Source organism: Lolium perenne, chromosome 4, assembly GCF_019359855.2.
Source record: "Lolium perenne isolate Kyuss_39 chromosome 4, Kyuss_2.0, whole genome shotgun sequence".
Taxonomy (NCBI): Eukaryota; Viridiplantae; Streptophyta; class Magnoliopsida; order Poales; family Poaceae; genus Lolium; species Lolium perenne.
The window spans coordinates 253533065-253604249 of record NC_067247.2 but is presented as its reverse complement, the minus strand read 5'-3'; the positions used below and the strand labels follow the sequence as shown (position 1 = coordinate 253604249).

The 71185-nt window shown below is 45.6% G+C and overlaps 5 protein-coding genes, 2 non-coding genes and 1 pseudogene across 7 annotated transcripts; 4 read left to right on the top strand and 4 right to left on the bottom strand.

Moving 5' to 3' along the window:
* Nucleotides 1-8098: 8098 nt before the first annotated feature.
* On the top strand, nucleotides 8099-9524 carry LOC127332240 (peroxidase 2). Its single transcript, XM_051358518.2, has 2 exons — nucleotides 8099-8393; nucleotides 8575-9524. Exons 1-2 carry the CDS (start codon nucleotides 8181-8183, stop codon nucleotides 9343-9345), a joined length of 984 nt encoding a protein of 327 aa, XP_051214478.1. The 5' UTR covers nucleotides 8099-8180; the 3' UTR covers nucleotides 9346-9524.
* Nucleotides 9525-23203: 13679 nt separating this feature from the next.
* LOC127332241 (pentatricopeptide repeat-containing protein At1g28690, mitochondrial) lies at nucleotides 23204-25076 on the top strand. The gene has a single exon (XM_051358519.2). It carries the CDS (start codon nucleotides 23365-23367, stop codon nucleotides 24913-24915), a length of 1551 nt encoding a protein of 516 aa, XP_051214479.1. The 5' UTR covers nucleotides 23204-23364; the 3' UTR covers nucleotides 24916-25076.
* Nucleotides 25077-25308: 232 nt separating this feature from the next.
* LOC127332242 (novel plant SNARE 13) lies at nucleotides 25309-30002 on the bottom strand. Its single transcript, XM_051358520.2, has 10 exons — nucleotides 29611-30002; nucleotides 28581-28673; nucleotides 28219-28312; nucleotides 28090-28127; nucleotides 27792-27892; nucleotides 27107-27186; nucleotides 26977-27033; nucleotides 26119-26211; nucleotides 25970-26044; nucleotides 25309-25616 (listed from the first exon to the last, which is right to left on the bottom strand). Exons 1-10 carry the CDS (start codon nucleotides 29685-29687, stop codon nucleotides 25503-25505), a joined length of 822 nt encoding a protein of 273 aa, XP_051214480.1. The 5' UTR covers nucleotides 29688-30002; the 3' UTR covers nucleotides 25309-25502.
* A 9421-nt stretch (nucleotides 30003-39423) lies between these two features.
* On the bottom strand, nucleotides 39424-39526 carry LOC127337824 (U6 spliceosomal RNA). The gene has a single exon (XR_007874130.1). It is a non-coding gene; the product is annotated as a U6 spliceosomal RNA (small nuclear RNA).
* Nucleotides 39527-43123: 3597 nt separating this feature from the next.
* On the bottom strand, nucleotides 43124-43226 carry LOC127337821 (U6 spliceosomal RNA). The gene has a single exon (XR_007874127.1). It is a non-coding gene; the product is annotated as a U6 spliceosomal RNA (small nuclear RNA).
* Nucleotides 43227-46078: 2852 nt separating this feature from the next.
* On the top strand, nucleotides 46079-50507 carry LOC127332244 (pyruvate dehydrogenase (acetyl-transferring) kinase, mitochondrial). The gene is made up of 6 exons (XM_051358521.2): nucleotides 46079-46446; nucleotides 47426-47687; nucleotides 48700-48880; nucleotides 49002-49149; nucleotides 49740-49944; nucleotides 50145-50507. The coding sequence occupies exons 1-6, from the start codon at nucleotides 46210-46212 to the stop codon at nucleotides 50201-50203; spliced, it is 1092 nt and encodes a 363-aa protein (XP_051214481.1). The 5' UTR covers nucleotides 46079-46209; the 3' UTR covers nucleotides 50204-50507.
* A 1749-nt stretch (nucleotides 50508-52256) lies between these two features.
* LOC127332243 (uncharacterized) lies at nucleotides 52257-56180 on the top strand (annotated as a pseudogene).
* Nucleotides 56181-56562: 382 nt separating this feature from the next.
* LOC127332245 (probable transcription factor At5g28040) lies at nucleotides 56563-57943 on the bottom strand. Its single transcript, XM_051358522.2, has one exon. The coding sequence runs from the start codon at nucleotides 57842-57844 to the stop codon at nucleotides 56792-56794; it is 1053 nt and encodes a 350-aa protein (XP_051214482.1). The 5' UTR covers nucleotides 57845-57943; the 3' UTR covers nucleotides 56563-56791.
* Nucleotides 57944-71185: the final 13242 nt, after the last annotated feature.

Here is a 71185-nt window from a genome sequence, read left to right as displayed (position 1 = left end):
GGCGGAAGACACCGGCGCGTATCTCGGCGTAGAACCTACCGCTCGGACGCACTCGAACGCCACGGAAACCGGACGCCCCTCGACGACGTGGAGGCATCCCGGAGATGAATGAGTGGAGGAGGCGGTGGCGACGTGTGGTTGCACCCGCACTCGTCGCTATATATAGCGCACGCGGAGCATGGCACGTGTAAGCCACGGCTACACACGTCGCACGCCGGCGTCGACGGGTGAGGCACGTGGAAGCGGTGGCAACACGTCGCACGACGGCGTCGACGGGACGCGACACGTGGCACGGGGACGCGACACGTGTGGCACGGCGGCGGTGCACAGGGGTGAAACATACCTGACTATCAATGTTTCATATGATGCGAGATGCAAATAGGTATATGGATGTCATATTCATGTTCATTAGCTTTTTCTGATCAATATTCATATATAAAACATTTGTATTTGACTTACCATTCAAAAGTTATTGAAATAATAGTTTTATTAATTTAAAATATAAAAAAGAAAAGGGTGAAGCGGTATAGATGGGCTGATCCGTGGCACAGCCCATCCAACGGCTCTAGGCCGTTGGATTCAAACGGCCAGAGCAGTTGGATGGGCTGTGCCGCGGGTAAGGCCAAAGGCCTTTTGTCGCGGGTGGTGGCTCGACCCGCGACAAAAGACCCCCCCTTTTGTCGCGGGTGGTGGCACGACCCGCGACAAAGGGTCTTTGTCGCGGGTCGTGCCACCACCCGCGACAAAAGGGGGTAGGGTATAAGTACTGGCCGTCGCGGGCGGAGCCGCCACCCGCGACTCTGGAGGCCAACCCTAACTCAAATAGCGCCGCCAAAGCTGCCGGATTTCACCGCCGCCGCCGTTCGCCACCGCCGCCATTCGCCGCCGACACCGACGCCCTCGCCTCGCGCGGAAGCTCCGCCTCGGGCCGCCGCCTGCGCCCTCCTCTCTGCGCCGCGGGCCGCCACCTGCGCGTCCTCGGGCCGCCGCCTGCGCCGCTCCGCCTCGGGCCGCCGCCTGCGCCGCCGGCGCCTCAGCTTCCTACTCCAGCGCGCGCCGCCGTCTGCAAGGTAGCGCCGCCGCGCCTGCTCGGGCGCCCTGCCTTTTTTATTTTTCATTTTTTTTATACTTAATTGAGTTAATTAGTTAGTATGTAATGTAATTAGTTAGTTAGTTTTAGGCCGGTTTAGTTAGTTAGTTTAGGTATTTTGTATAGTTAGTTTAGTATTTTGTATAGTTAGTTTAGGTATTTTGTATAGTTAGTTAGTTTAGGTATTTTGTATAGTTAGTTTAGGTATTTTGTATAGTTAGTTAGTTTAGGTATTTTGTATAGTTAGTATGGATTTAGTTTGTAATTTAGTATATGTATGTACTTAGTTAGTATATGTATTTTGTATAGTTAGTTTATAATTAGTATATGGATTTAGTTTGTGCTTTAGTATATGTATTTGGTATATGGACGACTCCTCCACCGACACCCTCTCTCGCAAACTAGCTAGCGTCGCCGACACCCTCTCTCTCGCAAACACGCGTCCACCGACACCCTCTCTCTCTCTCTCTCTCTCGCAAACACGCGTCGCCGACACCCTCTCTCTCTCTCTCGCAAACACGCGTCGCCGACACCCTCTCTCCCTCTCTCGCAAACACGCGTCGCCGACACCCTCTCCCTCTCGCAAACACGCGTCGCCGACACCATCTCCCTCTCGCAAACACGCGTCGCCGACACACTCTCCCTCTCGCAAACACGCGTCGCCGACACCCTCTCCCTCTCGCAAACACGCGTCGCCGACACCCTCTCCCTCTCGCAAACACGCGTCGCCGACACCCTCTCCCTCTCGCAAACACACGTCGCCGACACCCTCTCCCTCTCGCAAACATGTGTCGCCGATTAGGGTTAGGGTTTGGTTAGTGTTTGATTAGGGTTAGGGTTTGGTTTGTGTTTGATTAGGGTTAGGGTTAGAACATGTACTTATCGATTTAATTCTTTTGCAGAAACAATGGATCCATTCGAACGGGACTTGGAACAGGAAGACATGTTCGCGGACATAATCCGCGATGGTACAGAAGCCGACCGAGAAGACCGCGACTCCGGTGATGGAGAAGCCCGCGGCTCCGGTCATGGAGAAGCCGACGGCTCCGGTCATGGAGAAGCCGACGGCTCCGGTGACGGAGAAGCCGACGGCTCCGGTCATGACGAGGTATTAATGGAATTCTATATGTACATATGTATTGAGGCATTAGTATAGAGGCATTAATGCAATTCTATATGTATTCTCTTAGGCCTCCGAAGATAAGATAGAGAAACGAGGCCCGGCAAAGAAGTTGACCAAAAAAGACCACTTCACAATTGAAGCTATATCACCGGAAGGCCAACCGGTGGTACCCGCGAATGTCGGAGTGACATTTAAAAATCAGTGCGGAGTTGTGGTTAGAGATCGTCTCCCGATCACTATCAGAGAATGGAACAAGACCAAGAATGTGTCCGAAAATCAGGTTGCCGATAGGTACAAAGACACACTTTTCAGCGACCTCATGGCACATTTCACTTTGCCAGATTTGGGATCGGAGTCTGAGAATGCTAAGCAGAGGGCGCTAGTGAAGAAATGGGCTCTTAAGAAGATGGGGGAACTTTTCCGGGCGTATAAGAACCGGTTATGGAAAAATTATAAGAAAGACAAGAAGCCTCCATTATTCGAGAACTATCTAGCGAAGCAGGAGCATAATTGGGAAGAATTTGTGAAGTACAAAGAACCAGAGGAGGCTGTGAACCTGTCCAAGAAAAACAAGAAGAATGCAAGCGAAAAGAAATATCACCATCATACGGGGCGGGGGGGGCTACGGAGTAGCCATGCCTAAGTGGGATGCACAAGAGGCTGAGATGGAGCTGAAAGGGATCACTCCAGAACCCACGCGAGAAGGATGGGACACTAGGGCTCGAAATTGGTTCCTCGCGCATGGTTGTGAGTATGACATGAAGACAGGGAACATTGTTGAAAGTGACAGCAGGGTTAGGGTACCCAGGGAAAAATGGATTGAAGTGACGACAGATATAAAGGCGGGAAAACTAAAGTTTGCTCCCGATAGAGAGAAAGACTTGCTGACGCTTGTCCTCGGTAATCCTGAGAAGGGAGGACGAACAAGAGGCTTCGGCCCTAGTGTTCTGTGGTCGCTTGGGTTTCCGGCCGACGCGGAGACTTATAGAAGCCGAGCGAGAGCTAAACAACGCCAGCTGGAGGTGCAGAATGACCAGATGGCCGAGTTCCAACGCCGACTTGACCAGCAGCAGCGGGAGCTTCAGCAGCAGCATCGGGAGATAAATGAACTAAAAGGACAGCGCCCGCCAGATAATACCGCTGACATATCTCAGCGACGAGACAACAGCGTGGCCGACTTGGAGGCCCCTCCTACACGGATGATGATAGTTGCCGGTCCTGGCGACCCCTTGGATGGAATCAAGGAGCAAACACCTTGTGATCTCCATGAGGTGTTCAGGAAGGTGTCTGTTAAGGTGGCGGTCGGCTATGTCTTACAGGCATTTGGACCTGAAGGTGAGCCGGCAACATGGCATGGCAATCCGATTCCAGCTGGCTATGCTCGTGTCGGGGTGGATTCAGTTGTCCCGTCGTGGGAGACATTGGAGCTCGATATCCCTGGAGGTGATGGGGGGCTTACACTCAGAGAGGTGCTGGGAGAAATCATTCTCTGGGAAAAGAAGAACATCAGGCTGCCAGGCTGGGTAGCACCTAGTACCAGTCGTCCCAGCAGGTCACCATCACCTCCTCCAGGTGATCGCAGGCCACCATCACCTCCTCCTACTGATCACATGTCGCCACCATCACCTCGTGGGTACGACGTCGACCACGACATCGGTAGTCCATCTCCATCTCCAGCGCTGCCGCCTCCGCCCACTAAGACTCGGAATGCACCCAGCCGGAAGCGTTTCAAGAGTCATGTTCGCAAGATGTCGCCCCTCCCAAAAGTACCAAAGGTTCCTCCCCCCCGTCCTTACGATCGTACTGAGGATGAAAATGAGGCCATTGTTAAGAAATACAATTATGATTTTTTTCATAAGCCAAAACCTCCAGCGCCAGAGCCATACACAGAGAAGCAAATAGAATATGCTACTAGTTTTCTGAACACACCATCGCAGTATGAGTTACACGAGAAGAAGGATGACTATACACGCACTCTTGCGAAGGTAATTGACCAAAAGAAGGATGAAAAGGCTAAGGAGAAGGACATTGCTGGCACGAGCAAATCATCAGCTAGAAGTGCAGCCGAGAAAAAGTCAAGTTCAACAAGTGCACCCCTCAAGGCCAAGCAAACGACAAAAGGCAAAAGGAGAAAGGAAGTTCCCCTCCTCGGTGCTCAGCCCAAACAATCGATCCCAGCACTCAAAGTGTTTAATGTTCCCAAGGTGTACCAGGAACATGGTGGTTTCGATATGGAAGAAGTTGCAAGCCTAGCGGCTTCCTGTAAAGTTTCCGTGGAGGAATTGCTACTTGCAGCAGATGCTGCACTACCCACTGCTGATATAGCTCCTAAATTTGTCTACGGGGCCGACTTGGTCAGCAGAGAGCAGCTGCATAAATTGCCAACACATATGCGGAATTTGCATCAGTGGTACCTTGATGCATGCAAGGAGAACATAATGTACATCGTGGCGAGTATACCATGGGAATATTACTACCGAAAGGAGGAGATCCATATTGAGATGAATGAACTCTGGCAGTTATTCAATCTAGAAGCCCTCGGCAAATCTCTCATGAGTTGCTATTGCTTGTAAGTGTTGTTAACTACATATAAGTTCTTTTTCATTCAGTTCATGTTCGTTTTCATTGCATATATATACTCATTATATCTTATGTGTTCTCTTATGCAGACTGAAGATCAGTGAATGCAAAAGTAATAATATTATCAATGTTGGGTTTATTGACCCAGATAAAATACATGTTGAAACGGTAAAGCATAAACACGAAGAAACGGGGGGAAACCTACTAAGGTTTTTGGGGGAGCAATATTTCTGTGATTCAATATTGTTTCCTTACAACTACGAGTGGGAGTCTTAATGATCTTTTATGCACATTCAATTTTTCTTACTCGATGTTAAGTGTAATTCCTGACGTATATGCATAACATGTGCAGCTTCCACTGGATTCTACTAGACATTCAACCTGATAAGGGAATAGTTGAAGTAAGAGACCCACTGAGTAGAGGCGTGGACGGGTTCCAGGACTTGCAGAAGTTGCTCCAAGTGTAATTTCCTTCATCGCCGCGCTTTATCTTTCGTGAGATATCAAATAATTATCCACTCATTCAATCATTCTTTTGCCTGGCAGGGCTTGGCAAGCTTTGAAGAATCATCATAAGGAGATTACCTTTGCAAAGAAGCTAACATTTACTCCTGTACCGTGCCCCCAGCAGCCACAAGGGACGAATCTATGTGGATACTACGTTTGCGAGTCCATTCGCATGTTAACCACTGAGAAGCAGAACCAAAATAAATTCGACGTAAGCAATAACATTCACAACTTTATTTATTATCATCAATATTTCGTTATCAAGACTGATATAGTCATACTCATCTCATTTTCGTATATAGGTCGACTTCATGCGGGACAGACTCCAACCAAAGGAACACCTACTAGGAATCGCGGAGGAACTGGCGGGACTTTTGGTTAGAGAAGTAATAAACAACAAAGGCTTGTTTAGTCCAAATAGATGCTCTACCTCCAAATAGACGGTCGTTAGTACCGCTTGTCGATCGTGAGCTCCATGTATATATGTAGGGAATCTACGAATATGTGTAAGGGGAATCGACTTTTGCTTCCAATATTTGTTTGATCGATCTATATATATATATAATGAATGAACGTGTACAACTTCTAGTAGCGTACAAATATACGCAACTTTTATTTTCGAATGAAAAAAATGAAATAACAGACGGTCGGTGGCGGGGGGGGGGGGTGCTGCACCCCTCAAACCCTAAAACAGCAGCGTTGTGCGCGCGCCACGTAGAGGGCCTTTTGTCGCGGGTGGTAATACCGCCCGCGACAAAAGGGCCTGTCCCCTGCGCGCCCCAAGCCTGCCACGTGGTGGACCTTATGTCGCGGGTCGTAAGCGACCCGCGACAAAAGGTGGACCCTTTTATCGCGCCTCCGTTGTCGCGGCTGGCCGCCCGCGACAAAAGGCGCTTACCACCCGGAACAAAAGCCCTGTTTTCCACTAGTGAGCGTTGAAATGAGGATGCTTCATATTGAGCTCTTGGAGATGCAATAGATGAGCACCTACGCATGTCTGAGTCCACAGCCATTTAATGCATACAAGTTCTACATGGCGGTGGAGGGAAAGTTGGACCAGACTATTTGATAGGACCAAATGAAGCAGAGACAACTCATATCATGGCATATAATGAAGTGAGAGGATTTCTTAGGATGTTAGGAAACATCTATTGCACGCACTGGTTATGGAAGAATTGTCCATTGGCATGTCAAGGTTTGTACAAAGAGCAACATGAATATATTAGTGTTGTACTTTAAGTTGTGGCAAACTGTAATCTTTGGATTTGGGACGCTTGTTTCAGTCCGTCGAATTCTTGCAATGACATCAACGTTCTTCATTCCTCTCTTGTGTTTGGTAGACTTGTTGAAATCCATGCTCCACATTGCAACTATGAGATCAATGGCCACCAATATACCATAAGGGTACTACCTAACTGATGACATCTATCAAAAATGGGAAGACAATCAGTGACCCTCCAGGTCAGAGGAAGTCTCACCTTGCTTCGCGACAGGAGAGTTGCATGAATGATGTCGACCGTATATTTGGTGTGCTGCAGGCTCGATCTGGTATTGCCTTGTACTGGTATCCTGCACTTTCTTGGTCCTAAGAGGACATGTGGGAGGTGATGAATGCTTACATGATCATGCGCAACATGATTATCAAGAGTGACCACAAAACTTCAGCAATGGATGATCATTTGTATGACCATTAGGGTCCGCTTGCCGTTTTTGATCATCTGGTGCCTGCGAATTGTTTTGATTTCCTCGCCTTGCATGCAACAATCCAGGATAGAGATACTCATGCGCAAGTGCGAAATGACCTTGTGCAGCATCTGTAGAGGCTCAAAGGATGCATCGCATGATGAAGTTCAACTTTATTTTATTTGAACTGTATGAGTTATTTATTTTATTTCTATTTAAAATTATTGATCAATTTATTTGTGTGTCAAACATTCGGTATGTCCGGAATGTTTGAGCCACGCCGCTTGAGGAGTCAATGCATTGGGGTAGCAGTGCCCTCATATATGAACGGATAGAAGTCAGGTTAACTTTAACGTCATCAGCTAACTCAAAACCTTCCTTGTAATCAGAAGTGTGCCAACAGAAACGGTCAAGCAGACGACGCAATTAAAGTGTGTGCTCTCTGCTCGTGACACTTCCTGGAGCGCACGTCTCACCTGCTTAAAGCTTAAACCGGCCTTTCACCAAAGATTTATTTTATTACTTAATTTCCGCGTGCTCTTGTACAAGTGGCCTCGCAGGAAATTTCTCACACGCCAAGTACATTAACTCGTCTCTGGCCAGGGACCCTAAACGGATTTCAAGAACACGAAACACGCAAACCGCCAAACGAAATGTTTTTTAAGTAACCTGACCTCTCAACGACCGGAAAAAGCTGCGTCCCCAGCTGCAACTGGTGGATTATAGATCACACAAAATGAACAAAACAAGGAGCTGGATACATGAATCAGCTCTAGCTTAGATATGACCCATTCGTATATGAGTGAGGGTCAACCGCGGGTGTGTATCCATCAGGGATAGTGAACAACTGTTTGCTACTACTTCCTTTGTATAATGTCGTCAATTATCGACGCCCTCTGTTAAGATTTCGCCGACACTGGGCGAGAGTTGTGCTGTGACCGAATTGAACGAAGATTGGAGGCAACTACCCAGTGTAGTGACGTTACAACGAAGCAAAAAACCCCAACAAAATCATTGATAATTCGAAGCACAGCACAAGGCAAGTTGAAACATATGCACACATATGTATTCTTGGGAAGGCTAGGTCTTTTAATGCCCGCCTATATAAGTAGCTTCCTGCTCGAGCTATTGCAACAGCCAATCTCCTCCGATCGAGATCACTTGCACATCTCTTCCTATCTTAGTCAAGCTTCAGAAATGGCGGCTAGTGCTTTGGTAGCTTCTGCCTTGTTGCTCCTCGCTGTGGGGTGCCATGCCAGCCCTTACTGGCCACTGGAGATTGGCTTCTACCACGACAAGTGTCCACAGGCAGAGGCCGTCGTCAAGGGCGTCATGGAGCATGCCATCTCCCAGAACCCAGGCAATGGCGCCGCCATGATCCGCATGCTCTTCCATGACTGCTTCGTCGAGGTACTAACTAATTAGCTACTGCTTTTTCGCTTTAGTAGAGATCGAGTATGTGGGTTTTAGATATTTTAGTATTTTACTAGAGGTATTAGTGCAAGAAAATCATCTTTGCAACCACGTAAAAGTATACGCATGATCGACTAGCCAGACTTGATTAAACTGTCGATGAATGATGATGCATCAGGGCTGCGATGCTTCCATCTTCCTGGACCCGACCCCGTTCAGCCCGACGCCGGAGAAGCTGAGCCCGCCGAACGACCCATCCGTGCGCGGCTTCGAGCTGATCGACGCGATCAAGGACGCCGTGGAGGCGGCATGCCCGGGCGTCGTCTCCTGCGCCGACATCCTCGCCTTCGCTGCCCGCGACGCGTCCTGCATCCTCAGCAAGGGTAAGGTGAGCTTCGACATGCCGTCCGGCCGCCGCGACGGCACCTTCTCGAACGCCTCGGAGCCGCTCAAGTTCCTGGTCCCGCCCACGTCGAACCTCAAAGACCTCGTCGACAGCTTCGTCGTCAAGGGGCTCGACGCGGAGGACCTGGTCATCCTCTCCGGCGCGCACACCATCGGGCGCTCCCACTGCTCCTCCTTCGTGTCCGACCGCCTCAATACCCCCTCCGACATCAACGGCGGCCTCGCCTGGTTCCTAAGAAGCCAGTGCCCCGCCGACGCGACCCCCGGCGGCAACGACCCGGTGGTGATGCAGGACGTGGTGACGCCCAACGACCTGGACAGGCAGTACTACAAGAACGTGCTGGAGCACAAGGTGCTCTTCACCTCCGACGCGGCACTCCTCACGTCGGAGGAGACGGCCAGGATGGTGGCGGACAACGCCAACATTCCCGGGTGGTGGGAAGGCCGGTTCGCCAAGTCCATGGTGAAGATGGCCGGCGTGGAGGTCAAGACCGGTGGCCAGGGCCAGATCAGGAAGAACTGCCGCGCAATCAACTACTACTAGAACTAGAAGTAGTGTACGGCTGCGCATGCATCTAAGTACCGGCGTCATTTCATCGTTTCTGAAAGCGAGTTCATGTTCTTTCGCAAAAATAAAAAAAGAAAGCGAGTTCATGTTGTAATTGGGTGATTCTTTTACTTCTGTTTTTAGCATTCATCATTTGTTGCTTCTTTTTTCGGTTATTCATGTGTTCATTTCTCGCTAAGCTACGGAATTGTTCCTGTGTATGCGTATGTACATCTGTAATTGCGAATCAATGTTCTGTGCATATGGGTAATACTAAATTGCTTCATGCACATGTTTTGAAAGAGAAACATCTTGCATACTTAAAAGAAAACGTCCTACTCAGTTGATTTTATATGATATCGGAAAACTTAACATCAAGGACTTCTGGAAAAGTGGGAACGAGCTGATCATTCCATTGTCACTTTCCTCGTAACAATACTACACTAAGCAAGGAAGATGGGAATAAGTTTCTCCCCTTCGAAATAAGCTTTTGGCTCGCTTTATAAAAAAAGTTGCATGGTCAAACCGATACAAAGCGATGAGAAAAGACGTCTTACAAAACAGATCAAGATATATAAAAAACAGGAGTAGCCACACCCCGACGAAGCACCCAAGAATACAAAGTAGAGGTGTCACCACACCTCCTTGCGAAACCATCGGACGTAGTCGCACCATGCCCATAAATTTGCCGCCGGAGAGGGCCTATTACCCTGTCATTCCGGGCCGTGGATTGCCGATCCTGCCAACGAACAACAACGACGGAGAGTGGTGCCGACATGGTGACGTGTATAAGATAGGAGGCTGCAGAGAACGCCCCACGCCAGCGCAAAAAGTGCCTCGAGATAGGATCCAAACTTACCCACCGATGACACCGGAAGGAGACCGAGATGTACCGGAGCACTACGACAACATCCGAAGAGGGTGACAACAAAACACGACACCATCGTCAAGAACGGGGCGATCAAGGGTTTTCACATGGAGCCTTGGCGCGGGGAAGGTAACCACGGTTGCGCCTCCCAAGGGTTACAACACCTGCATGCATCACTTCCCCTTGCGTGGGCACGCTGATTGCGCGTGGAAAAAACCTTGGTATCACACCCCAATACCTCGGACCGGATGCTATCGCCACGCCAGGCCTTCATAACATCATATGAGAGACGCCTTTGCCGAAGCACAGCTAACACCACGATCCCCCGCCACCTGCTCCTCGCCATCCACACAGCTAAGGAGAGAACTATCACCAACCGTAACACGCTCGCCGAAGAGCCGGTCATGCACTCCACCTTCCTAGGGTCATGGCCTTGGAATTCAAGACCTTGCCCCTGTCGAACGGCAAGCATATGTAGGGCCCCGTGTTCGCGGGAGGAAGAGAAATAGAAAAAATTTCCTCCGACTCCCACAAGACGCCGATGAGGATCCATCTCGGGTGAGGGGCCATGGTTCTTACACATTGACGCGTATGTGAGGAAGTTGGTGGCAGGCGTCGGTCGGGGAAGTGTAGTCCTTGTACCTCGTGTTGTACCACTCCTCCTTGTCCTTGTCGGTGAAGAACCGGACTCCTGTGAACTCGCTCCATCGTTGGCTTCAACGCCTTCTCTGATTCCGGTCACGTTGGTGCCTAGAGCATTGTAGGTGAGGTGCCTCTACAGGTTCATACACACATACAAGTTGTAATGGCGAGAGGAAGGTGCAAGCCTCTTTTCCGCCAATGGGGACAGGTAGGTGTTGACACGGACCAACTTGCTTCCTAAGGCAAAACCCTCATAGGCTTGTCGCTCACTTGTATGCCGCCAGTTCACTACTCCTTTTTTAGGGAGTGCATGAGGGGACATTGGGACAATCCCATGTGTCCCTCATTCTGAAACCCATACCCTAGTCAAGTGAGTCCAACGACTTGACACGTGTCCCTGTCCACCTAAGTCTCCACTTAGCCAACTTCGGTCAGTCGGATCTTATCCGATTAGTACTACTCTCTTAAGTGTGTGACCCCACAGGCTCAAAGGTAAGCCGGACCCAGTTTTTTGAGATGCGCTCAGAACTGATAGGTGGAAGTGGCTTCTAGCAAAGCATGTCAGTTCCCTGTTACCTTGAGTAGTCTACTAGTGTGACGAAATGTCCAAGTCCCCTTGCCTCGTGATACTGATGGTAAGGTGCAGGCGAGGAACACGTCATGCCAGTGTCAGCTTAACTCTCTTTAACACTTAACCGAGTTGCAGGTGGCCGTGCTTCCCAATCATATCACACAAGATGGCCTAGAGAATATTTCTTCGAGTTAGAGGGGAAGATTACGTTTTGTCGACCATGCCACGCGGGTTGCTTCTTAGGCGGCCCAACAGTCACCTTTATAGATACCGGTTACGCGTATTGTCGGGAAACCTCAAAGCCGCCTAGTCCACAACCTAGATCGTGCAAACACCTTAAGTCTAAGGATTACATTGCTCGAGTTGGACATCGTTGGACAACCTAAAACGCAGTGGGTATGGGAAGACCCGCTGCCATCGGCACTGGGCAGGCTTTCTGAAGCGGCCCCGCGGTAGGGTTCACCACATAGGGGGAGGGTGCTGACACGTGTCGATACGCTTTTTGGTCTCAGAGGAGAAAAATATTGGGAATACCGTTTTGCCCCCACCAAAAATCTAGATTTGACCACTTAGGTGTGACTGTGTGAGTGAGGGCACTATCCATGCACCTTATAATGTTTAAATGTGTGTGGAACGCGAATTGATTTCTTAGAAGACAGAACTTACAAATGACACCTTAAACCCTACGATGCATCCAATCGATACTAATATAGTACTAGTAACAATATTTAAAAATACCAAACGGAACAGGCATCAGGTTTCTCGAAAATTGGAAAAATTCTATTTAAAAGTTTTAAAAAAATTGAAATAAATATTTGCATGTACATATTATCTTGATACTAGCTCGTGTAAGTTTTCACAAAAAAATACGATTGTATGTAGCCTACACGAAAATAACAAAATATCTGAATGACATTATAATGATTGGATTTGTGCTGTTCGAAGAAATAGAATTTTCCATTTTCTCATTTTTGCATATGTCACATATAATCACATTTTTTTCATGAAAACTTACACGAGTAAGTATCAAGATAATATATACATACGTGTTTTTTCCAAACTTTAAATAAATATTAAAATAGAATTTTAAAAAAAATTCATAATCGGGTGCACACAGGTCCACCGACTCCGAGTCGATATTCAAAGTATTGGCGTTTTCTTCGGAGCAAGGTATAGCTACGCGACCAAGTGAAATGTCGCTGCCGTGTTCAATATCACTAGACTCTAGAGATTGCTTCCACAGGCTTACATACAGGATACAGCTAGCAAAGATGTATCATTAAAAGAAGGGAAAATTTGCTACAGGATACCGTTATTTTCTGGCGTTTGCCAAAACACACCGCTCGATTGTGTCTTTGCCAGGTACCATTACAATTATGTGGCACATTTGCCAGAACACACCACCTGGCCGAAAACGGAAAGTTTTGTATTTTGTCTTCAAAACCAGTCATCCCAAGTAAAAGTGCAAAACTTTTCGTTTTGGTGGTGTGTTCTGCCAAATGTGCCACGAAATTGTAATGGTACCTGGCAAAGACACAATCGAGCAGTGTGTTTTGGCAAATGCCAGAAAATAGTGGTGTCCTCTAGCAAATTTTCCCAAAGAAGAATAACAAATCTAATCCTTCAGGTTTCTGTACTCACTGTGCCGTACAAAAGTGAACATTTCCACGTGTAAATGGCAGCCTTTTCTTCCTCAAAAGAGATGGGAAATAGGCAAAGGGCTATGCGTATGAACGTGTGATACTATGATCTAGTGAAGGAAAAGATTGATACTCTAATGCTAGAATGTGCTTTGGGCAACAGGGTAAGCTTCTCTTACATAATCGCACGGTAACTTCTAACTAGACCTTGAACTAGCCACGGTTAATAAACGGTCAAATCAGTGTCGACCACAATCAGAAGTCACAAGCTGGAATGCACTCCGTATCAAAACAAATGGTTTTCATAATGATGTGGTTAGTTCATGCTCAATACTAGATCAACATTGTTGTTGTTGATAACAATAATTAGAGAAGAACAAATGTCGATCAGCGAGATCCCTCAAAAAAAAAATGCCAACCAGCGAGAACGACGTCATGTTGCACAATACTATGTCAACTCGTCTTATTCTGATTTTGTCAGCCTCTTACTAAATCTGCAATGTCCATGCTGGAAGGAACAAATTAAGAAGAAGTGGTTTGATGTGGAGAAGCCAAGGTAGAATATTCTGTGTTGTCGTCAGCTACCCACGTGTATTGTGCCATCCAGCCTAACAAAGCCGGCTAACTAGTAGTGACTTAATGTTTGAAAATTCTTTAACCGTTAACTTATCGGTCGGTCTTAAAATTAATCAATTTTATCAGTTGCACATTTATCGACTATTTTTTTGTAGATATTAATTTTTGGTAATAAATTTTCTATAATATGCTATGTAAAAATAATATTAAAGCATTGAACATAAGCATTACCTTGATTCTTTGCATTTGAATCAATAAAAGAGGAATTTTGAACTAATGCACAGTTTTACAATACCATAGGACGAAAATATCGACTGCCAGACCGAATTTTTGCGAAATGTCGCTAAAAATGGCTAAACTATAAACCATCAGACTACAAATCAGGCAAATATCAGTTGTCAATCTGAAAATTGGCTGAAATATCGATGTCCCGATAAATTAGTCAATATGCCGAAATCTTATCGGTTACCACCTGATTCACAATAAATCGATATCTCAAACAGTGACTCGTTTAGCTTTCTAATGTTTATATTTCCAAACGGAGAAAATACATTAGTTATTCTGTGACTAGGTTGCACAAAAGAAAACAAATTTACTGCCCATAAGGGGGTGGAGTAACTTAGACTAATATTCTATATTACTATCATAGTGCATAGTAACATAGATGTCGTATCATAGACGAATTCATTAATTAGCTTATAGATTCATTGTGTGTTGAAAAGTGTGATGTTATGTTAACTATCTATGTTACTCAATCCTCCTCTTTTCTCATTAATTCATTGTTACATTAGCAAATTTGTTGAGTTAAACCCTAATTGTCGCTGAAGTTATTTGCACTATAAGTAATCTAACCTGTGTATTTGGGTAAATATGAAGTACCACGCATATATTGTTTTACCACAGATTAAATCGGAGTAACCGAACATAAATAACCTTGCTCCATTTTGCAACTGGATCCTAGCTGATTTGAAAAACAAATCAGTCTTTTCCTCATCTCTCTTCACCTGTTTCCCTCTCATCTTCTACGTGTGTCGGGCAGAGAGGAGGGCGGACAAATGGGAGCCCAGTCTACTTTTTTTTTCGATAAATGGAATATATTAATATCAAGAAGATACCAATTACACCCAGCCTTTGCAACAACGCACCACCCTAATGGTACTACGGATACGGATGCACACAGCCAAAAACAAGAAAAGAAAACTAAAAAACAAAAATCCTGCTACAGTATCTCGGGCCTAACAACAACAATACATCCACCGCCAAGACAACACCTGAATTACAAACTAGTCCCCGCTCTCAAAACAAATGCCTCCACCAAGGACATTGTTAGGCACAACCAATTAAGGCCAGACCTTGGGTTTTCACCCTGAAAGGTAGGACTCTGCACTTTACCTGTGTTGTCGCCCCCACTTTCATACCGCTGCTGCGAAGCCCGGAACACCAAGCAAGTCCCTCAACATCTCAAAGACTTGAACCTCCCTTATCTAGTCCTCTCCTCCGGCCTTCATGAAATTCTCTTCTTCCGACTTTCATCATGGATCCATAGTCACTTGATGTCAATCAAAGAAAAAGAGCTTCGCGCCGCTCCCTCCAGAACCAATCGGTCGGAATAAAAAAATGGGTGCGCACGACCGAATACCTCCGATCCAATGTTGAGGAAATCGCTTATCGGGATCAACTCGGTCGGCTGACGATTAGCGATTAATAGGCAAATCGGCCGATTAATCGGGTGATAAATGAGTTAATCGGGCGATAAATGAGTTTATCGGCTAATCGGTGATCACTGAAAAGGGATTAATCGGGCGATTAATCGTTGTATCGGACGATTTTTTGAACAATGCTCCGATCCAACAAACTCTAGGCAAAAGCACTGTTACATTCATCGGCGGAGCCTTCCGAAACTCAACACTCCGGCCAGATCACGAGTCTAGGCCTCCGGTAGGTCCTCCTCTTCACGCAAGAGAGGCCCTAGGACCGCCGCCTTTATTCAGGTCGGACCCCACGTCGGCGACCATCCTGGGCTGGCCACTCCAACCCTCCACCGGCGACACCATCGCCGGCTTCCAAGCTCCTCCATCTCGCCGCCGGAACGAGTAGGTTAGCGATAGTTGCTTGACGATGCCTTCAACAAGATAACGGCGCAGACGCCGCCATCGCCCGCCATGACCGGAGTCGGCTCGGTTTTCACCGGCAACTATGCCTCCCCGTCTCGCTGCCGGCGCTGAAAGTGGGATGAAAAATCCAACACAGCCAGCCTGGCCGACTGCCTTCGGTGGATGAAGTCAGCCACCACCACCATGCCCGGGCCGAAGACCCGGACGTCCTCAAGCCGCGAAGAAGACCCAGCGAAGCCTCCTCGTGCCATTGACGAGACGCAGCCGCGATGGATCGCGATCCGAACCTCCAGCCCAGATCCGACCACACCGCAGCCAACATCCGCCGCCGGCCGCCGGAGATCCGCCGGCCACCGCCATGCCGCTGTGTTCAGTCGACGGAGGAGGAGGGTGTAGGCCGCCGCCCCCACACGCTCCCGCAGGCCGCGCTGCGCTCTGCCGACGGAGGACCGAGCCGCCACCGCCGCCTCACCACAGGGGCTTTGCCCCGCGGCGTCCTCGGCGACGGCGGCGGTGGAGGGGGCCTGTAGGGGAGGGGAGGAGGGCGGAGTGGAGGGGAACTCCCCGGGGACGGCGGGCGGCGCCGCCGCCTCGGGGGAGAGGTTAGGTCGGTCAAATCCTGTAGTCGTATAACGACCACCCGTGTAGATCGGAGCCCAGTCTACATGTAGTTCGGACTTTAAAAAAAAAAGGTAAAAGTACAAAAACATGAAGACAATTTCTACGGTCGTCTATTTTTTGTTTAAAAGTATGTGCATTCAGACAAAATATCACAATAGTACGGCTCCAATGCATTCTCTCTTCAAATGTCTCAGCTTCCCCCTCCTACGGAGCCACCCATGTGACATACACTCTCTCAGCTTTTCACTCTCCTGTGAAAATTAGAAAGTTTGAAAATTTTGTAGTTTGAAATTTCAATGTTTTGAAATGTTTTTTTATAAAAACAAATAGTACACTAAGTTCAGAATTTTGATACTTTGATACTGCCAGGAGTTCAACATTTAGAAAGTTTAAAATTTCAAAGGTTGAAATGCTGAAAGATAATACTACTTAAAGATTCGAATTTTCTGAAAAATGAAATTACTAAATATTTCGAATTTTCTGGAAGTTAATTTTTTTAGAAATTTCAAGTTTATTAATGTCTGAGCTGATTTTCTCAAATTCGATGATGTACTATCTACCACTTAACAAGATAATCAAATTTACCAAAAGCAGAAATTACCCTGAAGGAATACAAGAAACAAAAACACTAATTACCAAAAGAGGAAAAGCTTTACCCTGTCCAAAATTGATCACTGGTTTCTTGACTAGCGGAGCCTCCCTCTTTGTAGAAGCTAAGTGACAGCGTCTTAAAGTTTCTTTTTTTTTTTTTTTTTGAGAACTCGCAGGAGATCTGCGTGTCATTTCATTAAGATAGAAGTTGGGGTTACAGCTGAGAACGCGGGTAAAAACCCCGCCCACCAATGACCATCTAAGATGGCCAGGCCGTTACATCACACACCTCTAACAAACCCACCCCTACCAGTACACCATAACCGCCATTCTTGGATAGCTGCGTGGAGTACCTGATCCAAAGTGGAGGCAGTGCCCTCAAAAACCCTCGCGTTCCGCTCCATCCAGAGGCATCTCAGAATAAGCATAACGGCAGAGTTAAGGACTTTAGCCTCCTTGCGCGACAGGCGATCGACGGAGTCAGGCCACCAGAAGGCGAGCTCACTGTCCACGCCCGGGAGCGGTATATGAATCTGGGAGCGCCGGGCAAAGCCATCCCACACAGCCTGGGCAAAGGGGCATTGAAGAGCCAGATGGTTTGCCGTCTCGTCGTGGAGCGAGCACAGCGGACAGCGGACGTGCGACAGGAGGCCGCGCCGCAGGCGCCTGTCAGCCGTCCAGCACCGCCCAACTGACATTGGAATAGTAATAAGAGTTGTGGCATCGCTTGATCTAAGCTCAACTGACATTGTGTGAACCATTGCAAATATGATACTAGTACGACATATCTATAGTTCTATATACTATGGTCAAAAGAAATTTGAAACGAATATTACACCCAAACTAGGAGCACAAAGGAAAGGTATCATCGATCAATTCAAATCACACCACAATTAATAATTTCAAAATAATAACAGGTCTCACATACTATAATTAATCTCTGTTCTGGAACAAAATATGTAGTACGATATTGGGGAGCCAATTCTCAACAACAAAAACCTCAACGGACCTGCTCCAAATCCAATGGAGCAGACACAACATGGCAGCGCAGCAGAACTCAACAACACTAGGAAAACACACACATCCTAAAGCGAAGTAGTAGGTAATTACGACGACGAGCTCGAGTAAATTTTTGTGCGGGAAATAATTAACTATCCGGCAAATCTAGGCTCCCCAAAACCTATCCCCATAATTAACGATACTAAACCAGGCAACCTGCGATTTACGTACTTACATCCTCGCTGTCATCACCTGATCCTGCCGCGGTAGCACCGCCGCCGGTGTCACAGCTCTTCCCTGGGCAAGATCGGATGGCCCGCCGTGGTACTGCGTGGAGTCTGCGAAACGCCCTCGAAGGCCCTCGCTGCTCATCGGTCCACTGTTCAGAAACAAGTCCACCATGAATCCTGGGTCGGGTTGAACATGGCTGTTGTGGCGGTTCACCATGTTCTGTGCGGCGCTGCCGTAAATGTAAGCTCTAGCAGTAGCAGGTGTCGCCTCCACATGGGAATACAGGTAGTTGGTGGCCGGCTGATATGTCATCATGTTGTGGTGGATGTATCCTGAATGAGACGATGTTTCATACTCACTCGTCATGTGTGGGTGTGGCAGTTCCTGCGACACCGGCATTGGCGCTATGGGCAGATTGCAGCTATGAATTTTTCCCTGTAACCAATGGAGATTTGTTAAGTCTGGGAATATCGGACCTTCAACAGTGTTGTGGCTCCCTCCAGTAGGAATAGACATCATCTCCGAGTGCGGTGGTTCATGCAGAGACGGAGTTGGCGCCATGTTTTGGTGGCCCTGGTGGTAGTAGTCATTGTCTACGATACCACCGGGAGACACCGTCTCTGTGAGCGGTGATTCATCATCCTGCAGCATCAGCCGGGGTGAGCTCTTCATAGGTAAGTTGTTGTAGTCAAACATCCCCGACTCATATCCTTCCTCGGGTGCAAACGTCTCCGGGTGCGGCGGCAGCAGCATTGGCACCTTGGGTCTCTTCATGGCATGAAGGTGTTGAATCATCTGGTCCTGATCATCAGCTATGTTCTCTACCTTGATCACTTCCTGCTTCCCCTTCCTCTTCTTGCCAGCAGCCTTGATCTTCCCCTTCTCCTTAGCCTCTTTAACCTTCTTCTCGCCGGCGCCGCTGCCTTCCTTGCCCCCCTCTTTCTTTTTCTGCTCTTGTATCGTGCACAGCACGTACTCATCAAGCTGCAAAGAAAAAAGGATGCAACAAATTACTACTTTCGTCCAGACAAATGAACACGCACACACCACAAACGGATTCAACAAAGAATGAGAAGAATACGAGAACAGCACCTTGTCGACGCTCAGGCCAGAAGCCTGCTCTTCCTCGGACCAGAGCTCGTACTCGTACATTGTCCAGGGGGTCTTATCCTCGGACTGCGCCATCCTCTTCTTCCCCGTGGGCTGCCCCGTCGTCTCCTGGTCCGTCTCTTTCGGCGGCGCGCCGTAGAACACCAGCGTCCTCACGCGCCCCACCAACCCCTCCCCGACGCTGCGGATCAGCCTCTGGGGACCCGTGGCCTTCCAGCACCCATTCTCCTTGGTCGTCCGGTTCGGCCGGTTGCCGCTGAGGTACTTCTTCTGCCGCTTGGTGAAGAAGAACCACCGCTTGTCCGCCCCGTAATCCCTGTACTCCTCTGCATGCGATAGCACAATCTCGTGTTTTAACTTTGCATTCCAAGTCCAACTATTACATCCACGCGCAAATCTCTCGCGTTTCGACTCACATTCGAAACCAATCAACACCAACGAGAAATCAAGAAATTACTTAGCTGTCCCTCGTGTACCTGTGATTTCCTCCGGACCGGAACTAATGAAATCCGCATCATTGATGAAGATGGGAAGCAGCGGCTTGAGGCCGGCGATCTTCGGGCGAAGGTAGTGGATGATGAGCTCCTCCTCGGTCGGGGCGAAGTGGTACCCCGATGGCAGGTTGAGCCGGGGCGCCGCATTCGGCCGTACGCCGGACGACGCATCGGCGGCGGCGTCCATGCTTCTTTTCACGGCGGTCCGGCCGACTGGCCCCACCCCGATCGATCGACGGCTTGCCGCTGCTAGCACGAGATCGAGACAGGCATCCGACGTTTAGGGTTAACCTAGGGAGATACGGTTCCGTACGAAGTTTTACTTTCCTTATTTTGATGCATTATATATGCCCTCGCGCGGACCGCCAGCGATCAGCGCACGGCCTCGCGGCGGCCGTGGACTCCTGCGTTTGGAATACCTTCTAGATGCCCGTCTCCAGTCTTTACTCTTTAGGCCTCACGACCCGAAACCTTCCTTCCAAGAAAACTTTTTTGGATATGACACTTTTTCTTTTTAGGGAAATTTGGATATACGTTATACAGTAGTATGTACTACGGAGTACACCTACTTTTCTTTTTACGGAAATCCGGATATACTGCCCGTATATACATTATAGATATGCAAGTGGATCAATATAAGGTACACTCTACTTTCTTCAAACTAATTTCTTTAATGAAATCATTATTTTGAAAACGTTACTGTTTAGTTACCCTCTTTACTTCATTTTTTTCAACCCTCATGTCAGGGCTCCGTGTAAGAACCCTTGACCGCTTTGGTCTCAGCGATGGCATAGCTTTGCGTCGTAACCTTCTTGATCCTCGTCGTCTCCTGGTAGGATCGACGCTCTACAGCCCGGAACCTGAGGGCATGCAGCCCTTTCTGCGATGACTGTGTGTGTGGTATGATGATGTATGGTGGTTTCTCGAGAAGACGTGGTGTCACACCTCTAGTCAATAGTCTTGATGCCTCTTCTAGGGTGTGTCCATTCTTGTTATATATTTTTTATCAGTGATGATGTACTTTGTGAGAGAGTTTTCTCATCGCTTTATATCCGATGTAAATTTATTTATAAAGCGGTGGTGAGGCCACCTCTAACGGGCCACCGCAAACGGACATATTGTGTCTAACGGTGTCCACACGGCCTAATAGAGAGGACCAACGGCCAATCGCAAAAGAATCGTGCCACATGGATACATCCATTTTGGAACAAATCCAGTCCAAATTTGGGACGAGTTTGCGGTCCAGCAGACAGCTCGCGTCGCGGCGGTACTTATCCGCCCTAGACCTGCCATCCAACAAAACTTCCCCCTCCCCAATCTCTTCCAGACGCCACCTGCACTCGTGTCCTAGCTTGATCCAGGGAGACCACGGTGCCCCCTTGCCTTGGTCGAGACTGTATCGGACGCCACGCCTATCGTCAAGGCCACAAATCCAATCGCCCTGATCGCATGTCCTACCACCGTGGCCACAGATCCAACCTCCATGGCCACATATGTTATCGCGGGTGCCCATAAAAGGGCCACCGTGGACGATTTGGTTAAGCCGAAGAAGGACCTCACGTCGGAAGAGAGGGCGACGGAGTCGAGGAAGTGAGTTGGTCGTAGAGGAAAGGTGAAGGCCAAGCTTGCAGTTGTTGCGGTTGCCTAAGAAAGGGTCGAAGCCTTGGCATATATACGCTGCCCAAGTCCTAGCCCGCATTAACGCCGAGGGCATGGCCACCCAAGCGGAGCTTCTGGTAAACGACCAGGTTTTGGTCGACGCCCTTGCTACGAGCCGCGGCTCGTCCACGTACAAGCGCCGTCAGGCCACGCACCAGTTGGCCAGGGACACATAGCCGGAGATTGGCGCGAGTCTTTCCTGCCCGCGTCGGGCCATCCGAACATCGACCCCAACATCCTGGCGAGCGGCTTGTTAGGGAGCGTGCAAAGGAAGCCTACAAAATGCTTGTCGCCAGACGCCCTCCATATCCCCCCCCCCCCCAACATGCTCGACGTAATGTCGACGCAGCCTGGTTCGCCTCCAACCTAGTACGTTCTTCTCATCCGCTACCGTCATTGGGTCCTTAGATCTAGCAAGCTTGTGACTAACCCGATGGCATGTGTACCAGGCCTTCTTCGGTGGGCACGAGTCCATGGAGGCCAAGATCAATGAAGGGGCACGGAGACCCAATGTGCCACCCAAGTTGACAACAGCCCCGATCGACATCGAGGCTGAGCCATTGTTCGAGGACGAGCCATTGCTCGCTCCCCAAGCCACAGGAGGGTCCATAAGGGCCAAAGAGCTCGAGGGCGCGTGCATTTGCGATGTGTGGATAGAAATTTGACAAGTTCCAATTTGTGGTGCCCAACAAAAGGGTACCACATTTTGGAGGAAGATTTACAACTAATTTCATGAGCAGAAACACTTGGTTGATCACCCTTTTGTGAGTGATCAGAATGAGGTCTCTCTCACAAGAAGGTGGCAGCTGCTCCAAGAGCAATATACCAAGTTCAGTGCCTCCTACGGCCAGATGAAGAAGCAAAAAAGTTAGTAGCATTAGCGTTGCGGACTTGATGATCCAAGTTTTGGCTACTTCAAGATCGCCAATAAGATGAAGAGCTTCAACATGGTCCATTGTTTAACGACGATCAAAGAATGCCCCAAGTGACACGAGATCTACGCATCCTATGGCACCAACGCAAATCCCGGGCAATCCCATGTCGCCGATGTCAATGGTGCCGCCCGAAGTGAGGCTAGTGCATCAAAGAGGCCGAGGGGACGGACAAGCTTCAAGGCGGAGGCAAAGCGCGATGCCTCCTTGCATGCAATCGTGGAGACGATCGAGACACTCCTAGCCGACAAGGAGGTGTCAAGTAATAAGAAGGATGAGAGGAAGCGCCGGGAAAAAAGGAGGTTGTGAAGAACAACAACGATGTACTACACAAGAGGCTCGTCGTATCAAAGATCAATGCCCACAACAAGAGAATGGAATTGGAGCTCGATGTACTACACAAGAGGCTCGTCGTATCAAAGATCAATGCCCACAACAAGAGAATGGAATTGGAGCTCGCCCTCCTCGACGAGGAGGCCAAGCTCATGGTGACCCCTTGACTGATGACATGGATCCTACTCAACGAAAATGGTCAGACAAGAAGAAAAAGGTGATCCTTGATCGAGTTGTGTGATTCACTCGATCACACTTTCATTTCTGTTTAGTTCTTTTGGACTTTGGGTATGCCGGCAAGGCCGGTTTTGAACTATCTAGTTGTACTAATTTAGATTGTATGATATTTTTTTTAGCTTTTAATTGGATTATTTAAACATTTCAAATGTCGATATGGAAATTCCCTAAAATTAATAGGGAGATACCGTTGGGGCCGCTGGCGACTGCGAACAGATCTGGACTTCTTCTCTATCCGCCGATCACCGCATACGGATCAAAATAGACAGTTGAATTTAGCGATTCAACATGTGATAAACCTTTGGAGATGCCTGAAATCTTGTTTCGAGGATTAAAGAGGGTAGAGGTCCGTCAAGGTACCATGTGATACGTACGGTACGAGTTCCCAGCCCCGAGAGATGCAAGAAAGAAACAGAGTGGACTCCCAGTGCCAGTGGCGCCCTTGCTCCCCACGCGTGCCCCGCTACCTCCGCACCGCCGCCGCGCTCGCCGCGGCCGTCCAGACCCTAATCAACGCGCCCCCGCCGCGGCCCGAGTCGCAGAGCCTCCACGCGCAGCTCCTCACCTCGGGGCTCCACCCCACCGCCGACCTCTCCGTCAAGATCCTCATCCTGCACCTGCGATGCGGCTCCCACCGCAACGCCCGCGCGGTCTTCGACGGAATGCCGGCGCCGACCCACGCCGCGCACAACTACCTCGTCGCCGGGTACTTCCGCCTGGGCCTCCCGGGCGAGGCGCTGCGGATCGTGCGGCGGCTCGCGGGGATCACGGGCCGCCTGGACGTCTTCGCGCTCTCCATGGCGCTCAAGCTCTCCGGGGCGCTGGCGCTGCCCCGCGCCGCGCGGGAGGCCCACGCGCGCGCCGTCAGGACCGTCCTCCAGTTCGACGACATCCTCTTCGCCGCGCTGGTGGACGCCTACGTCAAGACCGCGTCGCTGGGCTACGCGCGCCGGGTGCACGGCACGATGCCGGCGCCCAGCGTCGTCTGCTCCACGGCGCTCATCGTCGGGTGCATGAACGAGGGGCTGTACAGGGACGCCGAGGCCATATTCGACGGGACACGCGACAAGGATGTCGTCGTGTACAACGCGATGGTCGAGGGGTACAGCAAGACGGAGGAGACCGCCGAGAGCTCGCTCGAGGTGTTCAAGGCGATGCAGCGAGCAAGGTTCCGGCCCACGGTCTCGACATGCGTGAGCGTGCTCGGCGCGTGCTCGCTCCTGTCCTCCCCGGAACTCGGGGAACAGGTGCACTGCCATGCCATGAAGAGCAACGTCGTCTCCGACATCAAAACCGGTAGCGCGCTGCTCGACATGTACGCCAAGTGCGGCCAGGTCGAGGACGCCAGGAGGGTGTTCAACGGCATGACCGACAAGAACGTCGTCACGTGGACCTCGATGATCGACGGGTACGGGAAGAACGGCCTCTCCGACGAGGCTCTTCAGCTGTTCGACGAGATGCGGCGGCAGCGGGTCGTCAGGCCAAACCACGCCACGTTCCTGAGCGCCCTGTCGGCGTGCGCGCGCACCGGGCTGCTGGCACAGGGCCAGGAGGTGTTCCAGAGCATGGAGAGCGAGTACTCGCTCAAGCCACGGATGGAGCACTACGCGTGCATGGTGGACCTGCTGGGCAGGTTCGGAAGCGTGCGCCAGGCGTACGATTTCGTCAGAGGGATACCGGCGCGGCCGAACTCCGACGTGTGGGCGGCGCTGCTCGGGGCGGCCACCCTGCATGACGAAGTCGACATTGCCGATGTCGCGGCAAAGGAGGTATTCGAGCTGAGCCGCGGCGGGAGACCGGGCGCCTACATGGCCTTCTCAAACACTCTCGCAGCTGCCGGAAAATGGGACGGCGTGCACGATGTTAGAGAGATGATGAAACGGCGTGGGGTGCTGAAAGACGCAGCTTGCAGCTGGGTTGGGTCTGACAACAGTTCACCTGCCGACTGATGCACAGATTAACAATGATTCAGACTCTTTGTAACGTTTCATATCTTCATTCTTTACCTGCTGTTGTAGCCTCACAGGTTTTGCGATGCACCGAATGGCAAACGGATCTAGCATTTGCTGCTGGTACAATAAAGAACAACGAGCAGGGTTTTCTGATTTAAGACGATAATACCGATTATTGTTTCTACTATTAACTTCATCCCGGTTTATAGGTCTTGCGTGTATTCCTAGATCATAGATTTGATGAACGTAATACAAGATTTATATACAAAAAACATATACCATTTGAAAGTTGTGATGCTCTACTTTCTAATGTATATTTTTTCTGCTGTATAATTTATCATGTTGATCAAATTGACGATCTAGGTATTTGAAGATCCAGGTGCACAAGTCAAAAAAAAAAAAATCCATAAGGTTCAGCTGGGCGTGTTCCTACAGACTCGTAAAAGATCTCATCTCTATTTGTTTGCATAATGCATATACACACAGTAGAAAAGAAATATACAAGCGCATTCTTTCGGCGTATCCCATGGCTGCACCTGCTTTGCGAAGAGAGGGGCTCCAGCATGAAACTTCCACAGTAATCATCAAAGTCCTCTGAAAGATCTTGTTGACAACAATCTCCTGTTAGTCTGAAAGTTTTGGGCAGGCGGAGCCATTCCTGGGATGTCTGGGATGCTCTTGTTATGCGGGTTGACAATCTGGTCACACAAAACATTGTGAGTTATTCTGATTCAGTTTTAATCAGTGCACGGTGAAAACAGAAGATATTATGGAAAGTGTCACTGGGGAAATATTAAACTAATCTTTCCAACAGTGCAATTTATAAGAATTAGAAAACAAAGAAACAAGACGATACCACCTACAAAATAAGTAGCATCAACACTAGGTCCAGTCAAATGTTCCAATGAACCCTGTTTCACTCCCTACTCTCGTAGTAAGTACTGTGATGTCAATCCTTTATCACTACTTTTAGGTCAAATTAATTCATGTCCCTTAGAAACAGAAGTATATACATAATACACAAGACATACCGAAATAGCAGAAATTTTACCTTAACAACGATAATTGCAATAACGCCAAAAACTATCAGAGCAAGCAACCCCATGATGCATTTGTCAGTTGCAACCTGCCACAGGCAGTTTCCAAATATCAGATACTGCTGCACAAGCACGGATGAGCATACAGAGAGGAGGGACGGACCTGCCGGCCAATCTCTTTCACAAGCTTGCTAGCTTTCTTCAACGAGAAGTGAACAGAATCAAGCTCGTTGCCAATCCTCTTCATTTGTTCTGTCTGCAGAAAAATAAGAGAATATGAGCTCTCAAAATTCTTAGAATCTTCATGGGCATTCGTTTAAGTGTACAACTCAGGATGTAACAGGTCAACCAAAATTAATCTTATGTGCATGCCAGCTACGAATTTATGTGACGATGAAAACAAGAAAAAATATTGGATACTGGAATGCAGTAAGAGATCTGAATCAGTTCATCATAACCTAGCTGCAATACAGGCTAGTAGTATGTTGTCATGAAATGGGTTGGGATGGGACAACACACAGACAAAATGAGATAAGTTTTGGAATACCTAAGATGTCTGATGCACATATATACTCTGTTATGCAGTGGTACAACATGTCGAGATATTGAAGCATTCAATGCCACCAAAGGAGTTAAATTATATGCTGATTCTCTATATAATATCTCTGGATAATTGAGATAAGGTGGCCTTTATGATGAAAAAGAACTAATCAGTCAATAGCAGCACAACATTATGCATATCGAAATTGGGAATTCCAATCCGTACAGGTGCATTCGCACCCTATAATCAAACTTCACTCAAAAGGTTGTGCTTTCTTGTAAACAAATCACGGGTGGATATCATGCCATACCAAATACACTATATATCCATGACCTTTTTTTAATCAGCAAGTTTTTTATAGTAAACGTGTTTTAAAAATCTGCTTTCATACCAAGTATGCATTTAGAAAACATGCATGTATGCCACAAGAAAACAAGCATGGAAGGAAGAAAATTGCTGTTAATAATCAGAAAATCTTACCTGTTGTGTTAATGTTGTAGCAGTTTGAGATCCAACTTCTACAGTTTGCGCAACGACCTACAAAAAAAAACTTCAGAATTTTTTTCATAAAAGAACATCGATGAAGAGCATATGTAGTTTAGTAAGCAACCATTTTTGAACGTGCAATCGCTTCATCTGTTTGATCCATTTGGTTCCTTCCAGAATCAATAAGTTGTTGGTTCGACATAGCTGCAAGATTTGTCAGGTGCTTTCATAAGAAACAATACATATATCTAGCTTGGAAAATGTCATTGTTCAGATATACGATAAAATATTAGTAAAATCGTGTAGTAGGCATTTTGGTCTTGGTCTAATTCAAGCATTTTTTCAGCTTTGTTATAATAAAGAATCTGGAGCGAACAAAGATACAGGTCTAGATTCCCATTCTCATGCACAAAAAGGCTTTTTGTCCATGGGACACATGAACCAAATGAAGATAAATTTAGCTTGTAGAAAACTGAGCACGGCACAAGCGACAATGATATCTTCCACACTCCGTATGTTTACATGTAGTAGATACTATATAAGATTCTCCAGCCAACATAATGAACAGACAAAATATAAATCATGTCACACATCAATAATTGCATCATCAAAGAACATAACCTACCATATACACTATACAGGCAAAATTCAGGACATTGATTGATCTCATTATAACTTATTTATACTTAATATTGTTAGTGATAACATTGCAGAGAACATACATGCAGTGAGGTATATGACAATCTTAGACCAAGCAAGCTATTATTCGCATGAGACTAATCACAACTCGAAAGGTCTACTAATTTCACCTGATGCCATTTGAATATTGTCCTCGGCGGTAGGCTCACTACTTCCAGCACCCATATCAAAGAGCTCAACCCGCTTGTTATTACCAAGGCTACTTTGATATCTGCAAGAGATCAGTTAGAGTTATAAAATTACACAAGAACATTGCTTGAGCTATAAACTTTGACAATGTAAATCTTTCAAATTGAAATTACAGACGTTACAATCATCAAATTCAATATCAATATAACACAAACAAAGTAGCTAGAGATTATGTGGAGCACATCAGCAACCTATTTCTCAAATAAATGGTGTACTTACGTCTTCCTCAAGGTGACATAGGAATTCAACTCTTTGATCTGTATAGTGAATAAAAAATTATTAAGCAAGTGTGCAAAAGGATATGCAAGTATACAACCAAGAGCCTACTGAAGTAAGGTAGGTACGAACCATATACTGCTTTCTATCATTTAGCTGCTTGTTGACTTCAGGAGGGTTCCTTGACTCCTCGTCTTTGAGAATACGATCAAACTCTTTGATCAAGCTGCAAAGACCAATTTGAACATTAAAACAATATTACATGAAGTATGGCATATCCATGTTTGTATCCACCAAGTAGAGAGTCATGAAAACAACAAAAAATCAGATAGTATTGCAGCACGTGAGCAGTTAACCCCCATAGACATTCAAGTTAGGAATAAAATAACTGAAAAACTGTATATATGAACAAGTAGCTACATCACAAGACTGCAGGTATGAAAAATGAAAGGAAGCAGATGTACGACTGAAGAATCATCCTAAGCCTGACATACCGCTTGCACTCCTTCATTTTCCCTGTAAGTTCCTCCAGTTGTTTAGCTTGCCGATTAGAATCTTTGATCTTGTCCATCTTTTGAAACCCATTTCTGAATAAAAATACAGCGGATGAGTAAAGCTTCGAATCAAACCGAATTAACAAGACATGCAGATAACAATATGAGTATTTCAAAAAGAATGAACAAAGCTATAAACATTGCGTTTCAAAACTATATAGGTGTTTGCATTCCACTATTAAGGAGAGTCAAATTAACCTTGAGTGAGCTTGAACACTGCTACGGTTAGTCATCCAAATAAGATAAGCAGACCGGTAATCGCAACATGCCACTCAGGATTCAAGCTAGAAAGACAGACTTCCTGATTGGAGTTTTGTTGGAACTGAACGTAGCTAGAATAAGGAATTTGTGGTTGCACACATCAAGATACCCCTGCCTGTCACATATGCTGATATATTGCTTTCAGGTTTCAACAGCCAGTAATATACTGGTGATACTAAAAAAGAGATGCTTGATAGGTACTCAAGTTGCCCAAAATTTCAGATATGCAAATGTGTGCGACGGAGACTGGTCACACTATTATGGGACCACTATATATCTCTAGATTTCCAGATGAAACAACATATCAATCTCTCTTTATTCAATTAAATCATAAAGATAACATAAGAAGAAACAATCAAACAATTTTTTTTCCGCAAAATCATTGCATCAATTTAGTCATCTTTACTAATACTGAGCAACCCTACTAATACATATGGGAGTTGTGTCCGAATTTTTCCACCAAGCTGGGTGTATTTCTCAATTAAGTTAGGCACAGTAAAAAGTGAAGACTGGTGGGGGTAATAAGCTGATACTGCCAGTAGAGAACTTCAGGTTTCTACTCAAGTAACTGATTTTGATCCGTTTCTTTCATACTGGTGAACTCCACATTTAATTCTAAATTTCAACAGCACCGCTCCGCCCTAAGCAAGTATTTGGGGGAGATAACTGAGGCAGTAACTGGAGCGCGAGACGCAAAAGGGGGACTCACTGTAGCGCACGGAAGATGTCCTGGATCTCCCCGTCGATCTGCTCCAGCTCCGGGGTCATGGGCATGTCGCTCGCCATGGCTCCTTCCCCCGCCTCCGCCTCCGCCTCCGCCCTTCTCCCTCTCTCTCCGGTCAAAACCCTATCTTGCCGAACCTCACGCCGCCATTCCGATCAAGCCGCGGGAGGGGAACGAGGGGCGATTGGGAGAGGAGTAGGGAGACGACGAGGAGGGGCAGTTGGTGGTGAGCAGGGTGGGGATTTGCGTCGCCTGGCCTAGGGCTCGGCTCCGACGACCGGCTGGCGTATAAGCTGGGGTTTAGAATAGAATCTGGCGACAAAGCGAAGCAAAACTGAAGAAAAAGCTCCGTGACAGCGAGCTGCCGCCGCTTCAGCAGGCTCCAGATAACGTTTGTTAACGTCACCGTCGGAGCGACCTGCCGCTGAGCTAGCGAATGGCGTTTTCGTTAGTTGTCCTTTTCGCGAGCTGGACACCTGGTGAGTTAGGTGCTGTCATCGTGATCGTGTCAGCTATAATACATGACAAAGTTTGACATGCTGACCTCTTTTTTTGACATTTGATTGTGTGTGGCATATGAACTTGGAGGGCACAACATAGGTTAGAACTAACTTGAAGATTTATTGAAATGTTTCTCTTTCTCTTTTGACAAAACGTAGAGTTGAACTCCTCTTGAGCGAAAGAGAAAGAGTACTTTTCCGAGTATCTCTTTTTAACAGAATTCTCAAAATCTTATATTCCTTCTAAAAGCTGATGATATAAGAATGAACACTCTAAGATTCTCTAAAGTCACATATGTCCCCAATTAAGCTTCTTAGAGTGCACCCTAAACCACATGTTTTGGCTAAATATTCTATATAACTAAGTAGTTCATCCTCACTAACAATTTCCCTTAAACATGCAGCCTATCCACATCAGCAACTGCCACATCCGCAATTTTATCTATTTGATTTCTATGAGAAATCTCTGTTATGTCCGTTTCAATAGAGCACAACATGCAGCCAATTACTCGAGCCAACATGCAACCCATAATTACAGCATGCACATCATTGCCTTTTTCAGCCACCGAACACACACCTGCATATTCCCCTCTATCTTTATCTCCCCGATTTCCACTAGAAACAGGTGTATTGATAATACTAATGAACATCTACGAGAAGTTGTTCCTATTATGTGCTTGCATGGTTCTTCAAAACAGAAGTAAGAACAAGTATGTGCTTGCAGTTTTGCACAAAGCTGGGGGCAACCCCCCCCCCCCCTCCCCGTCTTGCACTAAGTTCCGGCAGTCACTACAACAAACGTAAGAATTCCCAAGAGAATGTATGCGTTGGGGGTGCTAGGAAAATCCTTGGGGATGCTAATAGCAAAGGGGTACTCTTGCAATTGCTTCCTTGGAGTTAATAGCGTAGAGGCCGGCGGGAAGGGTGGTGGCGACTACTCATGATGACTGCGTTATCGATGTGGAGGCGGGGGGCAGGCGTACGACCGCGCCGCCAGGTGACATATCAGTTGTTCTTACCAGGATCTATGTAGTGTTCTCGCTGCAGCTCTTGTGTTCCGTTTCGGTGGCTTTCTTTTGCATCAAAATGGTTCCCGGCATCCACTACTTCCTCCATTCCCACACTGATAGGGTAAAGGTGTCCGATCTTTCGATGAGATGGGGATAAATCGATTTGTTTGTGGAGTTCGTGCTTGACGATCCGACTACACGTGCAAAGCTCGTGCGCCAATGCAATCGCTAGGACAATCTCCGGGAGTTACTGATCTTGCGGACGATCACCGACCAAAGCAAGGGTCTTAATTCCTACCTGAAATCGAGAACAAGTAAGAACCAAAGATGCAATCAGAATATTGCGAATAGAGATGAAAGCTTGATTGATAATGGTGGGATTCCGAATAGTCGGTCTTGTTCTGGGCGTTGGCCTCAAAAGAAGTACACGAAGTTGCAGCAATTGACTAACTTTTAATCTAATCAAAATCCAAGTTCTAATGACGGCTAGAGAGGGATATATATGGGGGAAGTCAAGGGATTTTCGTCCAACCAGCTAGGGTTGGCCAAAAACACCCCTAAATGGGCCTTCCTCCACTTATAAGGCCTCTTAAAATCCCCTAAAATACCTAATCCGAAAATACATGGGCCTGGCCCATTAAATAAGGTGACGCAGCACCAAAACTAACTCTTTGGACGAATTTTATGATGGAGTAACTTGTATAATTCATCCAAGCATCGTTGCTTCACTATGGTGGCTTCAATGTTCTGAAATCCTCGCTTGCAACGCCATCCTGAATCATTGCAGGTCTGCTGCCATCTCCATGCACGTTCCTAATCCAATGCTTGGCGTCCATGCTAGATCCATTCCTAAATAATATAAATACATTTGATTTAGGTAGCATCATATTCTCATATATATTAGGAAGGATTCCTAGTAACAAATGTACCTGAGATGTGGCTGTAGGAGTATTGGTTGTATCTATCATAGAGATGTCCTCATCATCCTCCCCTACTTGAATTGAAGTCGTCCTCGACGTAGTCTCATCTTTTTCACCAAAATATGCCTTCAAATCGGAGATAATCATGTCCTCATCATCCTCCCTTTCTTGAAAGAAAAGCCATCCTCGGCGATGTTTATTCTGTAAACATGCTAACAAAAGAGATAAGGTATATGCATGGTATATGTATATGTCATCCGTTTTAACAGCTCTCTCATGTTTCCCATTTAATTTTGTACATATACCAGTATTGTAGTAGCTTAGAAGATCATTAGTCCCCATTACACATGTATCACAACTCAGTTTGCAGATATAAGTGAAGCACATATTGACTCCTTTCAAATTATAATGCTCATCATTAAACCATCCCAATAGTGGTAAACCAAAATTCAGTATTTCCAATTTACATGCTACAACTAGCTTAAATAAGCGATCATGCAACAAGGTATCTTTCTATTCTTAATAGTTGATCCCATTTTCCTGCACATGCAAGGTATCCACATCATCAGTATCAATAACCAATCCTAGACTGCCACATCAGTCTTGCCAATAAATTTTGTGAGACCATGTCATCAATTATTTTCTTTTTTTCCCTGAAGAGCGTTACATCTGTTCCCGCGCTTCTTTGTAGTATTAATCAAATTGTACGGACTGGTCCACATGTAGCTTATTATTCTAGCCCACGTACAGCTCATTGCTATATATGCTCATGAATGAAAATAATCGTCGCATTGATGTTTCAGTTTCTCATGAGTTATTATGACGCATAATATCGTTGACGCTAGAGCGGCACTACAACCACCAAACCTTTCCTCTCCGCAGCGACGCAGTAGCTTCCTCTCCCAACAAGCATAAAACAATTACTATGAAAAATGGAATTTTATGGAGGTATATGAGAAGTTCATGCAGCTTCTCCATATTTAAATGACGTGCGCCTTGCTCCGAACCAATTCTTTCACAGCCTTCATTACGGATTGGCGTCCGGCCGGCCGGCGTCTGCTGTCTGACTCATCTTTGGCGGCACAGGCGAGCCACTCCCTTCCATCTTCTCCCCCATGAATATGACTTATGGTAACCTCATGTGTTAGACAACTTGGATGAAAGAGCCGCCATATTTCTTGGTCATTAGTCCTTTCATATGTTTTTTTTTGTTGCTATTTCTTGATCTTCCTGTCTGCTTATTAATCCAAATCTAAATTTGAATTATATCCCTCACACACTGCCAGCCGCTGCCGGTACCGTCAGGTTGCCACCAGCTCGCACTATACTTGGTTGCCAAATCCCAACCCTTCGTGAGCTCATCCAAAAGTTTCTAACATCGATTCATTGATGTCTGGATTGACTTCATTTTTGGTGTAGCCCAATTGCAAGATCTATAGCAGAATTGATTTTTCTGCTGAGATTGTGCTTAGTTTTTCAATATGAGATCTTGGACTAGCTTGGCACTTGATTTTGGTTTTATAATTAGGAGATCCTCTTAATTTGATCTATTGTAATTGATTCATTTAATTGATTCTTTTTGCAGGGAGCATATGGTGAACTGGCGATGATAAAGTTAAACGTAGTTACACACTGACATGTTCATGCAATATAGAAAAAAAAACTGTTTTGTTGGTCTTCTACTTCACAGATGTTCAGCTGTGCTTTGCTTCTAATAGTCTCTGTTGTGTTGCTCACATCCAGGTCCATATAGCTTCTATCAGCTACCGACCGGTTTGCACATCTATTGATCAATTGTCCATCTTAGACAAGCTGCAACTATTGGCCTGGTCACTTATTATTCATTGTGTTCCTCTTCTATATATGCAATTTTGTTAAATAATAACTCAATACTCATGTTTGTTTTGGTTCACTTTCAGAATATCTGAACGATGACATGAGATTTAATCTATAAAAGTAATGAGAAGGTGATGTACTAAAATAAGAAACCATGATTTGATAGTAAAAAAAAACTCAGCGGTGCATCTTTGGGTTCACGTTCTACCTACCCTTATGTAGCTTACACTTGATTTCAGCATGTTGTCTACAATGTATCAAATTGGTATAAAATATATTGCTCTAATCAATATCAGCTGTATTGATTTTTTCCAATTCTTACTTGTATATAGCTTGCTAAACCATTATTTTGTCCACACTATATTATCCTTAGTTGAACACTATATCTGTAACCTTTCAGGTTATGCCATCTTATCTATATATGATATTTCAACATTTATATTGCCCAGTAATAATTTTCCTTTTCTAAAAGGATCCGCTGCAACGCGCGGGGGTATCCTCTAGTTTGGCATAAAGTCTACACCGTTATTGGAGGTCATATCAAAATGATTGAACATAGGTGGAATTTTACTTCCCATCAAACCAATAGTATATGGAACATCATCACATGTAATGCAAATTTTATTCACTAAAAATTCATTGTCTACGCCATACTCTCCAATTAAATTAAAAGTATAACCATGGGCATAAACACTCTTCAAATATTTGAGTTCAGCAATCTTATTTCTAGCATGTGATAAAAACATAGGAGGATCCATCACAACAGAAAACAAAGAATTAGCATGAGAAATCTTAGCGAACACTTCATTGTTCCTAACCAGTTTTATATGATCCATACTATAGTCATCTTTCAAATCACAAGGTGCATTATCAGGAGCAAGAATTTCAGTTTGTACACTCATAGATACAGAAGAATTAACTTGTATAGTAGGTGTACTCAACATAGTTGGTATATCAGTTCCACAATTTCCTAACACATGGTCATCGTTGGAAACAAAAGTCTCTGTTGGTACACTCATATCAATGCATGAATTAGATTCAACAATAGGTGCACTTAAACCATCATCTATCTGAGTTGTTTGATCACATAACATCAAATTAGCAGCACAATCCTCTAATATAGGTGGTGTGACCAAATTATTTTCTACCTCATCACATGGTATATTTAAGATAACCTTGCATTCACCAATCTCATGTGGAGGGACAACATCAGTACCTTCATTGTTACCTTGTGACTTCAACGTAGAAGATGTTCGCAGTGACGTGTCACAAGTCTGTGGCTGGGCGACTCGCACAACAATATTCATGCGTGGAACGTTGGAAGAAACAACCGGTGCTAGTGTGCATGACTTGAAGGAGTTGGAATGGTCCAACGTTTTCTCCTGTATGTGTTTCTCAAAAGAACAAGCTCGAACATATATACCAATAGTAGAATGAGGAATATACGTAAACAAAACCTTAATATCAGGGTTCAAGCCATTGAAAAACATGTTTCTAGTACTTTCCTTAAATTCCTTTATATCACAACGGTACATGTAAAATTTAAATTCCTGATAGTAAACATGCACGGTATTACTACCTTGTTCTAATCGTTCAAGTTTGCGGAGCAGTTCACGTTGATGAGAAAGAGGCACAAATTTACGTCTCAAAACAGATTTTAAATCTACCCAAGTAGTAGGTGTATTATCAATATTTTCTTTATAATTCCAGTCCCACCAAACGGAAGCAAGATCAATAAAAGTTTGGGCGGCAATTCTTACTTTCTCATGTTCATTAAAATCATGGCATCCAAAAATATTATCAACCTCAAACTCCCAATCAAAATAAGCATCTGTATTATATCTACCCTCATAAACTGGTAAGGATATAAACTGATCATGATCTCCTGTAAATGGTTGCACATGCATCTCCGTAGTCATCATGGTACTCGGGTCAATGGCATGGTCCTCAATTCCTGTTATGGTTAGTACCCAAAAAGCACAAATGCATATGCCTACAAACTACGGAATATGGTGGTTCACGCGCAATTCGTCAAGCAAAATACAAAGCTCTTACAAGTTCTTACCAAACAGGAGGAAGGTGATATGGCAACCAACAAGGATCAGCTTCTCCCCGAGATTGCACAAAGCGATTACCAGGTGTCGACACAAAGCATGTGGATAAATCTGTGGAGCTCTGGGAAGGCAAAGTATAGTGATATGGTGGCACAGTAATCAAATCAGCGATGCAAATTGAGTAAACGCTCAACGAAGGTACTGTGCTGGTCCTAGGCTAGATCGTATTAGAGACGCGAGCCTAAATCACCAACGAGGTCACGACGCGGCACAAGATGCAAAGGACAGCGAAACTGGCGCTGAAGGATAGAGCAACCTAAGGGAAGGCGATTTTTTTTGTGGGGAATCTGCTGTGGCGCTAGACCACAGAGGGCTCTATGGTCGGGCGACCGGAATTTTTTTTTTCGGGGGAATCTACTGTGGCGCTAGACCACAGAGGTCTCTATGGTCAGGCGACCGGAATTTTTTTTTTCGGGGGAATCTACTGTGGCGCTAGACCACAGAGGTCTCTATGGTCGGGCGACCGGAATTTTTTTTCAGCTAGATTGCTTTCAGGATTCTGATGGAAAACGCGAAATTGACCAAGAAAACGGATCTAAAACCCGATAAAACTCTGAAACGAAGATCAAGAAAGACCCTACGATGATGGGAATCAAAGGGAAACAACAAAGAGTTGATGGCAGATGTGGCGGAAGTATATGGTGGCGGTGATATGGCGAGGACTGCAAGCGTAGATGGTGCGGCGGCGACGCGACTACTATGACCAGAACTCGAAACTCTAATGACTGTAGACGCTAAGACCAGCACGCGACACAACGATTGTAGACAAAGACTCAAAAAGCAAAAACTGAAAAGATCATGCAATGACTTGGCAGGGGCTATGGGACGGATGATCTAAACCTGATATATTTTTGGCTTTTTCGTGGGTTGTAGGTATGAAGGCGATGCAATCTACACTAGGAAAACTGTAAAATCTCACCGAGCAACCTGAAATCTGATACCACTTGATAGGGCAAAGGTGTCCGATCTTTCGATGAGATGGGCATAAATCGATTTGTTGGTGGAGTTCGTGCTTGACGATCCGACTACACGTGCAAAGCTCGTGCGCCAATGCAATCGCTAGGACAATCTCCGGGAGTTACTGATCTTGCAGCAGCACGATCAGCCTGACCAGCAAGGGTCTTAATTCCTACCTGAAATCGAGAACAAGTAAGAACCAAAGATGCAATCAGAATATTGCGAATAGAGATGAAAGCTTGATTGATAATGGTGGGATTCCGAATAGTCGGTCTTGTTCTGGGCGTTGGCCTCAAAAGAAGTACACGAAGTTGCAGCAATTGGCTAACTTTTAATCTAATCAAAATCCAAGTTCTAATGACGGCTAGAGAGGGATATATATGGGGGAAGTCAAGAGATTTTCGTCCAACCAGCTAGGGTTGGCCAAAAACACCCCTAAATGGGCCTTCCTCCACTTATAAGGTCTCTTAAAATCCCCTAAAATACCTAATCCGAAAATACATGGGCCTGGCCCATTAAATAAGGTGACGCAGCACCAAAACTAACTCTTTGGACGAATTTTATGATGGAGTAACTTGTATAATTCATCCCAGCATCGTTGCTTCACTATGGTGGCTTCAATGTTCTGAAATCCTCGCTTGCAACGCCATCCTGAATCCTTGCAGGTCTGCTGCCATCTCCATGCACGTTCCTAATCCAATGCTTGGCGTCCATGCTAGATCCATTCCTAAATAATATAAATACATTTGATTTAGGCAGCATCATATTCTCATATGTATTAGGAAGGATTCCTAGTAACAAATGTACCTGAGATGTGGCTGTAGGAGTATTGGTTGTATCTATCATAGAGATGTCCTCATCACACACTCTTCTATCTTGGGTTGCGTTTGTGCCAGTTTTGATTCTTCCAGGTATCAGTCGATCAACACTCCTCTGTGCTCTGTTTCTGCTTCTGCATGCATCTTTGTCGCATCCGGAGTTTACTAAGATAGTGTATTTATTTATGCCCACCAGTGCTTTACATGACTGTGCGAATGAGACGAGTCAAGCTCTGGAATGCTGCGCTGCTCGCCATGTTCACTTTCTCGTGCAGTCTGGCAATTTCTGTTTGCTCCGACCTTTCGAGGTCATTCAATATTTTATGTTTTTATTGCGAATCTAACCGGTGACTTGAGATTTTCTGAAACACTAATTATATTTACCTGTCAACTGTAGTTAGTACACTGTTACTTGTCCCTTTCCTCAACTCCACTGTGCCCATCTGGACTCGAGATTACTCCATCAACGCCTCGGCCACATGTAGCAAAAACTGTCATATCAGTTCTCTCGTCTAAATATTTTATTTAAAAAAGCTTCTCTCTAAATTCTCATTTTTCAACTCCCACTTGATTATCTATTTCTCTTATTGATTATTTGTTTTGCATCTACAAATATCTAACAGTTCAATTGGTGCAAACCGGTGTTATTGTTCCCCAAAAAACAGTGTTATTGTTTCCAAGAGCAGCGTGTAGAAACCATGCACTTACTTCAATGATGTTCTTTTCATTTTTCTAAAATCTTACAAAAATGACTAAAGAAATGATCCGCAGCAACTCGCGGGTAAGAATCTAGTTTTAATAATACAGGCACCAATATAGAGTGCACGTACTATATCTCTTTTTGGCAGGTCCCGAAGGCTAGCTCACGCACCACTTCGCTACCGCAGCTCGTAGACATGGCTCTCTCTGCCGCCCACATAGTTGTCTACACAACTATGGCATCGCTGGATAACATAGTCACTCGTGCCTTGTTGTCCCGCATTGAGTCAACATCGCATTGACCTTCAAGCATAAAAAGAACTATGTACCACTCGGCGAACTCTTGACACAAAGGAAAATAAATTGACTTCCAAAAAATAACAACATGCATGCTCATGGAATTTACACACCATGTATATAGTTTGCGGAAATGCTACGGAGGTATTTATGAAAAAAAAAATATAGTATGTGCTACTCCCTCTGGCTCTAAATACTTGGGTAAGTTTACTGAATCTAGACATATATTAGTCATATTTTTCCTAAATCTGCAACAAATATTTAAGACGAGAGGCAGTATTAGAGAGTAGACTTACGAGCGTTGCAAAAAATTCTATATAAGATGGTTTTTTAGGGAATGCCTAGTGGGCGCATTGTATAAGATGAGTTAGTTAAAATCCTAACAGAGAGGGGAAAACGGTAGAGCAAGCATGGGAAGCTGAACATACTAGTAGAACTTTGTGAAAAATAAAGTCAGTGTAAACGAGCGTTCAGTAATTGCCACCTCTTTGCTTGGGCGACCACACTAACTAGGAACCCCCGATGTGAAAGAGCACAGGGCACCACTCAGAACGGACATTTTTAACGGTGGAAGGACTTGTTTGTATGATAGAGAATGACAGAGGCCTTGTCTGTAAGATACCAGGGACCAGCGCCCAAAATCTCGAAATTTTTTGGACCATTTCTCGATTTGTGCGTGTCATCCTTGCGCAGGGGCCATGCTAATCTTCTCTGTATCGTTCCAATTTTATCGGATGTCCCCGAAGGGACGTTGCTTGTCAAACACCGAGACTTAGAGCATCTCCAGCCGCGTCCCCCAAAGCGTCCCCCAAACCGCGCCGGATTGAGCGTTTGGGGGACGTGTTTTGTTCGTGCCGCCTTTGGGGGGCATCGCTCCCCAGCCGAGTTCCACTGATACGTTTGTTTACGCCACTGCGTCACCGTCGGAGCGACCTGCCAATGGCGTTTTTCGTTGGTTGTCCTTTTCGCGAGCTGGACACCTGGTGAGTTAGGTGCTGTCATCGTGATCGTGTCAGCTATACATGACAAAGTTTGACATGCTGACCTCTCTTTTGACATTTGATTGTGTGGCATATGAACTTGGAGGGCATAACATAGATTGGAACTGGTTCTAAGATTTATTGAAATGTTTCTCTTTCTCTTTTGGCAAAACGTAGAGTTGAACTCCTCTTGAGCGAAAGAGAAAGAGTACTTTTTCGAGTATATCTCTTAACAGATTCTCAAAATCTTATATTCTCTTTAAAAGCTCACAACATAAGAATGAACACACTCTAAGATGCTCTAAAGTCCCATATGTCCCCAATTAAGTTTTTTAGAGTGCACCATAAAACACCCGTTTTGGCTGAATATCCTATATAACTAAGTAGTTTAGCCTCACTAACTATTTCTAAACATGTAGCCTATCCACATCAGCAATTTTATCATGATTTTCTCTATTTCATTTATGTGAGAAATCTCGGTTATGTTCGTTTTAACAGCCGTTCGGAACAGAGCATGCAGCCAATTACTCGAACCAAAATGCAGCCCATAATTACAGCATGCAGATCATTGCCTTTTTCAGCCACCGAACATACACATGCATGTTTAAACAGTTCAACATGGCATCAACCGGCCATCAAACGGCCAGGGATTACACAAGACGAACCGAACAAACACACACACACAACACCACACAACACAACACAACACAACACAACGGCCGAACGATACAAGGGCACACCCTGAAAGACTTACAACTCAACACTACTAGCAAGCACCAAAGGGACTTGCAAAGCGAAGACTACAACTCTCCGGCACCGAGGGCAACGAGTACCGAAGGCGAGACGAGGCACTGCCAAAGAGCAGGATGGAGATTCATGAGCGAGGAAGGCCCCCTGAACTGCAAGCACCAAAACACATTCCGGTTCCCACACCGAAGAGGGCTCCTACCCTCTCGCCTTGGATCGAAGGCATCGAACCATCGGTCATGGGAAAAGCTCACCCGAGAGCTGGGGAAGTGCTGAACTTGAGCTTCGAGGCAGCCCTAGAACACGAACACCAGGAAGGGGGAGCACACCACACCGGCCAAACCGTCGTGGCCTAAGGACGACCAGAGAGTGTAAGGGTATATTGCCCCTATGTGTGGTTTTGGTAATTAATGACAACTCCTATGGACTAATGTTTTTCATTGAGTTTATATGAAGGAATATTCCATAGGTACTTCTTGTATTCCATGTGTTGGATTCAAGTATGGATGCCATGAAGATAAAGATACACCTTGTGTATTGGCATCAAGATCATCGATTTAAAGATACATATGTGATATGATCAAGAAGAAGAAATGAAGATATAGTTCTTATGTGGAACTCAATATTAGCCATGCTCTATCTTAAGTGAGTATGTGAAGATACAAGGTTGAGTTGGGCAAGTTCAAGATGAGCATCTCAAGTGAATCACATGCTTGAAGCTTGCCGTCCATTTGGTGATAATGGACTTGTGAAGATGTGCATCAATGAAGCTTTCCCATTATAGTGTATGGGGAGCATTTGTGAGTCTTCACAAAGCAACAATGATCAAGTGAGGCATTCCGGCTTGAGTGGAGCGTGAAGAGCTATCATCAAGATCAAGCGGGATGCGCAAGGCAAAGGTATGGCCTTGCTAGGTTTTCCTTTTACCGGTCTCAAGGTGGTTGTTGGGAGACCGGATTATAGGATAGATAGCCAATGGACCTCTACGAGAAGTTGTTCCTATTATGTGCTTGCACTGGTTCTTCAAAACAGAAGTAAGAACAAATATGTGCTTGCAGTTTTGCACAAAGTTGGGGAAGGGCAACCCCCCACCCCCTTGACTTGCACTAAGCACTGCCACCACTCTTTGTCGTCTACCAGTTTTCTGCTATTGGCCGCCATGTGTTTTGAGCTTCTGCCTTTTGGATAACGTTTGAGGTAAGAGAAGGCCGTGATTTCGATTGACAAGCTCAACTCCACCGTGCCCATCTGGACAAGCTCAGCTCGATACTACTCCATCAACACCTCGACCACATGTAGCAAAAACGATGTCATATCAGTTCTCTCGTCTAAATATTTTATTTAAAAAAGCTTCTCTCTAAATTCTCATTTTTCAACTCCCCTTGATTATTTATTTCTCTTAATTATTATTTGTTTTGCATCTACAAATATCTAACAGTTCAATTGGTGCAAACCGGTGTTATTGTTCCCCGAAAAAACGGTGTTATTGTTTCCAAGAGCAGCGTGTGGAAAGCATGCACTTACTTCAATGATGTTCTTTTCGTTTTCTAAAATCTTTCAAAAATAAGTAAACAAATGATTTGCAGAAACTCGCGGGTAATTATCTAGTTTTAATAATAGAGGCACCAATATAGAGTGGGCTATATCTCTTTTTGGCAGGTCCTGAAGGCTAGCTCAGGCACGACTTCGCCATCGCAGCTCGTAGACATGGCTGTCTCTACCGCCCACGTAGTTGTCTACACGACCATGGCATCGCTGGATAACATCGTCACCTATGCCCTGTTGTCCCGCATTGAGTCAACGTCGTGCTGACCTTCAAGCATAAAAAGAACTATGTGCCACTCGGCGAACTCTTGACACAAAGCAAAATAAATTGACTTCCAAAAAATAACAACATGCATGCTCAAGGAGTTTACACACCATGTATATAGTTTGCGGAAATGCTACGGAGGTATTTATGAAAAAAAATTATAGTATGTGCTACTCCCTCTGGCTCTAAATACTTGGGTAAGTTTACTGAATCTAGACATATATTAGTCATATTTTTCCTAAATCTGCAACAAATATTTAAGACCAAAGGAAGTATTAGAGAGTAGACTTACGAGCATTGCAAAAAAAAATTGTATAATATGATTTTTTAGGAAATGCCTACTGGGCACATTGTATGAGATGGTTTAGCTAAAAATCAGTAGCAATATCCTAACAGAGAGGGGGAAACGCGACATAGAGCAAGCATAGGAAGCTAAACGTACTAGTAGAACTCTCTAAAAAAATGAAGTGAGTTTAAACGAGTGTTAGCAACTGCCACCTCTTTGCTTGGGCGATCACGCTGATTAGGAACACCCGATTAGAAAGAGCACAGGGCACCATTCAAAAGAAATCTCAGAACGGACATAACTACTGTACAAGAAAAACAAAGCAGGTTTGGGTAGAAGGAAGAGTAATTGTGTAAGAGCTTGCTCGCTATTTAAAGAAATAACAGGGGGCAAAAGAGGAAGACGAGTAGCATGTCCGTATGGGTAAGAAGGGAAGAAAAACGGTGGAAGGACTTGTTTGTAAGATAAAAAAACGACAGAGGCCTTGCCTGTAAGATACCAGGGACCAGCGCGCAAAATCTCGAAAAAATTTGGACCATTTCTCGATTTGTGCGTGTCATCCTTGCGCAGGGGCCATGCTAATCTTCTCTGTATCGTTCCAATTTTATCGGATGTCCCCGAAGGGACGATGCTACTCAAGGAGCGGGGGTTATAAACCACCCTGAATAAGTGTGGCTTGCCGAGGTGGTACTAAACAAGGCTCTCCGCTGCAGCCAGCAACGACAAGAGCCAGGAGCTGAGGGATGGGCCACATCCGCGTGCGGGCTGGATCTTTCAACAGTCGGCCCAACTTAAGGAAGTGAACCGTGCTTCCTTGTTTCGCAAACAAAAAACAGAAGTTGTCGTGACGTTACAAATGCACTCAGGAATCGTACGTTTCTGGTGACGCTTTCGTTTAAATGGGAAATAATGTACACAGGTTCAAGCTGAACCACGACACGTGGCAACACCAATCTGGAAGAAACCATTTCACTGGCTTAGAAACGCATCCAGGAATCGTACATTTCTAACGTGAATTGTATCCATCGATCGTACAAAAGCAGCGCATGGATTCGTTGGATCATGCATGTGACAGCTTCGTGCCAGTGCAAGTCCACGTTTCGTCTAGACCATAACATGCGAAAGAATCGAAATATTTTGATGTGCTTCTTCCTATATATATAAAAAAAAAGATATGCTTCTTCCTAAAGCACATTCCACGTGCACCCTGCTTCCTTCCTTCTCCAAGCTATATAGGTCAGAATCTTAATCCTTAGACAATCCAACGAAGAATCAGATTATCAGGGTACGCGTTAGCGTTAGATTCCACATGTAACCATCAAATATGCATGGTCGCTACATATGATGGATCACGTCCAAAAAAAATTCGAGACATGACTCAAGTGCCACTACGATCAATGGTTATATTCTACCTTTTTTTCGTGCAGGATTTATTCCGATGGTTTTGGAATTTAGGCATCGTCAATCATTGTTGTTCCCTTGTTTAGTATTATTTTGTGACAAAATATAACAAAACCATTTACTACACAAATCTAATGCTCCCTCCGATCCATATTAAGTCAGCGACACTTCTTATGGATTGGTGGTAGTAGCTAGCATCATGTTTGTGATCGCAATTTAAGCTTGCATTTCTCCTATCTTAGTTTCGCAATTTACGAGTAGTATACATTGTCTCGCAAATTATTGTAGATCGGATATTAGTACCGCTTGTTGGTCACACCATGTATCAATTGTGCTTCAGAGCTTCTATTAGCTGAATATAACCATATTTCCGAGGAATAATTTTTTGTTGATTCTGGCAAAAAGAAAAATTAAATTCATTTTTTTTAGTATACTCCTTTTTTCCCCACTCTACGTTGTAGTTGCCTTTTTTGTCTCTTATCCTGCACTCAAATGTTAAAGTCTACCAAATTTCAGAATGTACTCCTATTTAATTCCATAGGTACATGCAATCCACATTTTACCCCATACTTATATTTGGGCCCCACTATTTGGCTTATGTGTGGTAGTTGATTTAGACGACGGATACCATGAAATACTTCCTCCACTCAACATTACAGATATATTTCAATGTGGACTAGGTACGAACCAAAATGTGGCGCATTCGGAAACCTTGGGCCCTAGTTTTTGGTGTATATGTGGTAACTGATTCATCGAGGTGATGCCATGGAATACTTCCTCCATTCACAATTATATATAAGACCCCCGTAGATAGTCAATGTGGACTAGGTACGATCGAAATGATACATGTATCTAGACGTGTTTGGGGGTCGATTCATCCATTTTCGGTTTTCATCTAGTCTATACTGAAGTAAGTCTTATAATAGTAAACAGATCGAGGGAGCGTTAGAAAGTACTTTTACCATTAATTATTACTCGAAGTAGGGAATTTGTTCAATATTTTGTGAAAGTGCAATACAAATTTTATATCACTTTGTTCATATTTATATATTATATTATTGATTTTGTGTTTTATTTGAATATAAGGTAATTCATAAATTCTCAGTAAATCTAGAAAGCCCTTAGAATGAGAATATAATTTTTGTAATATTTAGTTCTCCATGTGGTTCTAAATAGTTGTCGCGGGTTCAATGAATATAGATAGGTTTTAGCCTACCTTTTGCCTGAATCCGTGAGAAAAAATTTCGGGCCGAAGGCCGTATAACATTTTGGGATTTTAATGGAGTGATGTAAGAGAACAGAAGTGAACTCGCAAGGGATTTTCAGATTACCTTGGGGTTTAAACCAAATTGAAACCAAATGCATAGAATTGTAAGATACTAAATCTGGAATAGTAGCATAGAATTTGATTGCAATTCCGCTACACCTTCTGTTTTTGATAATGCCTTCCGAGTTTAGATTGGTGGCACGCGATTCAGCCTGGTCAAGCAAGAAACATCATCAGTTATTATTTGCAAAGTTTGAATTCGTTGTGGGAAACGAAACGAAGCTTCCAATTGGCTAGTCGATGGAAGTTTTGGCACGAAAACCTTGGTTTTGGGAGCAGCTGGAGCAGAGGATACGTATATTCTTTGCCCAGGTAGGCAACAGCGGAGGCTACCGGGCATCGGCGAACAGCACTGGCTGCACCCAAATCTATTTCGCCGTCTGAACGAACCTATGGGCCGTTCGTCAGTGAGACGGCTCCGCCCTTTCGCGGAAGTTCCGAACGTCTCGCCGCGTCGTCCCCAAAACCGGCACGCCGTCCCCACCTGACAGGGACATACCCAAAGACTCACACAGGTCCGATGTACCAGTTGTGGCACACTGCACCACCGCTGCGCCGCCTGGCCCAGCCAATCACCACCAATGGATCGGGATTACCCCACGCGACACTGACCGGAACGGGCCCACTCGCAGCCCATGACCCCACAGCCCTGCGCGGCGGCTCCCTCTCGCTTTCTCTGCGTGCGGTACTGCGGTGTCGTCGTCACCCAAATCCCGTTTCCGCACCTCGCCTCTTCCTTGACACCTCCTCCATCCTCCTCCCCCTTCCCTTCCCCCGCCCCGCGCTTATAATAAGACGCCGCCGATGCGCCGCTCCTCCGGTGACACGCCTCTCTAGACTCTCAATTTGCCACGCCCCATTTCCCAGCGGAGGCAGGCGACGATGGCGTCGGAGCCGGTGGCGCGGGCGGTGGCGGAGGAGCTGGCGCGCTGGGGCGGGATGCGGCAGACCGGGGTCAGCCTGCGCTACATGACCGAGTTCGGCGCCCGCCCCACCCACCGCAACCTCCTCCTCTCCGCGCAGTTCCTCCACAAGGAGCTCCCCATCCGCATCGCCAGGCGCGCGCTCGACCTCGACTCCCTGCCCTTCGGGCTCTCCAAAAAGCCAGCAGTGCTCAAGGTGGGTCAGTCAATCGATTTAATCCACCCCACTACTATACGCCCTCTCCGCGCAGTTACATGTGGAATCGATTTGTCACATGCGGTTTTTCCCTTTTCCTTCTCGTCTGGTACCTTCGATTCTTACGGAAAACTGGGGATCCCATATTTTGCTTCCCCTCCCTTTGGAGTATAGTCTGATTCGGGCTTTTCTATCAACAGTTTGTACAATACCCGTAACTATACAGTACCTAGGATGTTTATTTCGGGAACTGCTCTCCTAGGATTCAATGCCGTTCATGGATTTTTTTTCATCATAATATAATAATGTCCCCATAAAAAAAATAGGGACCCTGCTACATTTTCTGTTTGTCACCAGTCCTTGGGAACTTGGGAAGTAGAACTGGAGATGGCCTCTGCTGCTGATACGACTCCCACTTCTAATGCTTGTCACTAAGTTACATGTTTTCTAGTTTCACCAAGTATCCTAGTACTACCAAATGTTACTCTCGCTTCTCGGTTAACACTCCTATCATCATCTCTTTTTTTACTCTCTCCGTTGACTTAAATACATCATGAAAGATCTGCTTAGCCAGGTTTTACAATCTTGCATAAACTACTAGTACATGATTCAACTGCTTGTCATTTTTAATTCCTGGAGAAAAGTGTAGGAACATGCTTCATGTTGCTAGATTCTCCCCTGATGCCAGCATGCTTCATGGCTTAACCATATTAGCTTCCAATTTTACACTTCAGATAGCAGAAGCACGTGAGCTCGCCAAATAATATTCCCTCTAGATACCATGTATTCACCAATTTTTGTCTAGGTGCCATGTATCTAGACGCTAAAACCTGTCTACATACATACGTATCTAGACATAGTTGAGTAAACTAATTTGGGAAGGAGGGAGTAGTAAGTATTTGAATAAGCTTAATAGAGTCAGCATATCTTGCCCATCAGACGTTTACAGCACTAACTTTCTTCCTTCGCCTCTGTTAAGGTGAGGGATTGGTACTTGGATTCGTTCCGTGACATCCGCTACTTCCCCGAGGTGAGGAGCCAGGAAGATGAGCTTGCATTCACCCAGATGATCAAGATGATCAGGGTGCGGCACGCCAATGTGGTGCCCACCATGGCGCTGGGTGTGCAGCAGCTGAAGAAGGACATGGGTGGTACCAAGGCTTTTCCCTCTGGAATCGAGGAGATCCATCAGTTCCTTGATCGCTTCTACATGTCAAGGATTGGGATCCGCATGTTGATAGGTTAGCATACCTACCACCTGCCTTTTGTGTCAGGTTTTAAATCTACACAAATTTTGACAGGTACAGTTACTAGTTTGCTATTTGGTGTTAAGCTCCAATTCTACAACCTCCGTTCGGAAATAAGTAGCTCGATTTTGTTTAGATACGGATGTATTTACACACTGCAATGTGTCTAGATACATCCGTTGGATGGATGTATCTAGACAAAGCCGAGTCACTTATTTTCGAATGGAGGGAGTAACTTGTAAGGCGTGTTTCTGGGCTTATGGACATGCAATTACTGGTTAGGTGTGCTGGCACATTATCCCAACTTAGCAACTGATATGGAAGTTCATTACTGATTTACTTTCTGCCTTTCCAAAAGAAGAACCGCCGCGAGCCTGTCATTGTGCCTCACAGCAGGCTAAAAGATATTTTCAGCATTCAGTTAATTTGGAATGTATTGTTTTAGAGTACAAGTGGAAGTTCCTTGGGACTTCTTAAATCTTTACTCATATAAAGATCTCAATTAGTGGCGGTGGTCCGTCACTTAGAACCACCATCATCTTCTTAACTCTCAAGACACCATCTGTTAATTGACACAAACCATCGAGATGCTCTATTTGGGGAAAAAAAAAATGATCATTGAGATGAGCACATGTGTTGAATGATTTGATCGGATACACCATTTGACAGGCAGTAGTACATTATCTTTAAACATATAGTGTGTTCTGTAGTCCACAGCAACGCTTGGGTATTGTGGTAGTGTTCTCTAAAAAAAATTGTGTGACTCATTTGCTATAGAACAAACACTGTGTAATAATTTCCCTCTGAAAGTGATCGACACTGCATATCCATATCCAATCATTTTATATTTTCTTGCCAATGATGATAATAATTAGTATAAATTAACATTTTAATACATGACAACAAGAACGAATATTCTGTTGTCCCTATCCTGAGTTGAAGATACTACCAAATAGAGTTAGTACAATGTTGTCTTCTGACTTGTGCTAATGTTTTTTTATTTCAGGGCAGCATGTCGCTTTACATGATCCTGATCCGGAGCCTGGTGTCATAGGGCTCATAAACACAAGATTGTCCCCCATGCAGGTGGCTCGACTTGCCAGTGAAGATGCACGAGCTATTTGCATGCGAGAATATGGATCAGCTCCTGACGTCGACATATACGGAGACCCAGATTTTACATTCCCGTAATTCCCTGATTTGATGTTTTGAACTACCACGCCTGCAGTACTTAATTCATCAGCAATACAGTTGCACGCATGAAGTCTCAAAATGATTTTAATTACTGCTTTGACTTCTCGATTGCAGATACGTGATTACACACCTACATCTCATGATGTTTGAATTGGTGAAGAATTCCCTTCGTGCAGTACAAGAACGGTTTATGGACTCTGATAAGCATGCACCTCCTGTTAGGATCATAGTTGCTGACGGAGCAGAGGATGTTACTATCAAGGTTTGTCTCTCCCCCGGACTTAGTGAACTCATTTTGTGAACCCACAACCTTCTATGCATACAAAAGTTTACCCTTTACGGTTGTATCAGTTTGACCTTTTTGTGCATACAGCAAACGAAAATGGAAAAATTGATAATTAAATTGATAATTTAATGGAAATTGAGAGTTTCAATCGTGAAGTAACCTTTGCAATACACTTAAGTATTAATTCTGTAGAGACCAAATACTTTTGGCATATCGAAAACCAGATTTCATGGTCTCCCTTGGGACATTTTTCTTTCTTGGGAGAGTGGTTCTTGTATGCAAGAACGGTGTTGCAGTAGGAGGTTTCACTACCTTTTGCTGTTGTTGAGAGAGATCATTATTCTGTGTCACATTGCATTGTCATAATTTTTACAGAATTTTCCTGTGCAGTTATGTGCAATTTCCTTGTTTCATTTTTCCTTCCGTGATGGCTCTAATTTAAAGCATTACTGTAAATAGTATCCTATATGAGACCACAAACATGAGGTCATCTATGCTTAAGCCAACTTTAATAGATACAATTCTTGATACTCGTATGACTTACAGTTATAACCTTTGTAATGCAGATTAGCGATGAAGGTGGTGGAATACCAAGAAGTGGCCTCCCAAGAATTTTTACTTACCTCTACAGTACGGCAGAACACCCACCTGATCTAGATGGCCATAATGAAGGAGTAACTATGGCTGGGTATGGTTGTGGGCTCCCGATTAGTCGCCTTTATGCTCGATATTTTGGTGGGGATCTGCAGATCATTTCTATGGAGGGATATGGTATGTCCATATTTCACTTTCTTATTTTTATGTATGGAGTATTAAACAGCCTGTACATTGTTTGATGGGCTTTCATCTATACACGAATCTTTCAATTACCATGAATCTCTGTCTGAAAATTAATTAACCATTAATTGTTTCTTCCTCTCAGGCTTAGCTTTAATAAGTTTGTTGCACTCTTTTCTTGCTCTTTTCTGTAGGAACTGATGCTTATCTCCACCTATCACGGCTGGGAGATTCAGAGGAGCCCTTGCCTTAAGAGATTCAGAACGACCTGCTGTCTCAGTGATCTAGTTCAGCTCTGATACCACTATTCCTGTTATTAGGATGATTCAATTGTTGTGCTGGTATGCAAATATAGTTACCAAGGCCAGCCACCACTATGGTTCAGCTGTTCTGCTCTACTGGCTATGGAGTGTCATCATAACTCATTTTTTCTTACCGTCACTAGAATTCTGCTATCGTCACTGGAATGACGTTGCAGAAGTACACAGAACCAATCGTAGCTTGGAGAATGTTATGTGAATCATTTGTCTCCATAGAGGAGCTGGTTTCGTCTACAATATGTCTCCATCAGCATAGCTAATAACTTAACATCTACTAACTTTGTTCCAAAATAAGTGTTGCAACTTTGTCTAGATACCGCGCATTTTAGTATGTAGATATATTTCTATCTAGAAGAAGTTGTGACACTATTTTGCAATGGGGAGTATGTGGGAACTCATAGAGGGAAGTCCTGAAATCTGTCCAGTGCGTTCCCTTCTGCATTTGTAGTGTGATGTTCGTTATATGACCAGTTCACCATCACAAACCCATTTCTTTTGAGATATTTGTGGCTGATTTGTCAACTTACAACACATACACGCTGAAAAATAAACTACAGCCTCCATCCCATAATGTAAGATGTTGTTACAGCATATGTACGTGCTGTAATAACATCTTATATTATGGGACAAAGGGAGAGCAACAAAGACCCAAGGATTTCTACAGCATGTTGTAATAAGAATCTCATGGCCGTGTGGTGGGACATCAATTGGTGCGTGCCTCCGCCCCGGTTGCGGTGACACCCACCGCATTGTGAATCTCAACATAATTTCAACACATAAGAAGTTTTAAGAGGTGTATGTGGATGACACGGAGGGTATAAAATAGTATGAAGTTTGGATGTTGAGAGCAGGGGTGGATCTAGCATCCCTCTAGCCCGAGCAGCCGCCTAGGCTTGCCGCCGGCGCCCTTGCTTGCGATGCGTGAATTTCTATAATAATTTTGTCCAAAATTTAACATATTAAGCACGTTTGCCCAGGCTTTGAGAAGTTTATGGGTCCACCACTGGTTGAGACAAGAGAGGTAGTGAGAGGGGAAGATCTTTTTAAAATAGGGAAAGGACCCTAAAGGACATAGAAACTGCATTAATCGTCAGTGGTGGCAACACAAATTACATCGGGGACCTGAGAGAAAAGATCAAATACACCATAGTCCTCTGACTTTACACACAAGACCCTAGACTACAGACGAGAAAAGCCATCAAATCCTTCTCCACCGAGGATGAGCTTGAGCCTCAAAACATAGGCACCTACACCAACATCGGGGACTATGCCACTTGCGATGGTATGGGAGGGGAGTCCCGCGTTGAAGCTAATGGAAGGCCTCCGGACTGGCACACCGGACTGGAGAGGTTGTCCGTGAGATGGCACCGTGCAGCTTTCGTACCAGCGCTTCGAGTGGCGGCCCTTCGGCCACGAGAGTCGGTGGCAGACTAGCCCCGGGCTACTGGAAGGCCAACAAGGATTTGCTCCAGAAGACTGGGACTGCTGCAGTACGACATCAGATCGAATCTTCTCTTCTTCTCCACCACCACGGTATAGCCTGAAAGAGAAAGAAAACCGCATCGGTCTGGAGAGTCCCAACCGAGCTTTATTGAAGGGTGTGTAGTAGTCATGCCGCCACCCGCCTTCGGATCCCTTCATAGAAATTTTTATTTGTTTCCATGATGACTATGCCATGTACATAATTTGTTTGTCGTTTTCATGCAAACAAATAACACATTTATATGCTTTTAATTTGTTTGGCATGTAAATTTTTATGTTTATTCTATTTGTGCACTCTTAGAGTCCCGTAAACCAAAAAAAGTCTAAGTGCAATGCTTTTTTACTTGCAAAACACATAATGAATTAGTACTCCGTATTCTAAATTTGTATTTCAGGCTACCAAAACATTTTGTAACAGTTTTTGAACAGATTGTATTGCTGGGACCCGAGCTCAGATACGACGATACCGATCTGGAAAAAGAAAGGCAATTACCGATCTCCCCAGATTCATTTTTAACTGCCCTTTTTGGGTTTCCAATTCCTCTTCGCGGTGGACAGCGCAGACATCCCCATCAACGATAAGTCCACCCGCCTCCACACCGCCGGCGAAGCCCTAAACCACCGTCCCCCGCGCCCTCCGGACTGGCCAGCAGCTGCTGCCGACGCGATGGCCGGCAGCACCACGGCTGCGACGGAGGCCAAGACTTCGGTGTGGTGGGACATCAACTGGTGCGCCGTCCCCGCCGGTTGCGGCGATCCCCACCGCCTCGCCGACAACATCATCGCCGCGCTAGCTTCGGCAGGCTGCAATGGCCCCGTGTCGGTCTTCGCCTACGGCGATGCCTCCCGTGTCGCCCCGGGCGTCCTGGAAGCCCTCTCCTCCACCGGCATCTCCCTCAGCCACGTCGCCGCCGGTATACACCCCCTACCCCCGCCTGCTAATTGTATGCCCGTTTTCTTGGCCAGTGTCTGCCGATAGTGAAGCATCCCCAATCTTTTTTTGGCAGGAGTTAAAGATGGCGTTGACAAAAAGATGCTGGTCGACATGGTGTTCTGGGCCTATGACAACCCTCCACCGGGCAATTACTTGCTCATCTCAGGGGATCAGGACTTCTCGGATCTCCTTCATAAGCTTAAGATGAAGAAGTACGAAATCCTACTAGCGCATCCCCCAAACGTATCGTCTCGGGGACTTTTCAGCGCAGCAAAGATTGTTTGGCTCTGGGAAAGCCTTGCTGCCGGAGAGCCATTGCTGGCGAAATCCCCGCATTCACATACAGTGCCAGATCGCAACCGGAACTCTGATAATCTGGATGCATCAGAGAACTTTCCTGCCCTGTATAATAAGGGTGACAGTAATGTGAAGGCAGCAGCGAAGCCAATCCGGATTTGTATAAAGAAGTCAAACATCACATCCACTTCTGCAAGCAATGAAGGTCAAGTAGAGCATGTTGATGGAGTTTCTGAAGATTCTGCAGGAAGCACAGCGAGTGAGCTGGACAGGTCTTCTGTTTCATCATCATCATCAAGCTCTGAATCAATCGAGGGAGCAAAGATAGACCAATCAAGTCTGCTCGGAACTCCTACCTTATCTCAGTCACCAGCGCAGAAACCTGCAGTGCAGTCTCGTTTGCATCAAATGGAAATATCACAGCGGTTCATCACTGGTGGGGAAACTAGCATTTCAACTAAATGTGCATCAAGAAGTGGAACTCTTGATGGTGTTAGTAATGGGCAGTATCCTCAAGTGCGTAGGCAGTCAAACTCTTCTAAAGCTTATGTGGGTGATAATAATTTAGAAGAGGGTAAAGAATGCAAGGTGAAGCCACTGCAGAAGTATGTAAAGAAGACAAACATTGCATCTAGTTCTAGCAATCAAGTGGAGTCTTATGTTGGGAGCACTAGGAGTGAGTCTACCGTCTTATCATCATCAAGTTATAAATCAGCGAAGGGAGCTAAGGTGGATTATGCTACTCCACAATCAACTTCTACTTTGTTCCAGTCATCTGCTCAAAAACCTTTGGCGTCCATTCGTTTGCATCAAGTGATAGCACCACAAAAATCCATCCTTGGTAAGAAGCCTATTACATCTACAGGGCATACTTCAAGAGATGCAAATCATGGTCCTGGTGTCAGTCTTGTCCATTATCATTCAACATATCAGCAGCGATCCCAATCTTCTCACGCGCAGAACAAGCTTCATTCTAACACCAATGTTGGTGATAATAATGTGAAGTCCGCCAATCTATATAAGGCAAAACAGCACCAAGAATATGTAAGGAAGACAGATATTTCATCTAGTTCTGCAAGCAATGAAATACATCTCGGATTTCCTAGTAATTCTAAAGGAAGTACTTTGGGCCTTTCAAGTCAATCTATATCATCTTTGTTCTGTTCTGAGTCGCTGGATGGGACAAAGGTGAATCCTCTGCCCCCCCTGTCATCAGCTCAAAAACCTGCCACGCCTACTCATTCTCATCAAGACGGAGCAGAGTTCATTTTTGGTAAGAAGCCTAGCACATCAGTTGAGTTCACGCCAACAAGTGGAACTTTCTGTTTTGGTGCTAGCAGTGGCCAATATTGTCCAACAGATCAGCAAACTCAGTGCTCTATGTTGCTGAAACAAGACAATTCAGTTCCTCCTAATCCTCATAGTGCGTTTGATCAGTCTTACTCGACGAATCCAGAAGTTGGCAGTTCAGTCCTGCCATCAGCAGGGCATAATGGTGCCCCTTCCTCTCAAATACTAACATGGCCAAGTGGCTCAACCTTCCAAGACCTTGCTGATATTTGCTCTGATATGAGTAGACTGGCTATTTCTGAATGCCCGACTGGGCTGCCCTCCCCAGGAACACCTGCTAGTATGCCAATGGTGTCTGGACATCCTAGAGCATTCGGCCTCCATGTGGTCAAATCCTCTTTTCATGCTGGTTCAGACATCAGCCTCCATCCAAATCACTCTAATGCTCCTCAGTTTGTCCAATCGCCTGCAAGTGATAGCAGACCTCCTCACCCACCTAATCTATCCTACAGCATTCAGAGTCCTGAAAATCATGGAGAGACGCAAGAATCTCCACCAAATTCTCCTGAGCAAGACGTTGCTATAAGAAGTCTACTGCATGCTCTGGGCATACTGAAAACCGAAAAATTATCCCCAACAGAATCAAATATTGCAGACTGTATACGCTACGGCGAGATGAATTTAGCTGGTTTTGATACTAAGAAAGCTCTTGAATGTGCCATTCGAAATCAAGCTGTCGTTATGAAGAAGTTAGTCTGACATGCCTTTATTTGTGGAAAAAGATGAAAGCCTCTGGAAATGTGTGGATGTAACAAACAGTAACGCTAAGCGTCCTAAAGCGCTAGTCACCCTTCGTAAGTTCATATCCTCTGCTGCTGGCTATTCAGCACTAAAGGATTCTCAGTCAAGGTGAGGCATTGTACCTGCTGGTTTGTGTTCTGATGATTTCATCTTTTATTTCGGATGTTGTAACATTGTCTGTGTTTCCGTTGCTGGTAGGTATCAAGCTGCAACCATTTTGAAGAAATTGTGCTTTCAGCAGCATGCCCTTGGCGATGTTCTCCAGATTTTGCAAATTGTAATTGTTAGAAAGAAGTGGCTTGTGCCTCATTCTTCAGGCTGGCAACCGTTGTCCTTCAACAGAGTAGCGGTGGACGTAACTGGTGATGCTATTGGAGAAGTCACCTCTTGATTCTTGCCCTCTGCTCAGGTGGAATGGATATTTTGATGCGCTGGTGAATGGCGACTATGAAATATCTTCAACATCTGAAGTTTCTTTTGGATAGTGTGTTGGCCCTTTAATATAGTATGAGATCAGATGCTACAAGTAGAGTAGTTTAGATACCGCACTATTAGTAGTTCTTAATCATGGGAGTTTAGTGATTAGTCCCAAACAAAAGGACTATGAACATCCTGCTAGTTGCTTTCCAAGCATGGATGAGCTACGCAAGACACAGTTTTCCATATGCTTTCAAAGAGACAATTCGGTAATGGGTTCAGCAAGATAGAGAAGTACACGAGAGCTGTGTTTATTCGTGGCAGTCCAACAGTGCCTGAGGCTGAAGGCAGGTTGAAAATTGTGACTTTAATGGTTAGTTGGTTACCAACCTCCATCAAAGTGGCAATGCTCAATTTGGTTAAATTCCAGTGGTTTATTTCCTGGAAACCTTCCTTCTATAGCATGGCGTGCTGTTGCTAGTAGATCGAATTTAGTAGCAGCTTGAAAAATGGTTTTTTCCTTGTCATTCAAGCTTTATAATTCGGTTGGAAGTATGTATACCTGGTGCCCAATGAGGCAGTGACTCACTAATGAAGTCGCTGGTGGCTAACCAGTAGGATTGGTTTGGATTCGCTTCTCGTCCCACTTGTGATGCTTGTTGCTAGAAAAAGTTAGTGATTGTTATGAACTTGGATGAATCTCTAGTTTTTCTCCTCCTATTTTACACAATGTAATGTCATCTTTCTGGTGTATAATGCAAGTCAAATGAGACGTCACTCCTATAAATCTGTTGCCTCTTCTTAGGAGGTTTTGTTCGATTCATTTGATCGCTGCACCGATTGCAGCCCTGATCTCTCTGTGCACACCAAATAATGAAGTATAATTGCAATTTCATCACAATGGCCAGCGACTTGCACTAGCAGTTTAGCACAGACGTTGTTGGCCTTCTATGACACCTTGCATCTGGTGGACCTGCTGTGTACTTTGTGACTTGAAGAGCTCATGATGTTTATTCATAAATCGTACTATATATTAAAAAATAGCAACAGAGAAAACAGCTGATGGACAATGAGAATCACATAAATTATACTACTGGCCGAGCCTGACAGAAACGGCAGAATTCTGATCCTTGCTTTTTGAGTCTCCTGGGACAATTCCTATGAATGATGAAAATCCTAATACGTTTCAAAGAGGCCCTACTGAACATGTTTTATGGACGGCATTACTAATGACAATGGAACCAAGAATGGTGAAGCTGAAACAAGAGTGACCTCCCCCAAGGTAGCAGCAGTAGGATAATCAAGTTGCTGGTGTGGAGGACTTGAGCTCCTCCAGTGCTGATTTGACCTCATCCTGCAGCAGGTCGATCCGCCGCAAGTAGACCTCCAGCTCGAGAATCCGTTGCTGCCTCCACTTGTCTCCCTCCATGGGTATCCCAGCCGGCGGTTCAGGGACCTTGGCACCGAGACCCAGCGGAGACGGGCAGCCACCCATGCCTAGCATTGCACGGACCATCTCCTTGAACAGAGGCGTCAGGACGCTGCTCTCCGTGTTGATTGCTGGCTGCGCGGCTGACGGCACAACAACAGGGTCGGCGCCGTCCATGGCTACCACCTGAGGAAAGAAGGCCGGGAGCGAGTCCTCCGTCTTGACAGGCATGGACGCCGGCGTGAACTGCGGTGTCTGCGAGGTATCGGCAGCGAAGTCAGCCGTGCGCCTGCGTCGGCCACGGCGCTGCGCCTTTGAGGAAGACGGGGACTTTGCGTCGCCGTTGTTGGTGGCGGTGACGGTGGCGTCGTCGTCGGAGTCGGCGGCGCCGGGGTCGCGTCCGTGCTTGTCGGACGCGGGGCGCCAGATGTTGCGCGCGATCTCGAAGACGGCCTGCTCGTGCGGGGAGCGGAAGGTGAAGGAGTTGCCGGAGATGCGGAGGCGGTCGACGCAGTTGCGGTACTTGCGCTTGAGGCGGCGCAGCTTCTCGGCGAGCTGGCTCTTGGAGAAGTCGAGCTGCAGGCGGCGGCGCATCTCCTCGTAGAAGGGGTCCGTGTCGTACTGGTGGGACGCGAAGGCCGTGCCGCGCTGCGCCGTGAACTCGGCGAAGGCGCGCAGGATCACGATCTCGTCCTCCTCCGTCCACAGGCGCTGGAAGAGGGGCCGGCGCTCGCCCCCGACCGCGGCGGCGGCGGCGGGGGCGGGGGCGGGGACGGCGGCGGAGGAGGAGAAGGGGGCGTTGGAGATTGGGTCGACTGGGAAGTCGATGTCTTCGGAGTCCCCGTTGCCGTAGGCGTCGGCGTCCGGGAAGGAGGAGGAGGCGGCGGCGCCGGCGGCGGAGGGGTCGTCGACCATGGGAAGCATCGGATCGGATCGGGTGGGAGATGGGGGATGGGCTCGAGTCGGTATTAGGGTTCGGGGTTTTCGGTGGATTGGGTTCGAGGAAAGGCAGGTTTGGGTTAGCGAGCGGACCAGGTTAGTCGTCGCACCCTCCCTTCTCGTGAGTTAGTTGCGTTGCGCCACGAATCAAGGTGGGACCATCTTGTAGGGTACGTTTTGTTATTTTTTTCCTAATATTGTGGCATTTTTTTCAGGTAAAATATGGTGGCATTAATAGTGTAATCTTAATACGGAGTACTACCATAGGGGCACCTAATTTTAAATTTGTTGAAACAACTACTTAAATTTTACAAAAAGATTGAAATAATTCACCTTCATTCTTACTAGTAAAAGTTTTAAGGAAAAATACGAACATATCTGAGGAGAAAATAAAACTTTGCTATACCATTAATGCAGTATATTTGTACTCTTAGAGCATCTCCACTCGACCCCCCAAAGCACCCCCAAACGGCTTTGGGGAGGGATGACGTCAAAAAAGGCAGAAGTTGAAAAGCAGGCACGCCTACCTTGTCGACGAATGAGGAAGATTACCATCCAAAAGTTGTGATTTTCCCTCTTTTCTGCTATTTCCCCGCTAGCCGCCACTCCCGCCATTTCCTCCTCTCGCCTCGATGCCCCCTCCACCGTAGAAGCCCAAGGCTCCTCCACACACCACAAATGTCGTGCCGCCTCCCCATCACCTACTCCATGCTTGGCTAGAACGGCCGCTCATCGGTTGGGGTCTCCACAGCTAGAGCCGCAGCCCGTCACACCACCGCAAAATGAGCTCGTGTCTCTGCCGATCTCGAATCGTCGGACTTCTACTTCGACGAATCCTGTGACGATTCCAAGTTCAACAAGTGGAACTAGGTGTTCGTAGCAGATGCAGACCCGTCGAGGCGGCGAAGGAGGTGGCGCAGTGGGGCGCCGAGGAGCAGTTCCAGGGTGACCCGGAGTAGGCGGCGATCCTGGAGACCTTCAACGCACATTGCTTCCAGAGGATCAACAAGCAAGGGCTCGCGGAAATCGACGCCACCAACTACGAGCACACCCTCGAGATCTCGCGCGAGCGGGAGACCACGGAGGAGGCAGGCCGCCTCCTCATAGTGGCCAAGCGACAGAGGCTGCTTGAGCTCAACGCTCAGCGCCAGGCTGAGGTGGCCGGTCGCGAGGAAACCAGGCCCGCATAGAATGAGGAGGATGAGGCAATGATTCTGCACCGGCGGCAGATGCGGGAAGCAAGGGAGGAGGGTGGGCGCGGATTCATGCATCAAAGGGGAATAACAACGGCAAGGCAAGCCCATCGGGCGCCCCAACGGAAAATCAGTATACTAGGGTTACTTTAAGTTTTACTGCATTTTTTAGTTCAAAATCTAAGTATAAAGACTTTCATTAAATTTGTTTGAAAACCCCTGAATTCGCCTTGTTGTTCTTATTTCATAGAATGTTGAATTTACTTCTGGAAGGAGGGGTGGCTGGAAAAAAAACTTCTCTCCCATACAAATTGTTTTGCCAACCCCCCCCCCCCCCCCCTACAGCCCGGCAAAACGGGTTTGCCAAAGGCCATATAGGGGGAGCCGTCTGGAGATGCTCTTATAACACTTTATCATTTTATATGTAGGTTGAATATTTTTATAATCTAGGTTCAACTTGAACATGCACATACTTTTTACACGTATTATTTATTCCGTATATTTTTTAAAAATAGTATTTTTCAATTTATTGTTTAAAACAAGATTGAATCGTACTAGAGAGCAAAAATAATACACACTAATATATAATTTTTTGTGAACCAATCCGGTGGTTGGAAGGTTAGGAGGGTTGTGACACCTTGATGCATGTAAAATGCATACATGAACTTTGTCCTTTATCATATTCAATTCTCACATATTTGCAACATATATGATGATAATACAATGTTTTACATTGATTTATGGAGATTTACCAATGATCCCTTTTATTTGATTTATAACTCTGCAGAACAGAAAAACTCTATTTTGTGTATTTTTCACTTTCAAAGATCTATACGGAGTCAAATTGATCTGGGACTCATGGAGCCTCATTTTTTCACCGGAAGAAGCACCCTGGGCCCTGGAACCACACCTCGAGAGGCCTGAGGCCCGAAAGAGCACAGGTGGCGCGCCCAGCAAAGGTAGGGCGCACCACCCAGCCTCTTTCAACCATCGATCGTCGAAACCGCGTGATCTTTTCGCCCACTGACGTTGTTTGACCTAAAAATCACCATATATATGGCCCCAAAAAGTTCACGGGAGAGAGCGCCTCAGAAAGTCAAAAACACGAAAATGGAGCCTATATGGCATCTTCCCTTCTCGTGAGTTAGTTGCGTTGCGCCACGAATCAAGGTGGGACCATCTTCTGTGGTACGTTTTGTTATTTTTTTCTAACTAATATTGTGGCATATTTTCAGGTAAAATATGGTGGCATTAATAGTGTAATCTTAATGCTACCATACGCGCACCTGATTTTAAATTTATTGAAAAAACATTACTCTAATTTTTCAAAAGTATTGAAATAATTCACTTCCATTCTTACCAGTACAAGTTTTAAGGAAAAATACGAACATATGTGACCTACAAAAAATATCCGCTCCAATCCGAAACTGATCAATATCCGCTCCGCTCTGAATCCAAGAAAATATATGGTAGAGGATATGGTATGAGCGAAATCCGATTCGATCCGATCCGTTTACATCCCTACCCTTAGAGCATCTCCACTTAACCCCCCAAAGCATCCCCAAACGGCTTTGGGGAGGGCCGACGTTAAAAAGAAGGCAGAAGCTGAAAAGCGGGTGGGCCTGCCCTATCGGCGAGTGAAAATGATTACCTTCCAAAACTTGTGATTTCCCATCTCTTTTCCGCCATTTCCCCGACAACCGCCACTACCGCCATTTTCCCCTCTCGCCTCGACGCTCCATCCACCGTAGAAACCCAAAGCTCCTCCACACACCACAATGCCGCGTCGCCTCCCCACCACCTACTCCATGCTTTGGCTGGAACAGCCGCTCATCGGCAGGGGTCTCCGCAGCTAGAGCCATAGCCCCAGGACCTGCCGAAGCCTGACGACAAACAGGAGTTGCCAGACTTCTACTTTGATGACTCATGTGATGATTTCGAGTTCAACGAGTGGAACTAGGTGTTCGTAGCTGATGCAGACACCGAGGCGGCGGAGGAGGTGGCGCATTTGGGCGCCGAGAAGCAGTTCCAAGGTAACCCGGAGCAGGCGGCGATCCCGGAGACCTTCAACGCACATCGCTTCCAAAGGATCAACGAGCAAGCGCTCGCGGAAATCGACGCCGCCAACTATAAGCACATCCTCGAGATCCCGCGCGAGCGGGAGGCCACGGAGGAGGCAGGCTACCTTCTCATAGCGTCCAAGCAACAGAGGCTGCTTGAGCTCAATGCTCAGGCCAAGCTGAGGTGGCTGGTCGCAAGGAAGCGAGGCTCGCATAGAATGAGGAGGCCGAGGCAATGATTCTGCACCTGCGGTAGATGCGGGAAGCAAGGGAGGAGGTGATGGGGTTCGTTGCATAGAAAACAAAAATTTTCCTACCGCAAGACGAATTAAACCAACAGATCTAATCTATGGAACACCCAAGATCTAATCTACAAGATCGAAGCAACGAGATGGAGAGGAGACTAACCCTCGAAGATTCCAAAGCATACGAGATTAATCTCATTGTTGGTGTAGACAATCGTCCCCGGTGCTGCAATCCGGCAGCACTTCCGTACTCGGTCGCGCGTACGGTGTCGATGAAGCTCCTTCCTCTCCCGTTCCAGCGGGCAGCGGAGGTGTGGTAGATCTCCTCCAAATTCCAGCAGCACGACGGCGTTGTGGTGGAGGTGGAGGAAGAAAACTGCAGGGCTTCGCCTAAGCCGGAGCAGAGTATGGTGGAGGGAGAGGAGGCCAGAAGAGGGGGCAATCAAGGGGTAGGGTGGCCGGCCACCCACTCCCCTCTTTATATAGGGGGCCAAGTCGGTGGGGTGGCCCCCCATCCCATCTAGGGTTAGGGGGCGGCGGCCAAAAGGGGGGAGTGGGATTTCCCCTCCCCCAAGTTGATCCCCCCTAGGGAAACCCTAGGGGTTTGGCCGGCCTGGGCCTTGGGGGGCATGTGCCCCTGGCCCATTAGGCTAGGGAGCATCCCCTCGGCCCATGCTAGCCCTCCTAGGTCGTGGGCCCCATGGTGGACCCCTCCGGAACCTTCTAGAACCTTCCAGTCAACCACCGGAAAAATCCCGAACTTTCCCGAAACCCAGAAATCAACTTCCCTTATATGAATCTTATTCTCAAGACTATTCCGAACCTCCTCGTGACATCCTGGATCACATCCGAGACTCCGAACAAACTTCGTCTCCATACCATATTCAAATCTATTTATGCGACATCGAACCTTAAGCGCGTCACCCTACGGTTCGTGAACTATGCAGACATGGTCGAGACTCCTCTCCGAGCAATAACCAATAGCGGGATCTGGAGATCCATAATGGCTCCCACATATTCAACGATGACTTAGTGATCGATTGAACCATTTACATACGATGCCAATTCCCTTTGTCACACGATATTCTACTTGTCTGAGGTTTGATCATCGGTATCTCCATACCTTGTTCAACCTCGTTACCGACAAGTACTCTTTACTCGTACCGCGGTATGTCATCTCTCATGATCCAATCATGTGCTTGCAAGCTATTCAGACGATATTCCACCGAGAGGGCCCAGAGTATATCTATCCGTCATCAGGATGGACAAATCCCACTATTTATCCATATGCCTCAACTCACACTTTCCAAATACTTAATCCCATCTTTATAACCACCCATTTACGCAATGGCGTTTGATGTAATCAAAGTACCCTTCCGGTGTAAGTGATTTACATGATCTCATGGTCGAAGGAATAAGGCAACTATGTATCGTAAGCTTATAGCAATTTGAACTTAATGACTTGATCTTATGCTACGCTCATTTGGGTGTGTGTCCATTATATCATTCAACTAATGACATAACCTTGTTATTAATAACATCCAATGTTCATGATCATGAAACCATGATCATCCATTAATCAACAAGCTAGTTATACAAGAGCCTTACTAGGGACTCCTTGTTGTTTACATAACACACATGTATCAATGTTTCGGTTAATATAATTATAGCATGGTATGCAAACATTTATCATAAACACAAAGATATTATAATAACCACTTTATTATTGCCTCTTGGGCATATCTCCAACAGTCTCCCACTTGCACTAGAGTCAATAATCTAGATTACATTTTAAGGTACCTAACACCCATGGCATTCTGGTGTTGGTCATGCTTTGCCCTAGGGAGAGCTTTAGTCAACGGATCTGCAACATTCAGATCTGTGTGTACTTTGCAAATCTCTACTTCACCATCTTCGATGTACTCGCGAATCGAATGAAAACGCAGCTTGATATGCTTCAGCTTCTTGTGTGACCTTGGTTCCTTTGCATTGGCGATGGCACCCGTGTTGTCACAATAAATGACTAACGGGTCCAATGTACTAGGAACCACACCAAGCTCAACAATGAACCTCTTCATCCATACCGCTTTCGATGAAGCCTCTGAAGCCGCTATATATTCAGATTCTGTTGAAGAATTCGCCACCGTGCACTGCTTGGAACTGCTCCAGCTTACTGCCGCACCATTCAATATAAACACGTACCCATACTGAGACTTGGAGTCATCAGGATCGGTGTTCCAACTTGCATTGGTGTAACTGGTTACAACGAGCTCTTGGTCACCGCCATAACAAAGAAACATATCCTTAGTTCTTTTTAAGTACTTCAGGATATTCTTGACCGCCGTCCAGTGTTCCATTCCTGGATCACTTTGATATCTGCTGGTCAAACTAACAGCATGTGCGATATCCGGTCTAGTACACAACATGGCGTACATGAGAGAGCCTACTGCCGAAGCATAGGGGATCTTGCTCATCCTTTCTCTTTCATCTGCCGTAGCCGGACCTTGAGTCTTACTCAAGACCTTACCTGGCAACATATGCAAGAACCCTTTCTTGCTTTCATCCATTCTAAACTTCTTTAGAATCTTGTCCAGGTATGTACTCTGTGAAAGGCCTATTAGGCATCTTGATCTATCTCTATAAATCTTGATGCCTAAAATGTACGCTGCTTCACCAAGGTCTTTCATTGAAAAACACTTATTCAAATAACCTTTAACGCTGCTTAAAAGTTCTATATCATTCCCAATCAATAATATGTCATCTACATATAATATCAGGAATGCTACAGACCTCCCACTCACTTTCTTGTAAAAACAGGCCTCACCATGAGTCCGTATAAAACCGAAGTCTTTGATCACTCTATCAAGCGTAGATTCCAACTCCGGGATGCTTGCTTCAGTCCATAAATGGAACGCTGAAGTTTGCATACCTTGTCAGCATTTTTAGGATCGACAAAACCTTTGGGTTGTACCATATACAACTCTTCCTCAATATCACCATTGAGGAACGCCGTTTTGACATCCATCTGCCAAATCTCATAATCGAAAAATGCAGCTATTGCTAACAAAATCCTCAAAGATTTTAGCTTCGCTACAGGTGAGAAAGTCTCATCGTAGTCAACTCCTTGAATTTGTCGAAAACCCTTTGCGACAAGTCGAGCTTTATAGACAGTAATATTACCATCAGCATCTGTTTTTCTCTTGAAGATCCATTTATTCTCGACAGCCTTGCGGCTATCAGGTAAGTCTACCAAAGTCCATACTTTGTTATCATACATGGATCCCATTTCGGATTTCATGGCTTCTTGCCATTTGTTGGAATCTGGGCTCATCATCGCTTCTTCATACGTCGCAGGGTCCTCATCATTGTTGTCCACAATCATGACATTTAGACAGGGATCATACCAATCAGAAGTGGTACGTTCCCTCGTCGATCTGCGAGGTTCAGTAGCTTCCTCGTTCGAAGCTTCATGATCATCATCATTTGCTTCCTCTCCTATCGGCGTAGGCTGCGCAGAAACTTCTTTCGGCACTGCGCTACTCTGATCTATGAGAGAAGGTTCATCAACCTCGTCGAGTTCTACTTTCCTTCCAGTCACTTCTTTAGTGAGAAACTCCTTCTCAAGAAAGGATCCGTTCTTGGCAACAAAGATTTTGCCTTCGGATCTGTGATAGAAGTTGTACCCAATTGTTTCTCTAGGGTATCCTATGAAGACGCATTTCTCCGCTTTGGGTTCTAGCTTATCAGGTTGTAACTTCTTTGCATAAGCTTCGCAACCCCAAACTTTAAGGAACGACAGCTTAGGTTTCTTCCCAAACCATAATTCATACGGTGTCGTTTCAACGGATTTAGATGGTGCCCTATTTAAAGTGAATGCGGCTGTCTCTAATGCATAACCCCAAAACGACAACGGCAAATCGGTAAGAGACATCATAGACCGAACCATATCTAAGAGAGTTCGATTACGACGTTCGGACACACCATTGCGCTGCGGTGTTCCCGATGGTGTCAACTGTGAAAGTATTCCGCATTTCTTTAAATGCATGCCAAACTCATAACTCAGATATTCGCCTCCGCGATCAGAACGCAGAAACTTAATCTTCTTGTTATGCTGATTTTCTACTTCACTTTGGAATTCCTTGAACTTCTCAAAAGTCTCAGACTTATGTTTCATAAAGTAAATATATCCATATCTACTCAGATCATCCGTGAAGGTTAGAACATAACGATAACCACCGCGCGATGCTACACTCATTGGTCTGCACACATCGGTATGTATGATTTCCAATAAGTCTGTAGCTCGCTCCATTGTACCAGAAAATGGAGTCTTAGTCATTTTTTCCATTAGACATGCCTCGCATCTGTCAAGTGACTCAAAGTCAAGTGACTCAAGAAGTCCATCGGAATGGAGTTTCTTCATGCGCTTCACTCCAATATGACCAAGACGACAGTGCCACATATAAGTAGAATTATCATTCAATTTAATTCGCTTAGCATCAATGTTATGAACATGTGTATCACTACTATCGATATTTAACAAGAATAAACCATTCATCTCAGGTGCATGGCCATAAAAGACATTACTCATATAAATCGAACAACCATTATTCTCAGACTTAAACGAATAACCGTCTTGCATTAAACAAGATCCAGATATAATGTTCATGCTCAACGCAGGTACCAAATAACAATTATTGAGGTTTAAAACTAATCCCGAAGGTAGATGTAGAGGGAGCGTGCCGACGGCGATCACATCGACTTTGGATCCATTTCCAACGCGCATCGTCACCTTGTCTCTTGCCAGGCTTCGTCTATTCCGCAGTTCCTGTTTCGAGTTACAAATGTGAGCAACCAAACCAGTATCAAATACCCAGGCACTACTACGAGAACCAGTATGATAGACATCAATAACATGTATATCAAATATACCTTTCTTTTTGACGTGGCCGCTCTTCAGATCGGCCAAATATTTGGAGCAATTACGCTTCCAGTGCCCCTTCCCCTGTCAGTAATAGCACACAGTCTCAGGTTTAGGACCAGCCTTAGGCTTCTCATGATGCGCTGCAACTTTCTTGCCGCCCTTCTTGAAGTTACCCTTGTTAGGCTTGCCCTGCTTTTTGAAACTGGTGGTCTTGTTGACCATCAAAACTTGATTCTCCTTTTTAATATCTACTTCAGCAGACTTCAACATGGAAAAGAGTTCAGGTAAATCTTTGTTCATGTTCTGCATGTTGTAGTTCATCACGAAGTTCTTGTAACTTGGTGGTAGTGATTGAAGGACACGATGAATACCCAGCTGGTTAGGGATCATCATCCCCATGTCACTGAGCTTCTTCGCATGTCCGAACATGGCGAGCATGTGCTCACTAACGGAGCTGCCCTCTTCCATCATGCAGCTAAAGAACTGTTTCGAGGCCTCATAGCTCTCCACGGCCGCATGAGTTTCAAAGATAAGTTTGAGCTCACGCATCATCTCACATGGGTCGTGGTGCTCAAAACGCTTTTGGAGCTCTGCCTCTAAGCTGCACAAGATGGCACACTGAACTTCGGAGTACCGAATAGCCCGAGTCTCATAAACATTCTTTATGTCGTCGGATACTGCAGGAGGTGGTGGGGGACCTAGCGGTGCTTCGAGCACATATTGTAGGCTTCCACCAGTGAGGAAGATCCTCACATGACGGAACCAGTCAGTGAAGTTGCTACCATTGCCCTTAAGCTTTTCTTTCTCTAGGAACTGGTTAAAATTGATGGAGGGGGGCGCCATGATCTACAACATATTTGCAAAGAGTTTAGACTAAGTTTATGATAAATTGAGTTTAGTTTTAATTCTTAAATTAACTAGGTGAACTCCCACTTAAAACCACATCCCTTGCATTGTCTTAGTGATTACACGAACCAAATCCACTACACCAAGTCCGATCTTCACGAGAAAAGATGTAGCTTCAAAGGCGAACACTCAAAGTGTTCATCATATCATTCATATGACTCATGCTCTACCTTTCGGTATCCCGTGTTCCGAGACCATGTCTGTACATGCTAGGCTCGTCAAGGCAACCTTGGTATCCGCACGTGCAAATCTGGCTTGCACCCGTTGTATGCACATGTAGAGTCTATCACACCCGATCATCACGAGATGCTTTGAAACGACAATTCTTAGCAACGGTGCATACTGAGGATGAACACTTTATTATCTTGATATTTAGTGAGAGGGATCATCTTATAATGCTACCGTCGCGATCTAAGCAAAATAAGATGCATAAAAAGGATTAACATCACATGCAATTCATAATGTGTGATATGATATGGCCTTTCTTCTTGTGCTTTTGATCTCCATCTCCAAAGCACGGACATGATCTCCATCATTACCAGCATGGCGTCAAGGTCAATGGCGCCGCTTGATGGTTGTCCATCACTTATTGCTACTATAACAACTACTTGAAATAAAGCTATTACATGATGAATAGACACGCAGGTCTTTAATAAAAATTAAAGACAACCATTAGGCTCCTGCCGGTTGCCATAATACAATAATGAATATCTCATACATCAAATATAATCATCATCACATCATGGCCATATCACATCACCAAACCCTGCAAAAACAAGTTAGACGCCTCTAATTTGGTTTGCATATTTTACGTGGTTTAGGGTTTTCGAGTAAGATCCAATCTACCTACGAACATGAACCACAACGGTGATACTAGTGTTGACAGTAGAAGTGCAAATTACAATCTTCACTATGGTGAGAGAGACAGACACCCGCAACGCCACTTATGCAATACAAGTTGCATGTCAAGCGTGGAGCAAGTCTCATGAGAGGCGGTCATGTAAAGTTAGCCCGTACCGCTTCATCCCACCATCCCGCAAGAAGCAAAGTACACAAACTAAAGAAACAAAAGCATCACCGCCCACAAAACCATTGTGTTCTACTCGTGCAACAGATCTATGCATAGACATGGCTCTGATACCACTGATGGGGTTCGTTGCATAGAAAACAAAAAATTTCCTACCGCAAGACGAATAAAACCAACCGATCTAATCTATGGAACACCCAAGATCTAATCTACAAGATCGAAGCAACGAGATGGAGATGAGACTAACCCTCAAAGATTCCAAAGCCTACGAGATTAATCTCGTTGTTGGTGTAGACGATCGTCCCCGGTGCTGCAATCCGGCAGCACTTCCGTACTCGGTCGCGCGTACGGTGTCGATGAAGCTCCTTCCTCTCCCGTTCCAGCGGGCAGCGGAGGTGTGGTAGATCTCCTCCAAATTCCAGCAGCACGACGGCATGGTGGTGGAGGTGGAGGAAGAAAACTGCAGGGCTTCGCTTAAGCCGGAGCAGAGTATGGTGGAGGGAGAGGCGGCCAGAAGAGGGGGCAATCAAGGGGTAGGGTGGCCGGCCACCCCCTCCCCTCTTTATATAGGGGGCCAGGTCGGTGGGGTGGCCCCCATCCCATCTAGGGTTAGGGGGTCGGCGGTTAAAAGGGGGGAGTGGGATTTCCCCTCCCCCAAGTTGATCCCCCCTAGGGAAACCCTAGGGGTTTGGCCGGCCTGGGCCTTGGGGGGCATGTGCCCCTGACCCATTAGGCCAGGGAGCATCCCCTCGGCCCATGCTAGCCCTCCTAGGTCGTGGGCCCCATGGTGGACCCCTCCAGAACCTTCTAGAACCTTCGAGTCAACCACCGGAAAAATCCCGAACTTTTCCGAAACCCAGAAATCAACTTCCCTTATATGAATCTTATTCTCCTCCTCGTGACATCCTGGATCACATCTGAGACTCTGAACAAACTTCGTCTCCATACCATATTCAAATCTACTTATGCGACATCGAACCTTAAGTGCGTCACCCTACGGTTCGTGAACTATGCAGACATGGTTGAGACTCCTCTCCGAGCAATAACCAATAGCGGGATCTGGAGATCCATAATGGCTCCCACATATTCAACGATGACTTAGTGATCGATTGAACCATTTACATACGATGCCAATTCCCTTTGTCACATGATATTCCATTTGTCCGAGGTTTGATCATCGGTATCTCCATACCTTGTTCAACCTCGTTACCGACAAGTACTCTTTACTCGTACCGCGGTATGTATCTCTCATGATCCAATCATGTGCTTGCAAGCTATTCAGACGACATTCCACCGAGAGGGCCCAGAGTATATCTATCCGTCATCAGGATGGACAAATCCCACTATTGATCCATATGCCTCAACTCACACTTTCCAAATACTTAATCTCATCTTTATAACCACCCATTTACGCAATGACGTTTGATGTAATCAAAGTACCCTTCCGGTGTAAGTGATTTACATGATCTCATGGTCGAAGGACTAAGGCAACTATGTATCGTAAGCTTATAGCAATTTGAACTTAATGACTTGATCTTATGCTACGCTCATTTGGGTGTGTGTCCATTATATCATTCAACTAATGACATAACCTTGTTATTAATAACATCCAATGTTCATGATCACGAAACCATGATCATCCATTAATCAACAAGCTAGTTATACAAGAGGCTTACTAGGGACTCCTTGTTGTTTACATAACACACATGTATCAATGTTTCGGTTAATACAATTATAGCATGGTATGCAAACATTTATCATAAACACAAAGATATTATAATAACCACTTTATTATTGCCTCTTGTGCATATCTCCAACATGAGGGTGGGCGCGGATTCATGCGTCAAAAGGGAATAACAACGACAAGGCAGGCCCATCGGGCGCCCCAACGGAAAACCAGTATACTAGGGTTACTTTAAGTTTTACTGATTTTTTAGTTCAAATTCCGCCCAAGTATAAAGACTTTCATTATATTTGTTTGAAAAACCCCCTGAATTCGCCTTGTTGTTCTTATTTCATAGAATGTTGAATTTACTTCTGGGGGGGGGGGGGGGGGTGGCTGAAAAAAAAACTTCCATACAAACTGTTTCGCCAACCCCCCTATACAGCCGGCAAAACGGGTTTGCCAAAGGCCGTATAGAGGAGCCATCTGGAGATGCTCTTATATTGTCAAAGAGTACACTTTATCATTTTATATGTAGGTTGAATATTTTTATAATCCAGGTTCAAACTGAATATGCACATACTTTCTAGACGTATTATTTATGTCGTATATTTTTAAAAAATAGTATTTTTCATTTTATTGTTTAAAATAGGATCGAATCGTACTAGAGAGACAAAATAATACACGCTAATATATAAATTTTGTGTGAACCAATCCGATGGTTGGAAGGTTAGGAGGGTTGTGACACCTTGATGCTTGTAAAATGCATACATGAACTTTGTCCTTTATCATATTGAATTCCCACGTATTTGCAACATATATGATGTTAATACAATGTTTTACATTGATTTATGGAGATTTACCAATGATCCCCTTTATTTGATTTATAACTCTGCAGAATAAGAAAATTTTGTTTTTTGTATTTTTCACTTTCAAAGATCTATACGGAGTCAAATTGATCTGGAACTCTTGGCACTACAAGAAAAGTTGCCATGGCCGACGAAGTTGAAGTCGCGCCGTGGTTGCTGGTGTACCATGGCCGACGATTTTTGGTCTCTCTGTTGTGCATGTCAAAACGTTTTTTTCTCGTTTTTGAGGCCACCTAGCCCAACGAAAACGGCCAAAACGTGGCGTATGGTGTCCCGGGACGTGGTGCATCTCGAATTCTCGGGTTCGCCGGCCGAGTCAACGCAAATCCGCACCGCCAAGGGATGTAGGGCCTAGATGGCAGCCTCTCTGGCATTGTTTTTTTTCTCGATCGCGCCATCTCGTTCAACGCTCTCTGATCGAGCCGTTTACGATGCATGATCA

Bases quoted from the DNA above. Each gene is read 5' to 3' on its own strand.
- LOC127332240 (XM_051358518.2), top strand. From the start codon at position 8,181: ATGGCGGCTAGTGCTTTGGTAGCTTCTGCCTTGTTGCTCCTCGCTGTG. The intron at 8,394-8,574 runs GTACTAACTAAT...ATGATGCATCAG, and splicing joins TCCATGACTGCTTCGTCGAG to GGCTGCGATGCTTCCATCTT.
- LOC127332241 (XM_051358519.2), top strand. From the start codon at position 23,365: ATGCAAGAAAGAAACAGAGTGGACTCCCAGTGCCAGTGGCGCCCTTGC.
- LOC127332242 (XM_051358520.2), bottom strand. From the start codon at position 29,687: ATGGCGAGCGACATGCCCATGACCCCGGAGCTGGAGCAGATCGACGGG. The intron at 28,313-28,580 runs GTATGTCAGGCT...TGGTCTTTGCAG, and splicing joins AAAATGAAGGAGTGCAAGCG to CTTGATCAAAGAGTTTGATC. The intron at 27,187-27,791 runs GTGAAATTAGTA...CAAATCTTGCAG, and splicing joins CAATATTCAAATGGCATCAG to CTATGTCGAACCAACAACTT.
- LOC127332244 (XM_051358521.2), top strand. From the start codon at position 46,210: ATGGCGTCGGAGCCGGTGGCGCGGGCGGTGGCGGAGGAGCTGGCGCGC. The intron at 46,447-47,425 runs GTGGGTCAGTCA...GCCTCTGTTAAG, and splicing joins AAAAGCCAGCAGTGCTCAAG to GTGAGGGATTGGTACTTGGA. The intron at 49,150-49,739 runs GTTTGTCTCTCC...TTTGTAATGCAG, and splicing joins CAGAGGATGTTACTATCAAG to ATTAGCGATGAAGGTGGTGG.
- LOC127332245 (XM_051358522.2), bottom strand. From the start codon at position 57,844: ATGCTTCCCATGGTCGACGACCCCTCCGCCGCCGGCGCCGCCGCCTCC.